Source organism: Pelodiscus sinensis, chromosome 1, assembly GCF_049634645.1.
Source record: "Pelodiscus sinensis isolate JC-2024 chromosome 1, ASM4963464v1, whole genome shotgun sequence".
NCBI lineage: Eukaryota > Metazoa > Chordata > Testudines > Trionychidae > Pelodiscus > Pelodiscus sinensis.
The window spans coordinates 319,169,499-319,241,587 of record NC_134711.1 but is presented as its reverse complement, the minus strand read 5'-3'; the positions used below and the strand labels follow the sequence as shown (position 1 = coordinate 319,241,587).

The 72,089-nt window shown below is 46.2% G+C and overlaps 1 long non-coding RNA gene across 1 annotated transcript; it reads left to right on the top strand.

Annotated features, from left to right (window-relative positions):
• Positions 1-29,535: 29,535 nt before the first annotated feature.
• LOC112547514 (uncharacterized) lies at positions 29,536-47,077 on the top strand. The gene is made up of 3 exons (XR_003091277.2): positions 29,536-29,712; positions 42,395-42,606; positions 43,341-47,077. It is a non-coding gene; the product is annotated as an uncharacterized LOC112547514 (long non-coding RNA).
• Positions 47,078-72,089: the final 25,012 nt, after the last annotated feature.

Here is a 72,089-nt window from a genome sequence, read left to right as displayed (position 1 = left end):
TATGCAGGCTGTCCTGGGGAGAGAGGACAACCCCAGTCCCCTCTCACCACAGCAGCTTGGGGCCAGGCAAGAAGTGCCCCTCTATGGCCACGGCAACTTCAGCTGGTAGAGAGTGCATGTCCCCTGGCTGGGGAACAGACAGACAGACACAGACAAACTCTCTGAAATATATAGTAGATATCTGTCCATTTCTTCATCCTGCCCCAGGCTGGCGCAATGGGGTTATAGCTATCCCGGTCCCCATTTCTGGCCCCTTGCTGCCCCTCCTTTGGTCATTTTGCAGTGTAACCCCCTCCCTTTTCATTTATGGGAAACAGCTGAATTCCAGGACCATCCCATTGTCCTGGCACAACCAAACCCTGACCTTGCTTTAAGTTATGATTAAAGGAAGCTGCATAGTAAATTCAGTGGTCCCATGTCTTATAATTTAAGAGGAGTTCTTGAACAGAGACTCATGGATGGATGGATGAACAAGGACAGACAGACACACATTTCTAAAATATATGGTAAGATTTAGAGTTATGAGAGTACAGATTCTTACTATATCAGATCAATATTTTCCAGGCTGTGTTAGAATTTCTGTAGATGACCAATCACCAATTCTTCCCATGGGAGAGAGACATGCACAGCTAACCCTTAGGTGTTGCAACAATTGCCTTTGAAATTGCCCTGAAACGCTCCTCACCGATGACCTGCAGCTCTCTGCCATGTAATGCTCATATTTGTACATGAATAACCTCTTCTAACTGAGAATCTCAGCACCATGAATTTAGCTTCACTATACCTTAAATGGCAAGTGTTCTCACCATTTTACAGATGGAGAGAACACTGAGCAACAAGGGAGTCAGGCAACTCAATCACAGTTGGATTGTGACCAAGTGAGATGCAAAACCCCTGACTCTCTGGGCTTGTGCTTTAAATCTGTCTCTTTACTGTGCCAGAAACTCAGGGTTTTACCTTTCTGTTGGTTGACCCCTCCCTTTCTTGCCAAATTCCAAGATAGACGAGACTTCTGCATTCAAGGCGCTGAGTGAAGCTCTTTCCACTAAAGGTCAGGTTCATTTGTAATCGAAGTCAGGCAGAGTTGTATTAGGTTGAATACACATCGCCCTATTCCTGTTAACATAGCATAATCCAACACGAAAGAGTGTTAAACAGGGTTCAGAGTGTAGCATACAGAAAGCACAGTCTGCTTAGAACTGTGGCAAAGGCACCATTAAAGTGCCTGTGGAAAAGGCACTTATTAAAGACTGGAACATTTACCTGATGGTGCTCGGGTCCTTATCTCAATTAACTTTGGGGATTTTTGGAAAATAAAATGAAAATGTCTATGCTTCATTTAAATCATTGTTCTGGGATGGAGCTGGGAATGAGGGTCTCAGGATGCAGGCTGGCCCAGGGAGAAAGGACTACTCCAGACCTCTCTCACTTCAGTACCTTGCGGCCAGGTGACAAGTATCTCTCCATGTTCACTGCAGCTCCAGTGGACACAGCTGAGAGAGGGGGAGGGGGAGGGATGCATGTCCCCCAGCTGTGGCCGGTCCAGGTTTGCCTGCTCCCTGTGCTACCCAGCCAGAGTGAGGAATGGAGCAAACTTTGCTCTTTCTCCTTGATCCATGACAAAGGGGAACAGCCAGCAATGTCCCTGTACAAATCAAAGGAGGGGGGCTTCAGCCCTCTATCCTCCCTAAAGGATGCTTTAGGGGTAGGAGGGTTGGGGCTGAGGCAGTCCTGGAGGAGGGAGGAGCCCCGGCCAGCCTCTTTCACCTGCCTGATGAGTCTGTCTCTTTTCTGTATGGTTTTATGAGAAGCAGTCCCATTCCAATCACATCCCATTTTCCTGGCACAACCAAATCCTGACCTTGCTTTTAAATGATAAGAGGAAGCTGTGTACCAAATTTGGTTGTCCTATCTCTTACTGTTAGGATCTTGAACACACAGACAGACAAACTTTCTCAAATATATACTAGACAAAGAAAAGAAGGAAAAACAGTTAAAATATTTGAAACGTAAAGCATGGAATAAGGCTTTCATTTTGACAACTTCCCTTGGCCCCTTTCCTTTTGGCCAGAGGGAGTTTTTAGAATGTCTACAGTCTCTTAAATGGTATCACAGATGGTAATAACTCACCTTTTGGGGGACAGGAGAAGTTAATTTAGATGGGCTGGAACTGTTCTTGGCAAAGTCCATCTTGTTTCATCTCTGGTGGTGTTTGGGATTGAGCTGGAGCAAGTAGAGGTGGTGATGCTATCTGGTGCCTCTCTTTTCCTTGGTCTGGTCAGGATGTCTCCCCAGATCAGGATGACAAAGGTCTGGGCTCTCATGAGATACTGGAGGTAGCAGCCCTGATGGTAGAACTTAGTCCCATAGCCAATTTTTCTCCCCAAAGTCTTTTTCTTTAAGGGAGTGAATGGCAGAGTGGCCTACCCTCTCGCTATTTGGTCCACCAACTAGGCCTGGTTTTCAAGGCATCAATATTGGTTTATTGATTTCTGGTTCCACATTATTCTTGCTTACCAGGCATAATCTTAATATATGTTTAATATAAGTCCATGAGTTACATCAGGAGGCCTTTTTGTTTAGACTGACTCAGTCTTCTTGTCTCTTTGTTGCACCTTTTCCCTATCAACATTTGTTGTTATAGTTTGTGACATCTTACGAATTTATTTCATTCACTCATTATTTTACAGTTGTACTCAAAATTAGGTAAACTTGTAGTTCCAGTTATTACAATAGCAGGAAGCTTTTCTTTCCAGATATCATATATGGAATTACAGTGCATCTTAAACAGATATTAAGGAAATAAGCTACATCTTCAGATAATCAAGCAGGCTTCCACATAACTCGAGTTCCACTTTTGTCTTCCTTGTTTACCAGGGATCACATCCAATCTAGAACTTTACAGCTTATATACAGCTATATCTAGTGGCTAAATATGGTAAACAAAATGATTATTCAATTTGTTCAAAAAATATGAACTTATAGACCAGAGGTGGCCAGACCATGGATAGCAAGCTGCATGTGGCTCTTTTACAGTTAAATTGTGGCTCATGTAACCCCCTTACACCTTCCCTTTCTCCACCTACCAGATTGGAGAGGGGACGCTCAGGGCTTGCAATAGAGTGCTGAGGTTAGAGGACTCCATACCCCCTTCTGCTGAAGCCCTGAGCCCTGGCAGGCACCTCCCATGGGGCTGAAGCCCCAAGATCCCCTTTCCCACACAGCAGAAGTCCCTAGACCCACCACCTGCTCATAGAGCTGAAACCCCAAGTCCCAGCATACACCTCCCAGAAGGCTGTAGACCTGTGAGCCCATCCCCACTTAAGGAAAATAGCTATATCCCCAGACAATCAGGCAGGCTTCCACGCAGTTTGAGTTCCATTTTTGTCTCCCTTGTTTAGCCAGAGACCACATGCAGTCTGGAACTCCACAGCTTGCCAAGATATTCTAGTGGCTAATATACTTCAGATAAACAAGATGATTACTCAGTTTGTTCAAACAATCTGAATCCAGACATTGCACAATCTGGCTGGAAATCACATGAGAACATGCTTCTTGCTAGTTTTCCAGTGCTTGTTGCTCACAGTTAGGCTGGAAATATCAGAAGATACAGCCTTCGTTAAACTGTTTCAGCATTTCCAGTCCCAGACAGAACCCAGAGGCACAGAGAATGGCAAAGATGAAATAATGCAATCAACCAGAGACAGACCCAAAATAAAATTTCCTGGGGGAAGGGAAGAGAAGGGTATTGTTGAAAACCTAGATCCAGATCTGCATTTTGTGACTTGAGGCCACAAGATGAAGATAACTTAAAAAGAAAAGACTATCTAAACATTGCAGAAATGTCAAAACTATTCCTTTAATGAAAAGTTAATCTAATTTAGCCATTCTGTGCTCACCACTGGCATAAGTTTGAGCAAGTCATGGTGGTGGTGGGAAACATGAGACCCTCACTTTTCACAAACTCCTAACCATCAAGTCATCAGCGAGTAGCTTTAGCAGAAAGGCCCCAATACAGAGTAGGAATCTGTTTTGATAGATGACATTGACAGAGATCAACTCATGCTGCAGAATTCAGAAGAGACTCTGTAATGCTCTGAGGGATTTCATAGCATCATAGGGTTGGAAGAAACCGCAGGAGGTCCTTGAGTCCAACCCCCTGCTAAAAGCAGGGCCAATCCCAACTAAATCATCCCAGCCAGGGCTTTGTCAAGCCAGGATTTGTTCAGGTCTGTTTGTGAGATCAAGGAGCATGCAAGGAGGAAGACAGATGATATTCCAAGAAGCAGCCCATGAGGACAGCAGAGCATTAGCTAGGATTTGCCATATTCACTGTTGGTTTGGGGTGATTCTATTTTGGAGGCTCCTTACAGAGGCCTGATTTTCAGGAAGTACTGGACACAAGCAGCTCTTGTCATAACATTGTCAGACTTCCAGGAGACAAGAATTCTTGGTTTGGAGGAGGGTGGATAAAGGAACTGCCCAGAGCCAGGATTTCAGCAGCTCATTCTGTGCAGCTTGTACAAAAGAGGCTTCCCCCAGGAGCAGCAAGTGCAGTGGTGGCAGGGAATTTTATTTAGGTGTTCAGACAAGTGCAGTCTAGACAGAAAGACCTGCCGCATTAATCTTAGTATGAAAAGTTCATTACCCTTGTGTGGTGTGTTTATCACTCTCCTCCCCCCACATCCCTTATGGAAGCGAGGGAAGGGAATGCTAGGAGGAGAGAGAGAGTGGAGGTCAGAGGAGTCTCAGACAAGGGAGGCAGTTGTGTGGATCACGTCTTCCCAGTGTAAGTGATTTATTTTTCTTCTGGGGAACATTGAAACTTCCAACTTGAAATTAATGGGATAAAAACACTTTCCAGGTGCTCAGAAGTGCAAAAATACCATAAATTGGGGAAGAGTCTAAGGAGGAAGCTATAAGCCAAGGCATGGAAGGTTTTTTTGTGTGGAGGTGGGTAGTACTCAGAAAAAGTTAGGACAGGTTTGCTGGGACTATTTTCCTCCAAAGAGCAGCAAGGGAAATCCACAGTCCTGTGCTGGCACGAATAGCTGAGGGAGTTGCCCCTGCTCTGTGAGTACGTTTGCTTTGCTCCTGTTGAAAGGAATAAAGCCAATGTTCAGAGGAGATGGACCCATGGTATATTCTAGAAATTGTTTGAGGAAAGTTCTATGGCTTGTTTTGTACAGGAGGTCAGACCAGATGGTGGTAACTTCTGCCTAGGAATCTATGAAACTAAGAATCTAAGAAACAAGATCTTGATCTGGATTTTAAAACTCTGCTCCCAAAGTTCAGAAGGGGCTTGGACATGGGGCTTTGGTTTGGGCACTCTGCTAGTTAACAGAAAATAACAATTAATTCCTAATACATTGATGAACAATCTGTTATTTTATGTAGGGACTCGTTCGGATTCACATCATTTTGTAAATAGCACATAGGGTGCCTCTCCACTTGTACAGTAGGTTGAAATAAGATACACAAATTAAGCTATGCAAATTGTGTATCTTATTTCGATGTTATTTTGAAATTTGAAATTTGGCACAGTCGACACAGCACTTATTTCGAAATAAATTGCTATTCCAAAACATCCCTTGCTTCTCGTGGAATGAGGTTTACAGGGACGTCGGAATAGCAAGCCCATTATATTTCGAAAGAACAGGCAGTCTCGAGACACACAATAGCTATTTCGGGATACCTCCAGTATTCTGAAATAGTGCTGCAGTGTAGACGCAGCCATGGTGACAGATATAGCATAAATATATTGCCCTTAATCCAGCAAATTACTTAGGCTTAACTTTAAGTGGGTTTAATTGTAAGCGGACGCTTAAGTGCTTTGCTGAGTTGGGGAGACAGAATGGGTTGGCTACATTAGATTAGATAGATAGTGATCTGCTTCATTCAGGGGCAGAATTTCTTTTTGATAGTGTGAAAATGGTGGGTAAAGCTATTATCTTGCTGGCAACCACATGGTCTTGACTGGTTCTCTGACATAGCTGTAGGGTTGACATTATCAAAACTTTCAATTTATTTTCACAAAATTTTCTGTGATGTTTATAACTAACAGTTTATTGATATCACTAGTAACATTTTTACACAAACCCATGTTTTTTTTTATAACCGGGTTTTCAGTTAAAAAGAAAAGTTGGTAAATATCATGGAACGGGTCAATTTTGGACCCTTAAAATGGAAACATTGTAGACTCTACTTGTGAAATTGTTTTCCCATTTCCAACCAGTATAACTATTATTATTAACATTAACATTAACATTAGCATTAACATTACTACTACTACTACTACTGCTACTAACTGTGCTGGGCTTTGACCTAGTGCATGTGCTAGCAGCTGTCCACAATAGTTCAGTTTTCTAGTTTGGCTGATTGACTTGACTGGTCAACTAAAGTCAAACATTGAAAAAAATGTGGTCAGTGAAAAGAAGACAGAAATGAGCTAATGGTAGCTGAAGAGGAAAGAAGGGCTTATACAATATCCTTGCTGGCAACTTTCATCTGCGAGAGATGGTGAGAATTGCAGCCTGTGATTAGGGTTGCCAGGTGTCTGGTTTTGAACCAGACAGTCCAGTATTTGAGCTTTCTGTTCGGGAAACAAATTGAGAAAATATAAATGAAAAAATATAAATGTCTGGTATTTTCTAAATAAGATGTAATGTAGATTATGATGTAATGTCAAGTGTGTCCAGTATTTTTGTTGAAACCATCTGACAACCCTAACTCTGATGTAGATGGTTTGCAATATCTCATGTGACTGAGCAGTCCAATCAGATTTGCATGATCTTTGGCAGTTATTGCAAATGTATCTTGGTAGGGAGAGTGGCAATCTTGCTCGTTGGTTTGGTTTTGTTTTCTTAAAGCAATCTTGATTGCTTTATTGTTTGAGTTTCCATATATGGCTCATATCTGCCCTGCAATTAGACACAATTTGGATAGGTGATGTGCAGAATAATTGAGGATAGAAAAGACAACCAGTAACAAATGACACTATTTAGAGTCAAATGCTTAATACATTATGTCCAACTACCACACATTGTAGCAAGGCCAACACAATTAGTTGACATACACTTTGTCTGATAGTCTGGTTGGGATTTGTTTTAATATTTTACCCAAAGCGAGATTCTCAGAAATGGTATAACATTTTCCTTTCATAGAATCATAGAATTGTAGGACTAGAAGAGGTCTCAGCAGGTCCTTTAGTCCAGTCCGCTGCATGCATGGCATTCACTAAGCATTATCTAGACCATCCCTGATTGATTTTTGTCTGACCTGCTCTATAAAATCTTCAGTGATGGAGATTCCACAAGTTCCTGGGCAACTAGTCCAGGGTATGGCTACACTACAAAGTTAATTTGAACTAACAGCCGTTAGTTCGAATTAACTTTCATAGGCGCTACACAGGCAAACCGCTAGTTCGAACTTAATTCGAACTAGCAGAGCGCTTAATTTGAACTAGATAAACCTCATTCTACGAGGACTAACGCCTAGTTCGAATTAAGTACAGGCAGCCCCCGGGTTACGCGGATCCGACTTATGTCGGATCCATACTTACAAACGGGGCTTTTCTCGCCCCGGAGGAAGCGGGCGGCAGGACCGCCCAGACGCGCTGTGGTCCTGCCGCCCGCGTCCCCCGGGGCGAGAAAAGATGCTCCGCGTCTCCCTGGTCTGCTGGGGCGGGGGGTCCCCAGCAGACCAGGGAGACGCGGAGGACCCAGGCGGCGGGACCGCGGCACGTCTTGGTCCCGCTGCCCGCGTCTTCCTGGTCTGCTGGGGGGGGCACTAACTGCGCCCCCCCCCAACAGACCAAGCTTTTCTCGAGATGCCTGTGGTAGAGCAGATGGGGCACTGCCGGTTGGTCCCACAGCGCCGCTCTCGGCGCTACTGGACCTACCCGGCAGCGCCCCAGCTGCTCTGTCCCAGGCGTCCAGATTCAGCTGCTGTTGAAACTGATCAGCGGTTGATTCCAGGAAGCCCGGGGCAGAGCAACTCTGCCTCTGGCTTCCTGTAGTCAGCGCTGGTCAGTTTCAGCAGCGGCTGAATCTGGACACCAGTTCCGACTTACATACAGATTCAACTTAAGAACAAAGGGTATGTCTACACTATAAAGTTAGTTCGAACTAACAGACGTTAGTTCGAACTAACTTTCATAGGCGCTACACTAGCGCTCCGTTAGTTCGAACTTAATTCGAACTAACGGAGCGCTTAGTTCGAACTAGGTAAACCCCATTTTACGAGGATTAAGCCTAGTTCGAACTAGCTAGTTCGAATTAAAGGCTGTGTAGACCCTTAATTCGAACTAGTGGGAGGCTAACCCTTCCCAGGTTTCCCTGGTGGCCACTCTGGCCAACACCAGGGAAACTCTATTGCCCCCCTCCCGGCCCCGGAGCCCTTAAAGGGCCACGGGCTGGCTACACAGTTTGTGCCAGTTGCAAGGCTGCCAGCACCCGTGCCAGCACACCCAGCAGCTGCCACACCATGAGCCAGCCACCCGAGGACACCCAGCCCTCCACTGCTCCCCAGGACCAGCCTGGCGGCTCCCAGGAGCCTGCCCGGGGACGCAAGAGGCGGGCACCCGCTTGGTCAAGTGCGGAGATCATGGACCTCATCGAGGTTTGGGGGGAAGCCTCCAATGTCCACGATCTCCGCACTAGCCACAGGAATGCGGCCGTCTACAGCCACATGGCTGACAGCCTGTCCGCCAGGGGCCACCAGCGCAGCTGGGAGCAGGTGCGCTGCAAGATTAAAGACCTGCGGCAGTCCTACTCCCAGGCCTGCCAGCCAGGGGCCGACCCGGAGGCCTGCCCCCACTTCCACGCCCTGGACTGCCTCCTGGGGGCTAATGCCGTCCCTGCCCCTGGGACGTGATAGACCCCGGGGCAGAGGGACCGCTCCAGGAGATGGAGGAGGAGGAGGAGGGCTCCGAGAGCCAGGAGCCTGCTGGCAGCCTGCCCAGGACCCAGGACCCCCAAGGCACCCCACAGAGCCGCTCGCCTGTGTCGTCCGAGGCTGGGGAGGCGTCCACCTGTGAGTACCATCGTGCTCCCCTTATATGTACGGGGGGCTGGGGCGAGAGGGAGCCCCGGGACCATGCGCCTAGGCCTTGCCCACCACGGAGCAGCAGCTGGGGATTCTGCAGGGGCCCTGGCCTTGCAGAGGATAGCTGGATTTCACACACCTGGGCCCCTGGGGTAATTGACCGCTGGTCTTGTTGCATCACAGCCACAGCACCTGGGCCTGCAGGGCGTACCACCCCGCCTGCAGCAGCTGCCCATGCCTGGGCAAGCAGGAGAGCCAGGAATGAGGAGGAGTACCAGAGGTGGCACCTCCGGTTCATGGATCACCAGCTCCGCACCCAGGACCACTGGGTCCAGGAGGACCTGAGGCTGCGCCGGAGGAGTTTGGAGGCCCTGGAGGAGCAGGGCCATGCCCTGCGAGGCCACCTCCAGAGCCTGCTCGACCGCTTCCCAATTCCTCCTGCTCCTGCTCCTGCTCCCTCTGCTGCTCCTCCTGCTCCTCCTGCTCCTCCTGCTCCCCCTGCTCCCCCTCCTGCTTCCTCCACACCCCTGTCCCTCCTGCCCCCCCCTCCACAACCATTTCCCACCGACACCCCCAGACCCACAGTGTGGCGAGACGGGAGAGGCAGCTGGACTCCCACCCCTGAGTTTTCCTTTCCCATCCTCCCTTCCCTCCCCTTCCAGCTCCCTCATCCCAGGTTTCCCCCTCCCCTCTCCCACCCTCATTCCTCCCTTCTCCCACCCCAGTTATGTGAAATAAACATACGTTTTTGTTTGAAAAACAGGTGTCTTTATTTTACAGTAGGTAGGGAGGGGAAAGGGGAAGGGGGGTAGGGTGGAAGAAGGCCCCAGTGGGGCATGCAAGGGAGAGGTCAGTCCTCCTCCTCCACCTGGAAGCTCTCCCGCAGGGCTTCCCGGATCCGGACGGCCCCCCGCTGGGCTTCCCGGATGGCGGCGGTGCGGGGCTGACCGTAGTGTCCAGCCATGCGGTCAGCCTCAGCCATCCAGGCTGGCAGGAAAGCCTCCCCCTTTCGCTCACACAAATTGTGGAGCACACAACATGCTGCCACCACGGGAGGGATGTTGTGCTTGGCCAGGTCCAGACGGGTGAGGAGGCATCGAAAGCGGGCTTTCAGTCGCCCGAAGGCCCCCTCCACCACGATGCGGGCCCTGGTCAGCCTGGCATTGAAGGCCTGGCGGGAGGGATTGAGGTGCCCCGTGTAGGGCTTCATCAGCCACGGCTGCAGTGGGTAAGCGGCATCCCCCACCAGGCACACGGGCATGTCCACGTCCCCGACCCTGATGTGGCGGTCGGGGAAGAAGTTCCCGGCCTGCAGCCGCTGGCACACGGAGGAGTTGCGGTACACCCGTGCGTCGTGTGCTTTGCCGGACCAGCCCACATTAATGTCCGTGAACTGGCCCCGGTGGTCACACACGGCCTGCAGGATCACGGAGAAGTACCCCTTGCGGTTGACGTACCGGGACGCCTGGTGTTCCGGGGCACGGATGGGGATGTGCATCCAGTCGATGGCCCCCCCGCAGTTGGGGAAGCCGAGGGCGCCGAATCCCCGGATGACGGCGTCCGGGTCGGCGAGGCGGACCACCCTGCGGAGCAGCACCCGGTTGATGGCCTTGACCACCTGCGGAGAGAGACACAGCAAAGCGCCAATCAGTGGGGCGCCCGGGTGGCTGGGAGCGTTCGTGCCCTGGCAGTGCCCCGCGCCCCACTCCCGGAAGCAACCCCCCTGGCGGCGTGTAGTACAGCCGGGACAGCCCGACCCCTCTGGTGCGGGGCGCTTTCGCCTCCTCCCGCCCCCCCTTTGTTCCTGGGGCGGCCCATCCCCTCCTCGCAGCCCTCCTCCCCCCCGGCTCGGTGGCCGACGAGTGCCGTACCTGCATGAGCACCGTTCCGACGGTGGATCTCCCCACACCGAACTGGTTCCTGACGGATTGGTAGCTCTCCGGCGTAGAGAGCTTCCAGAGGGCGATGGCCACCCGCTTTTGGAGGGGGATGGCGGGCCTCATGCGAGTGTCCCTTCTGCACAGGGCAGGTGCGAGCCACTCGCAGAGCTCCAGGAAGGTGTCCCTCCTCATCCTGAAGTTCTGGGTCCACTGTTGGTCCTCCCAGCGCTCCAGGACGATGCAGTCCCACCAGTCGGTGCTGGTGTCCAGACGCCAGACGCGGTGGGGCCCGCCGGTGCCGGGGCGCTGCCGCGGCTCCTCCACGGCCCCCAGGGCGGCCAGGCGGAGAGGCAGGGGGCTGACGTGCACCAGGAGGTGCCAGGCAACCTCGAGCCATTTGTGGCAGGCTTGCAGCAGCAAGTTCAGAAAATGCACCAGAAGGTGCAGGGCGAGCTGTGGCTCCATGTTGCCACCTGTGGCGGGCCCCCGCGAAGGGAAGCACCGACACAGACGGGCACAGAGACCAACGCTTTGCTGTCCCTTGGCGAGGTTGGCAAGCAAGCAGGAAAAGCTGAGAACCGGCTGTCCACGGGGGTCCCTTTAAGCTCGAGCCTCAGATAGCCTCAGACAGCAGCCACACAAAGCAACTACTGACCTGATGCCCTGCCAGAACCAGTTTCAGCCGCCCTTAAATGCCCCCCTGCGTCCAATCAGTGTGGACACGCTAGTTCGAATTAGCAAAACGCTAATTCGAACTAGTTTTTAGTTCTAGACGCGTTAGTTCGAATTAGCTTAGTTCAAATTAACTAATTCGAACTAAGTTAGTTCGAATTAGCGCTGTAGTGTAGACATACCCAAACCTACAGTCCCTATCTTGTACTTAACCCGGGGACTGCCTGTAGTTCGAATTAAGGGCTGTGTAGCCACTTAATTCGAACTAGTGGGAGGCTAGCCTTTCCCAGCTTGCCCTGGTGGCAACTCTGGGCACAACCAGGGAAACTCGTCTGCCCCCCTCCCGGCCCCGGAGCCCTTAAAGGGGCACAGGCTGGCTACGGTGCCTGTGCCAGGTGCAAGCCTGCCAGCACCCAGCCAGCAGACCCTGCACCTGGCATGGCACGAGCCAGCCACCCAATGCCACCCAGCCCTCCGCCTCTTCCCAGGAGCCTGCCCGGGGCCGCAAGAGGCAGGCACCCGCCTGGTCTAGTGCGGAGATCGTGGCCCTCATCCACGACCTACGCACTAGGGACAGGAAAGTGGCTGTTTAGGGCAGGGTAGCTGCCAGCCTGGCCACCAAAGGCCACATGCGAACCCAGGAGCAGGTTTGCATGAAAATCAAGGTGGTCCAGTGAGACTCCAAGCCCTGAGCTTAGAACATAAGAACATAAGAATGGACGTACTGGGTCAGACCAAAGGTCCATCTAGCCCAGTAGCCTGTCTGCCGACAGTGGCCAACACTAGGGACCCTGGAGTGGATGGACCAAAGACAGTGACCAAGCCATTTGTCTCATGCCATCCATCTCCAGACTTCCACAAACAGAGGCCTGGGACACCATTCCTACCCGCTGGCTATTAGCACTCCAAGGACCCAACCTTCATGAATTTATCTAACTTCTCTTTAAACTCTGTTCTAGTTGTAGCCTTCACAGCCTCCTGCAGCAAGGAGTTCCACAGGTTGACGATTTGCTTTTTGAAGAAGAACTTTCTGTTATTACTTTGAAGCCTGCTACCCATTCATTTCATTTGGTGTCCTCTAGTCCTTCTATTATGGGAACTAAGGAAGAACTTTTCTTTATGCACCCTCTCCACACCACTCATGATTTTATAGACCTCTATCATATCCCCCCTCAGTCTCCTCTTTTCTAAGCTGAAAAGTCCCAGTCTTTTTAGCCTCTCTTCGTATGGGACCTGTTCCAAACCCCTAATCATTTTAGTTGCACTTTTCTGAACCCTTTCCAAGGCTAAAACATCTCTTTTGAGGTGAGGAGACCACATCCGTACACAGTACTGAAGATATGGCATACCATAGTTTGATACTTCCTCTCCTCCTTCTTCCCCTGGCTTCCCCCTTCCAGCTCCCTCCTCCTAGGTTTCCCCCTCCCCTCTCCCACCTTCTCCCACCTCCTTTTCCCAGTCTCCCCAGAGGTTAATCCCCCCCCCCCCCCCACTCCCAGTTTTGTTAAATAAAGAGAGTTTCTATTTTTGAACACACGTGTCCTTTATTTTTTACATTAGGAAGGGGGGCTAGGGAGGGGTAAGTGGACTTAGGGGTTCCCCGCTTGCTTGTCTACCTCGATGAGGGACAGCAAAGCAGTCCTGACTTGGAGTGTGCTGAGTGCCCACACTCGGCACATCACAGCACTCAGCCCTCAGCCTGGCTGCACTTGCCGCAGGCTGCCATCTGTGGGGGAGGGGTCAATCGGGGGGCTGCAGGAGAGCTTCCACCCCCAGAAGCTTGCAGAGCCACCCCGGTCCTCCCCATCGGGGGCTCGTACCCCATTCCTCCCTCACCTCCTTCCACTTACCCCTCCCTAGCCCCCCTTCCTGATGTACAAAATAAAGGACATGTGTGTTTAAAAATAGAATCTCTATTTATTGAACAAAACTCGGGGAGACTGGGAAAAAGAGGTGGGAGAGGGGAAGAGAGCGGGTGGGAGAGGGGAGGGTAACTACAATATCAGGCGTTTGGAACAGGTCCCATACGAAGAGAGGCTAAAGAGACTGGGACTTTTCAGCTTAGAAAAGAGGAGACAGAGGGGGGATATGATAGAGGTCTATAAAATCATGAGTGGTGTGGAGAGGGTGCATAAAGAAAAATTCTTCCTTACTTCCCATAATAGAAGGACTAGAGGACACCAAATGAAATGAATGGGTAGCAGGCTTCAAAGTAATAACAGAAAGTTCTTCTTCACAAAGCAAATCGTCAACCTGTGGAACTCCTTGCTGCAGGAGGCTGTGAAGGCTACAACTAGAACAGAGTTTAAAGAGAAGTTAGATAGTCATGGAGGTTGGGTCCATGGAGTGCTATTAGCCAGGGGGTAGAAATGGTGTCCCTGGCCTCTGTTTGTGGAAGTCTGGAGATGGATGGCACGAGACAAATCGCTTGGTCATTGTCTTCGGTCCATCCCCTCCAGAGTCCCTAGTGTTGGCCGCTGTTGACAGACAGGCTACTGGGCTAGATGGACCTTTGGTCTGACCCAGTATGGCCATTCTAAGCTCAGGGCTCAGGGTCGGGGGGTCTCAGTGGACCACCTTGATTTTCATGCACACCTGCTCCTGGATGGCCAGGCTGGCAGCTCTCCTGCCCTAGACCGCCACTTTCCTGTGCCTAGTGCAGAGATCGTGGATGAGGTCCACGATCTCCGCACTAGACCAGGCGTGCGCCTGCCTCTTGCAGCCCCGGGCTGGCTCCTGGAAGCCGCCAGCCTGGTCCCCGGAAGAGGCAGAGGGCTGGGTGGCAGCAGGTGGCTGGCTCAAGCTGTGCCATGTGCAGGGTCTGCTGGCTGGGTGCTGGCAGGCTTGCACCTGGCACAGGCACGGTAGCCGGCCTGTGCCCCTTTAAGGGCTCCGGGGCCGGGAGGGGGGTAGACGAGTTTCCCTGGTGGTGCCCAGAGTGGCCACCAGGGCAAGCTGGGAAGGGCTAGCCTCCCACTAGTTCAAATTAAGTGGCTACACAGCCCTTAATTCGAACTAGCTAATTCGAACTAGGCGTTAGTCCTCGTAAAATGAGGTTTACCTAGTTCGAATTAAGCGCTCCGCTAGTTCGAATTAAGTTCGAATTAGCGGAGCGCTAGTGTAGCGCCTATCAAAGTTAATTCGAACTAATGTCTGTTAGTTCGAATTAACTTTGTAGTGTAGACATACCCTAAGATATTCTGGGTCTTATTTTCTATCCCTTTCTTAATAATTCCTAGCATCCTATTTACCTTTTTGACCGCCGCTGCACACTGTGTGGAAGTTTTCAGAGAACTGTCCACGATAACTCCAAGATCTCTTTCCTGATTTGTCGTAGCCAAATTAGCCCCCATCATACTGTACGTATAGTTGGGGTTATTTTTCCCGATGTGCATTACTTTACACTTATCCACATTAAATTTCATTTGCCATTTTGTTGCCCAATCACTCAGTTTGGTGAGATCTTCTTGGAGTCCCTCACAGTCTGCTTCTGTCTTGACTATCCTAAACAGTTTTGTATCATCTGCAAACTTTACTACCTCACTGCTTACCCCTTTCTCCAGATCATTTCTGAATAAGTTGAAAAGGATTGGTCCCAGGACTGACCCTTCTAGTACACCACTAGTTACCCCTCTCCAATCTGAAAATTTATCATTTATTCCTACCCTTTGTTTCCTGTCTTTTAACCGGTTCTCAGTCCAAGAAAGGACTCTTATCCCATGGCCATGTAATTTACACAAGAGCCTTTGGTAAGGGACCTTGTCAAAGGCTTTCTGAAAATCCAAGTATACTATATCTACTGGATCCCCCTTGTCCGCCTGTTTGTTAACCCCTTCAAAGAACTCTAATAGATTAGTAAGACAGGATTTCCCTTTACAGAAACCATGTTGACTTTTGTCCAATAAATTATGTTCTTCTACATGCTTCACAATTTTATTCTTTACTATTGTTTCGACTAATTTGCCCGGTACTGAAGTTAGACTCTATAATTGCCAGGATCGCCTCTAGAGCCCCTTTTAAATATTGGTGTCACGTTGGCTACCTTCCAGTCATTGGGTACGGAAGCTGATTTAAAGGATAGGTTACAAACCACAGATAATAGCTCAGCAATTTCCCATTTTAGTTCTTTTAGAACCCTTGGATGAATGCCATCCGGTCCCGGAGATTTGTTAACATTAAGTTTTTCTATTTGTTCCAAAACCTCCTCTAATGACACTTCAATCCAGGACAGTTCCTCAGATTCATCACCCACAAAGGACGGTGCAGATTCAGGAATCTCCCCAACGTCCTCAGCCGTGAAGACTTATGTACTTGAAAACTGTTATGTCGCCTCTCAGTCTTTTCTACAGACTAAATAAATCATTTTTATCCATCTTCCCACATGATGTATGTGTTCTAGACCTTTAATAATTTTTTGTTGCTGGATTTTCTATCATTTGTGCACCTCTCCCCTGAAATATGGCACCCAGAAATGGCTACAATACTCTAGTTGAGGCCTAATCATCACAGAGTAAAACATAAGAATTACTTCTCATGTATTACATGCAACACTCCTACTAATGCATTCCAGAATGTTTGCTTTTTTTGTAACAATGACACACGGTTGACTCATATTTAGCACTATGACCCCCAAATCCCTTTCCGTGGGACTCCTTCTAAGCAGTCATTTCTCATTTTGTATGTTTGCAGCTGATTGCTCCTTTGGAAGTGGAGTACTTTGCATTTGTCCTTATTGAATTTCATCCTAATTACTTCAGACCATTTCTCCAGTTTGACCAGATCATTTTGAATCTTAATCCTATCCTCCAAAGCACTTGCAAGTGCTTTGTCCACAAATTTTTAAAGGGGTACTCTCTCTGCCATTATCTTTATCATCTTAAATATTGAACAAAGCTAGACCCAGAACTGATCCCTGCAGCATCCCTCTTGATATTCCCTTCCAGTTTGACTGTGACTCACTGATAATAATTACTCTCTTTGAATGGTTTTCCAGCCATCTAGGCACCCACTTTAGAGTAGCTCCATTTAGATTGTATTTCCCTAGTTCATTTATAAAAAAAGTAATGAAAAACAGTATAAAAAGCCTTATTAAAATCACGATATTTCACATCTACCACTTTCCCTATCCACAAGGATTGTTACCTTTTCAAAGAAAGCTGTTAGGTTGATTTGAGATGATTCGTTTTTGACAAATCCATGCTGTTTCTTTTCACCTTATTATCTTCTAGACATTTGCAAATTAATTACTTAATTATTTTCTCCATTATCTTATCAGGTACTGAAATTAATCTGTAATCCCCCAGGTTGTCCTTATTACCCCTTTTATAGATGGGCACTATATTTTTCCTGTTCCAGTCCCCTGGAATATCTGACATCTCCCATGACTTTTCAAAGATAATCTCTAATGGCTCAGATATCTCCTCAGTCAGCTCCTTGTGTGTTTTAGGATGCATTTCAGCAGATCCTGCTGACTTGAAGCCATCTAATTTGTCTAAGCAATTTTTAACTTATTCTTTCTCTATTTTAGCTTCTGATCCTACCTCATTTTCACTGGCATTCATTATGTTAGCTGTCCAATCGCTATTAATCTGTTTGGTGAAAACCCAAACAAAAAAAGTCATGTAGCACTTCTGCCATTTCCACATTTTCTGTTATCGTTCCCCCTTGATTAATGAAATATAAATAACATGTAATAATTTAATACAATTTCTTCAAATAAACTCAGTTTAGAAATAATGACCTCCAGATGGAGGGGTTTGCAAACATCCAAGCCATGTGATATGTTTCCATCAGTTTTGGAGTTGGCAAGCAATAGATGTATGATAGTTCAGGATAAGACCCGGATTCAATTAGCCTAATAAACTTTCTGTAACTATGTTATTTTTTCTGAAATTGTGTAGTGACAGTACTTTGAATGTGCTACCCGCTAAACAATTGAGTATGCATATAACATTAAGTGCATGAGTAATCAAGGAAAAAGTCATGTGCTTAAAGTTACACATGTACTTAATTGTTTTGCTGGATTGGAGACTTACAGAAAAAAATATAAGACACTAAAAGAAGCAATAGCACTGAACTTAGTTCGGGGAGTTTTGAACATTGCTTCCCGCCCCTCTCCCTTCGCTCTGTTGTTTTTGTGAAACCAAAGCTAAGGTTTGTTCCATGCTAAGCCCTGTTTTATCTCAGTCTCCAATGTTTGTGAGAGTCAGGATAAATGTTTCAATTGGGGCCCCACTCTAATACTATATCTTTAAATCCTCTGCCCAGCTATTTTGTGTTTATATGGGATCTTTCTTCTAGACTCAGATTCATCCATCCTACTGAACCTGGCAATTTCTGTGGTAGAGCTGACTGGAAATTCTCTGATTGAATGTTTTCCATTGAAGGATGCCGATTCATCAAAATAGAAATGCTTTGCACAGACAGTTTGCTTTTAGCGAAGGCCTTATGGAATGTAGACAGTGTTCCAATGAAACCCAGTCAGAACCTGTCTGCCTTCCCTCGATTGTCATCCCAATTCTTTGGCAGCCAACAGGGCTCATCCGTGGCTCTCCAGGAGAGCTGATCAGGATGCAGAAGTCCAGGAGCACCAGATTCGAAGCTCCCTGGAAGCCAGGGCTTTCAGGCTATGTCTACGCAGCAGCGCTATTTTGGAATAACTGACGTGAGTTAGGTCACTAGGGGTCAGCCTAGCCGGTTTGGGCTGGTTCCGGTTAGTTCTGTGTAATCCAATAAAATGGACGCTTAGTTCTAATCAATTCATTCAAGCTCTCTGTGTTTCCACTTATTTCTTCTTCACTGTGGAACTCCATACGATATAACAGTGTCCCCTTTCATCCTTGACCAATTTGCTACAATTCCTAAGTCCTGGTTTCTATTCCTTACTATCAACTTCCCTTTTCTTTCAATTGTTAAATATTTTATAGCTGCCTTCTCTTCCCTTCTAAATTATGTCAGTTGTTTAACCATCACTGCTTTCTTTCTTCAGTGTTCTTCAATGATTCCCAAAGACCAGTCACATATTTTTGTGATGAAATTCTTCCTCGCAGCTGATTTGGCTTATATTCTTTTTTCAGCTTTATGAAATTGGCCCTATTAAAGCCCCAGGCATATATATTAATGGTCTGGCCTTTATTCTGCTTGCTCATTATAAATCTAATCAGATCATGATTACTTACGCATACACTACTAGGAATTTTTAGTTCTGTGAGCAGTTCCTCTTTGTCGCATCAGACAAGATCTAATAAAGATTTCCCCTGTGTTGGCTGCAACACTTTTTGAGTTAGGTAACTGTCATCTGTAATGTTTTTAGAAATCTGAATGGGATTTTAGTAGTGCAGGGTGAGACCTCCAGCATGTGTCACTCAAATGAAGTACACAGTATTTTCTCTAGACATCATAAGTAAGGAGCTGATTGTCCTGATCCGTAGAGTTATTTGGATGACTGTAGTGGACAAAGGCGAATACCCAGACTTGTGCTTTATCTGCTAGGACATTCAGTGAAGTCACTCCTTTTATTGCAGCCTTGTGTGGGAGACCAGAATCATGGCTTCCCAAAAAAATGCTAAGGTGGCAATTCTGTCCCTACCCGATGGCCTCATAGGGTCCAGTGGCAGGAGGACTTGGCATTTCAGAAGCCTGTGCAAGGTGTGTTTTCATTTCACCCCATCTTTCGGCAGGGTCCTTGGAGTGGCTGGGGGCAGGGGGACGGGACTGGTAGAGCCATTAGCCATTTTTTCCTCAGGCTGAGGATGAGTGCAAATGGCCTAGGCCTAAGCCTGCCCATTGCCCCTCTATGGCCTATGTGGGAGACTTTCGAAATCCCCAGTCTATGGGGTGACTGCTTGTGCTGTGTTATGCATGGAAGTTCAGGGCCATGTGCGTATTATTTATTTAAACTCTTTAATATTGAACTTAACGGCATTGGCTGTGTCTGTGTGGCAGGGTTAGACGCCAATGTGTTTCTAATCAATTCATATTCCAGTCACATTTAACAACTGTCTCGTTAAATTGCAACCCCAGCATGTATTGTTTTAGAGCCTTTTGTGAGGCCATTGCCTCCCCCACTGCCATTCCTGGTTCCGGGTTCTTACCCCAGCAGGATAAGCCTTGACCGCTTGGCCCTGCCCCCAGATATTCCAGCAATGTGGTCGAAATCCTGCCCAGCCAAATGCCAAAGGCTCCCCATAAACTGCCTTCCTTCCCCTCTGTTGACGCGGCAGATGCCTTTGGATGCTTTCCCAGATTCATCAGGTCAGTTCTGGGAAGACTGGAAATTTGTATTTTGACTTACAGCCTTAAAAAGAAAAAGTATGCCAGCCTCCATGCTGCACATTAGGAACACGTGGACTGTTAATTTATATTAGGCACATGTTTACATGATTACTGGGAACAGCTAATATTACCTCCCCTCTTTATAGACTTTTTACACTTTCTGCAAGTCAGCCTGATTTTAAATGCAGTGGGTCAGATTCTGTGCTCTGTCTCTAGTCTAAAGGAATGGGGCGGGGAGGGGGGTTCTAAAATGTCTTTAAGTCATCTTTGTCCTGCCTGGACTCTAAGCTGTCTGGGGGCTGATGGAGACCCACATCCCAAGGGTTGTTTTGATGTACAGCTGTCTGTCACCTATACCAGAGCCAAGAATCTGCATAGTGAGCTCTGCTATGGGGCTGCTCCAGATATGCCCTCTTTTATGCTTGGTCCCACCCCCTAAGCTAGGGCTTGTAAGGGGAGCTGCATAGGGCCAATCATATTAGTCCTTTGCTGTGCCTGCATTGGGAGAAGACTCTCTTTTGGCCCCTCGCAGTGATTTTATTGTTCCTCTCTATCACTGGATCCATTGTTGAAGGAGTAAGTAACTTGTCCTAATTTCTCTAAGTTCTAAGAACTGGCAAGTCATCTTAGTTCACTCGCCGGACCCTTGATTTGATAACTGGATCTTCCATTGCACATCTGTATGTAACACAAACGTAGGGGTCACCAAATGAAATTAATAAGTAGCAGGTTTAAAACAAACAAAAAGAAGTATTTCTTCATGCAGTGCACAGTCAACCTGTGGAACTCCTTGCCAGAGGATGTGTAAAGACCAGGTCTTTAACAAGGTTAAAAAAAAAATAGATAAATGCATGGAGGATAGGTCCATCGATGGCTATTAGCCAGGATGGGTAGGAATGGTGTCCCTAGTCTCTGTTTGTCAGAGGCTAGGAATGGGTGACAGGGGAGGGATCGCTTGATGATTACCGGTTCTGTTCATTCACTCTGGTGCACCACTGTCGGAAGACAGGACACTGGGCTAGATTGACTTTTGGTCTGACCCAGTCTGGCTGTTGTTTTGTTTTTATGTTGATATCAAAAACATACACCGATAGCTGTAATCTATGAGTCAAATCATCCCCAAATCAGCATAGCTCTATTGACATCAATGGCACTGAAGTCAATGGAGCTTTGCTGACTTACACCAGCTGAGGTCATGGTTTGTGGATTTTTTTGTTTATCTTAATACCCAAAGGGTCACCCAGCTCACATATCATCATATCAAGCACTTTAGGTTTGAGCTGATTCTATTTGTGCAAGAATCCTTCAGAAGTTGAATTGCTACCTCCGTCACGCAGCTGCAGGTCTCTTGCTGGTGGAAGAGGGAATGGCTAAGCATTGCAAAACTGCATATGGACCTCATTGACCGGGACTCGGGAATCAAGGGCTTGCTTTGTCTTTTTTTCACTGGAGAGGCTGGGGGCTGATCTTTGTCTTGTTTCTCAACATGTCACCAAAAAGGGTCAGGAAGTCAGCAGCTGAACTTAGCTGGAGAGCAGAAAACTGGCTGCTTCTGAAACATATATCAGCCATGTGAGGTTTAATAGAAGAGCCGGGTGATGGAGCCTGTAGGGAAGTTGTACATGGCAGAGGTCGCATGACCAGGTTATGCTCCGAAACTGACATTTATGGTGCCTGCTAATCTTTCTCCTTTGAAGAACGCTGGATCATTTTACTTTCTTAACAGCAGGAGATGAGGATAAACTGAAACTGGAGGCTGACAATGACCCCTTAAACTGGCCAGCATGATGGCTTACAGCAGCCTTTCCTTCACCTGCTGAAATGAGGCAATTACACTAAAGTGATGACCATGACAATTCTCAACCTCACTGCCTGAACCTGCTAGGTCAAGCACACCCCATGACTCCAGGAGATTTGAGGCGACTCAGCACAGGGAGCTGTTAGATTGCCAAGTTCTAAAACTAGCTGAAGAAAAGGAAAATGATTTCACAGAAACATTTTTGAAGGTGTTTCTGTTTTGCAGGGTTCGTAATGCATCCCTTTCTGTGTTCCTCACATTTTCCCTCATATTTTTGTTAACCAAAGTTGTATTCAAAATTTGTTGCTGCCCCAAACACTTTTTTTTGTAGTAGAATGTGTCGGGGGCAGAAGGGGGTGGCTGTCACATAATGGCTGAATCTTTAGGCTGTGTCTCCACTGCCACTTGCAGCACTAAAATTTTAGTCATATCTCCCACTGTCATTTGCATAGTCTCTTCCGATCCTTTTTGCAGAAAAGGTTTTTGTGCAAAAAAAAGCAGTGTAGATGGGGCCATTTTGTGCAAAAAACTCCTTTTGCGCAAGATCCCATATGCCTCAAAAAAGGAGTTATACAGGATCTTGCGCAAAAGGGGTTTTTTTGGTGCAAAATAGCCCCATCTACACTGCTTTTTTTCCCAAAACGTCTTCTGCAAAAAGGATCAGAAGAGACTATGCAAATAACAGTGCAAGAAATGCTAATGAGCGCTTCATTTGCATTGCCTCTGCCGACAAATTCTTGCAGTCTAGACCTAGCTTCAGGGGTGTGGAAACATCCCTTCTGAGCGATAAAAGTTTTAGCACTGAAAAGTACAAGTATAAACAGCACCTATGGCTCCTGACATTAAAGCCCCCATCCCTCATGGGGGAGGAGGGGCAGTTATCACCAGGAGAGTTCTCCCACAGTGATAGTGACTACGCTGCCCATGTCACAGTGCTGTGATGGCAGTCAGGCCTCGGTTGTGCTGTAACTCGGGCAGTGTAGACATACCCTTAAAGGGAGATGGGTCTCAGATTGGCCAGTCACAGAGCTGTGTTGTCTCCACAAGTGGGGAAAATGGGTCATGTGACTCAGTCAGGCCTCAGATATAGAGAAGGTCCTGGGCATTGAGTAAAGAGATATTTCAGCAGGGGCCTGGAGAAGGCTCCTATAAGAAGACCTTAAGATCTCAGGGGAAAGAGTCGGGCTGGTGAGGGGCTTGATGAAGAGCAGGGAAAGACATAGACCTGAAATCTGGACTTTGAACTGTATAAACTTTCATTTGAATGTTACAGGCTTCCTGTTGAGTGGCTTGTTAAGCGTACATAGAGAGTACGCTTATTAAGTTTGCAGATGATACCAAACTGGGTGGGGTTGCGACTTCTTTGGAGGATAGGGACATAATTCAAAATGACCGTAGCAAGTTAGAGAAATGGTCAGAGGTAAACAGGATGAGGTTTAATAAAGAGAAATGCAAAGTGCTCCACTTAGGAAGGAACAATCAGTTCCATACATACAAGATGGGAAGCGACTGTCTAGGAAGGAGCATGGCGGAAAGGGATCTAGGGGTCATAGTGGACCACAAGTTGAATATGAGTCAACAGTGTGATGCTGTTGCAAAAAAAGCAAATATGATTCTAGGTTGTATCAACAGGTGTGTTGTAAGCAAAACTCGTGAAGTCATTCTGCCGCTCTACTCTGCACTAGTTAGGCCTCAGCTGGAGTACTGTGTCCAGTTCTGGGCGCCACATTTCAAGAAAGATGTGGAGAAATTGGAAAGGGTACAGAGAAGAGCGACAAGAATGATTAAAGGTTTAGAGAACATGACCTATGAAGCCAGGCTTCATGAACTGGGCTTGTTTAGTTTGGAAAAAAGAAGATTAAGGGGGGACATGATAGCGGTTTTCAAATATCTAAAAGGGTGTCACAAGGAGGAAGGCGAAAATTTGTTCCTCTTGGTTTCTGAGGACAGGACAAGGAGTAATGGGCTTAAAGTGCAGCAGGGGAGGTTTAGATTGGACATTAGGAAAAAATTCCTAACTGTCAGGGTGGTCAAATATTGGAATAAATCGCCAAGGGAGGTGGTGGAATCTCCCTCTCTGGAGATATTTAAGAACAGGTTAGATAGACATCTGTCAGGGATGGTGTAGGTGGAGCTTGGTCCTGCCTTGAGGGCGGGGGGCTGGACTCGATGACCTCTTGAGGTCCCTTCCAGTCCTATTATTCTATGATTCTATGATTGTGATCATTAAAGAGGGTATTATGGGCCAGGAAAGAGACACCTGCCTGGATTTCCTAGAGGAAAGAGGGGAACCAAGGACAAGGTGCCTGCCGGACCATCCAGGCCAGGAGAGGATGCTCTCAGCGGGTGCCCTGTTGCAGGGGTTTTTTGGTAAATGAACTATTTCAATAACAATCACGATAAACTTTAAGCAAACAATAGAAGGGAAAAGGGAGCGTTTCAATAATGCAGACATTTAAAAAAGGGGGAGGCATTGTCTGACTAAAATCTTGTGTGAAAAATGTTGCCCTGCTCTGTTATACCCCTGCATAACTCCATCGCTGCCCACTTATCCAACCGAGTCTCCCGCTGCATCACCTCCCTCTATCTTCTTTTGCTCCATCGCAGTTGCCAGCTTTGAAGCTGGCTTCTCCCACAGCTGCCTCTGTCTTGCAAGAGCTGGTCTGAAAGACCGGGATCCTCTCTGTATTGTAATGGACCCCTCATCCACACACAGACCCAGGGCCCACACTCATGCTTGTCTGCTACCACCGCACTGCAGGGTGAGAGTCGACAAAGACATCAGCTGATGAGAATTGGCCAGGCTCTGTGGCATCAGTGGGGTTGTGTTGATTCATACCACCTGTGGGGCTGGCTCTTGGTTCTTTGTGTACACCTGCTGCCCGTGGAATTATCCTGATTCACACCTGTGAGAGCGAGCAGAGATTCAGGCCAGTCACTGATGTCTTCACATGCCATTAAGTAAAAATAACCCTGCTGGACCTAGCTGTGCACTATCCTTCGCTGAGTAGCAGCAGCATCTTATTGTTCAAACCCCGTCTTCCCTCCCCATCCTCACCCTGTGGTTTGGTCATTGTCCAAAATTCAACTGTTCGAAGAATCTTAGGGGCAGGGACTGTGTCTTTTTTATCTGCACTGTCTAAGAGCCAGCCAACAGGGCACCAGGTTGACTTTTAATCCTGGTTCTGCCATCGACCTGCAGTGAGACCTTGGGCAAGTCACTTTCCAGTCTCTGTTTCCCTGTCTGTCTTGTCTATTTAAATGGCAAGCTCTGCAGAGCAGAAATGATCAATTACCATGTTCGTGCAATCCCTAGTGTCATGGGGCCCTGGTCTGTGTTGGGGCTTCCGGATGCTACTGTAATACTAATAAATAATAGTAGTTACATGCCTGGCCTATTCCTGGCTGCCACTAATCAATAATCATGGTACTGTTACACTGACAGGGAGGAGAGACAAGGAGTTATTTTTAATATCTGCATCAGTCATGTATTCCTCAGAGCTCACTGGTGTCTAAGACAAGAAGGCATTAGAGCAAGCAATGATGATAACACATACGTGGGTGGGCGGGTGGATATTTCATTCAGGGAAAGTCATCCACTCCCTGTGAACGCCAGGTATTTATTTGTGGCAGCATTTAGCAGAGTTGTTGACTCGAGTCCCACGACTTGAACTCGAGTCTGACTTAACTCGCCTAGGTGACTCAACTCGAGACTTGACTCGGGTTCATTGTTTGTGACTTGAGACTCTACTTGAGACTTGCTAATTTTGTTAAATCGACTTGGTGAAAAAAATGTCAGAAAATGCCGATATTGATGGTTTGTACAAAAGTGACTTGACATTTTAAAAATTAAGACTTGAGACTCGACTTGGGACTTGAACTGTAGTGACTTGAGACTCGACTTGGACTTGACAATGACGACTTGAAGACAACACTGGCATTTAGTGCCCAATCCAACATCTGCTGAAATCAGTGGACAGACTCTTGTAAGTGTTACAGGCTTTGGATTGGGCCCTTCATGCATTGTACCTGTGCTCCTAAAGACATGGTACACTGGTAGGAATGGATGGAAGGCATTCCATTCCTATGGGATATATGCTGTAACATTTGAATGCCACCACCTTAACTTATGATGAAGTGAAGGAAGGGTAAAAAGAGAGGGAGGGTTGTTTAGGGGTTGGACTGGGGGTCTTCTAATTAAGACTCCTTCATTCTGTTCTGAGCTTTGCCACTGGATTGTTGTTTGACCGTGGGAAACTCAATTAACCCCTCTCCATCTTAGCATACCTAGCTGTAAAATGGGCAGTAACAATTGTTTCTCAGGGGTGTTGTGAGCTTTCTTCCGGAGCCGTTGTCCCAGCATGGTGTTACAGAGCACTTGGGGTCATTTACAGTCTCACAGTTTTAGTTAAAAGCACAAGTCCAGGCGACTTGGCCTGGCCAAAATAACAACAAAAAAATCCATTTTACATTCTGCTGTTCTGAAAGGGGACATGTCAGCCGTAGAAAATGCATGTTAAGCAAGAAAGAGGAGACTTCTGTGAAAGCACTTCTCAGCTGCAAAATTAGTTTTGCTGAGTTTACAAGGTGTCGAAGACTATGAATGCCGCATGCGTTCGTACTATGAGATGGTAAACAAAGTTAGCAATGTTTCTCTACAGAACAGTTTATCAATCTCCCTCCGTTCCTCGCTGGCTTCTTTCCATCTCTTTTCATTCTTTTCCTTTGTCTCCTGGAATTCTTCCCATTCTCTGGACTGTCTTATTAATTTTCCTCTTTCTCAAAGAAAACCAGACTTGCGGCCTGGCGACTTTATAATATTCTCTCATTGTCCTGGATTTAAAATGCCTGGCTGGGGGTCTGTAATGGACCGACACTGACAGACTAGACATATTATTCAGCTAATATTCCTGGAATTTTTATGAACTACAGAACTCTGCAATCATTTCTAAAAGCATGGCATGGTTGCCGAAGAATTAGTGGACCTCGGTGAACCTTAAAAGCTACTGAAGCTGCACTTGGCAGCTTTGTCAACACCTGTGAGTGCTGCTGCCTAGATGGATGACCAAAATGAGAAGGGGGAGGTTGGTGGAAAATGAAGGAATGTGATCAACAGCCAGAGACTAAGTTTCCCTGATTGAGCCTGGTTCCTTTTGTCTGGTTTTATCCCTGTGTTAAGCATTGCAGTTGTAGGAAATATGACCGAAGATGGGCTAGTCTGCTCAAACCTGAGTAAGTTCCCTACTTCTGTTTTGATTTCCCTTACTCAAGTAGAGAACGAAGACCCAGATTTTCAAAAGTGACCAGTGATCTTGTGACATCTTAAAGGCACCTAATTTTCAAAAGGGAAACATTTCACTAGGAGGGTGGTGAAGTACCAGGAATGGGTTACTTAGGGAGATGGTGGAATCTCCATCCCTAGAGGTTTTTAAGTCTCGGCTTTACAAAGTCCTGGGTGGATTGATTTAGCTGGGATTGGTCCTGCTTTGGGCAGGGGGCTGGACTAAATGACCTCCTGAGGTCTCTTCCAGCCCTAGGAGTCTATGGAAGTGCACAGAGCTTTCTGAAAATCAGTCTCCTTTATGGTTTCTCAAATTGGGCCTTGAAAATCAGTCACTTTTGAAACTCTTGGTCAAAGTTCATAACCTCCCAATAAATCGTGGCAGGCAGTGCTTTGAAAGCCAGGGTACCATCCACTTCATTTAGTAAAATACAACCCCTCAGTATAATGGTGCTCACCTACATCCTTCCCCCTGCAACTGCAATTTGGACACAATGTGTTTCAGTTTCTTTCTTAAAGAGCTAGGTAGCCATGCTGGGTGGTAGTAAACAGATGCCATGTGAGGGCATTTCAGTGGCGGGAATCCATATGCACATCCTTTTATAAAGCTCATTAATAACCTTCAGGAGGAAAGATGATATTTAAATGTACGGTACTCTGTTATTCATCGAGAGAAGGCCTGTTGCAGTTTAGTGCCAGATGGGCAGTCTTCTTTATTGTGATTTATAATATTATGCTGGTTGCCCTCTTATGTGATGTTTCTTTCTACGGTCGTGAGATTGAGAGTCTTCCGCCTCAAGAAAGAGTCTCGTTCTCTCTCTCTCTCCCTCCCCTTCTCAATCTATCCACCTTTAATGTTTCCTATCTTAAGAGTGACATCATTTTGGGCATGTTTAAACTACGTTTTTCTTTCGAAAGGAGATATGCAAATTCAGTGCTAATTTGCATATCTTCTTCCGATTGCTTTTTCGAAAGCATTTTTTTCGAAAGTGGAAGCTGTTTAGATGGCTTTTTTCAAAAGAACCCCTCTTTCTTGAAAGAACCATGTACACCTCATTTTTTAAGGAAGAAGGTTTATTTAAAAAAAGGGGGGTTCTTTCGAAAAAACTCCATCTAAACTGCTTTCACTTTCAAAAAAAAAAATGCTTGCGAAAAAGTGATCGGAAGAAGATATGCAAATTAGTGCCGATTTTGCATATCTCCTTTTGAAAAAAAAACATAGTTTAGACGTGCTTGGAAAGCTCTTAAATACCTTCTTCATCCCTGTATGCCTGCGGGATCGATAAGGTTGATTTCAATATGGTCACGCAGATGTATAAGACAGAAAGGGTACGTCTAAACTACATCCCTCTTTTGAAAGAGGGATGTAAATTAGACACATCGAAATTGCAAATGAAGCCAGGATTTGAATTTCCCATGCTTTATTTGCATAATTGCATCATGGAGTTCTTTCAAAAAATGCTATTTTGAAAGTGAAACTTTCAAAAGATCCTGTAAACCATGGGCCAGGGGGTTGAGGGCGGGGCTTGAACCCTTGACTGCTGGCTCCAAAGGCAAGTACTTTATCCACTGGGTACTGATCTATGAAGTTTACAGGATCTTTCGAAAAAAGCTTTTCTTTTCGAAAGAACTGTGTCTAGACCGTGCTTTCACTTTTGAAATAGCGTTTTTCGAAAATGCCATGACCCAATTATGCAAACGAAGTGCGGGAAATTCAAATCCCGGATTCATTTGCAATTTCAATGTGTCTAATTTACATCCGTCTGTCGAAAGAGGGATGTAGTCTAGATATAACCAAAGTGGCTCACTTTCTTCTTCAGCATGGTTGCTGGAGCACTATCATGACATTTGAATATTTTCTGGGAAACAGACATGCAGAGCTGAAGCTGTACTGTTGGATTGTATAAAAAGGGAAGGATGGGAAAAGTTACCCACCAGGTAACCAGCAACAGCTGAGAATTATGGGGCATCCGTAAGGTGTCACCCAGCCAGAGCAGTGATTCATGCTGCATTGTCCCACATTGTCACTTGCCTCTCACATCTAAACAATATGACATGTTCTGTCTTCACATGCACATGTGGCTTCCTTATGTATGAGGTTCTGGTTGCTCATTGAGACAGATGGCTGAGGGAGACTCAAGATTTTTTTTTTAACTGTAACTCAGCAGGAAATGAGGAGTGAGGGTAGTTTCCGGTGAGCCTCCTGAGGTGAGAAATGGGTCTCTTCTGTGCATCAGTAGCATGGCAAGGTAATTTGAAGCAACAAGGCTGCATTGCATAGCACCCACAAAGGTATTAAAAGCTTTGTGGGAATAATGTGCAGAGGGATATACCAATTGACAATAGCTATGGATGTCTGACCTGTCGAATTGCATTTACCAGATCCCTCACTGAGGCCAAAAGTGGAAAGCTTGATGGATTTGAAAGGGTACAAGTTCCAGGCTTTCTCTGGAAAGCAAGAGGCAGGGGAGCTGTTGAATGATAGTCATTTTTAATTAGTGAAGGAGCCTCGTTGCAGAGGAAACATGTAACACACTTCTTCAAGTGCTTGCACATGTCCATTCCACAGTTGGTGGGTGCTTGCCTCGTGCATAGTTATCGGAGGACTTTCTTTCCCTCAGCAGTAACCGTTGGGATGATTGGGGCCCCCTCTGCTGTCCGATGACACTACATGCTGGGATGAGAGAAGAGTCACCTTCAACTCCTTTCCATTCCTCCAGACTGCTTGTGATGGTTATTGAAATGATCTCACAATACTTAATGTAAGTGCTTCCCTTAGGCCTTTCCCTTAATATCCTCTGGGTGTTAGAAATTACTTAGCTAGTTATACTGGTAGCTTAGTCTTAGGTCTTTGGGTAACAAAAATGATTAGGGGTTTGGAACAGCTACCATATGAGGAAAAATTAATAAAACTGGGACTTTTCAGCTTAGGAAAGAGGAGACTAAGGGGGATATGATAAAAGTCTATAAAATCATGACTGGTGTGGCGGAAGTAAATAAAGAAAAGTTATTTACTTGCTCCCATAACACAAAAACTAGGGGCTGCAAAATATAATTAATAAGTAGCAGGTTTTAAACAAACAAAAGGATGCATTTCCTCATGTAGCACACAGTCAATCTGTGGAACTCCTTACCAGAGGTGGAGGTGAAGACCACTTTAACAGGGTTCAAAAAAGAACTAGATAAACTCATAGGGTATGTCTACACAGCAAAGTTATTTCGAAATCACTTTACCAGTGTCTACACAACCAAACCGCTATTTTGAAATTAAATCTAAATAGCAGAGGGCTTATTTTGAAATTGGTAAACCTCATTCCATGAGGAAAAGCACCAATTTTGAAATTGCTATTTCGAAATAAGTGCTGTGTAGACGCTTATTTCAAAATAGGGAGCCACCAGCCCTTCCCAGGGTGCCCAGGTGGCCACTCTGGGCACAACCAAGAAAACTTCTCTCCCTCTCCCTCTCCCCAGAGCTCTTAAGGGGGTAAACTCTGGCCACAGTGCCTGTGCCAGATCCAAGCCTGCCAGCCCAGAGCCAGCAGTCACTTCACCTGACCCAGTGGTCCCAGCAGAAGCAAGGTAGCCAGTGCCAGCCAGCCCTCCACCACTCCCCAGGACCAGTCTGCCAGCTCCCAGGAGCCAGCCAGGGGCTGGAAAAGGCAGGCGCCTGCCCGGTCCAGTGTGGAGATAAGGGACCTAATTCAGGTTTGGGGGGATGCCTCCAACATCCATCTAAACAGAGGAATGCAACCGTCTACAGGCGGATAGCTACCAGTCTGGCAACCAAAGGCCACATGCGAACCCAGGAGCAGGTTCGCATGAAAATAAAGGAGCTGCAGCAGGCATATGCCAGGGCCACAGAGGGCAGCTTCCAACCAGGGGCAGACCCTTACCTCTATTTTGATGCCGTGGACCTCCTCCTGGGGGGCAGGATGGTCTGTGCCCCCAAGGTGGTCATCGACCCTGGGGCAGAGCTTGCTGCCTCCTGTTGCTCCAGCCCCTGCTGCCTCCTCAGCTACTGCTCCTCCTCCCACTCCTTTTCCCCCTCCTGCTTCTTCCTCCCCACACCTCCAGAGACGCCGAGGCCCCTGCACCCATGGTGCTGGGAGACAGTTGGGCTGGCGAGACCGCCAACCCTGATCCCTGAGCTTCTCCTCCCCCTTCCTCCTCTTGCCTCTCCCTGCCAGCTCCCTCCTCCCAGGTTTTCCCCTCCCCTCTCTCACTCTCCCTCCTCCCCTCTCCCACCTTCTTTCCCCAGTCTCACCTCAGTTTCATTTCCCCCCACCCGAGTTTTGTTCAATAAAGAGGCTTTGTTGTAATGAACACATGTGTCTTTTTATTGCACAGCAGGAAGGGGGGTTAGGGAGAGGTTAGTGGAAGGACGTGAAGGAGGAATGAGGCACAAGCCCCCAGTGAGGCACACCAGGGAGACTGTTACTGCCTGCAGAACGTGCTGCCAGGCTCGCAGCGACAAGTCCAGGAGAAGCACCAAAGTGCCCAGGGGCTGCTCCAGCTCCATAGTGCAGAGTGCTGTGGTGTCCTGAGTGAGGGCTACCAGAGCATGCCGAGACAAAAATGCTTTGCTGTCCCTCAGCGAGGTAGGCAAATAAGCAGGGAAACCTTAAAACCGGCTGTCCGGGGGGGGGGGGGGGGGGGAAGGTCCCTTTAAGCACAGGTCTCAGATACCTTGTGTGGCTGCTGCCTGAGGCTAACTCCTGACCTGATGCCCTGCCAGAACCAGTTCCGGCCAGCCTTAAATACGATTCAGCGTCCTATCAGTGTGGACGCGCTATTTTGAAATAGCAAAATGCTATTTTGAAATGCATTTTGTGTGTAGATGCATTATTTCTCAAATAAGCTATTTTGAAATAACTATTTTGAAATAAGCTATTTTGAAATAACGCTGTAGTGTAGACATACCCATAGAGAATAGGTCCATCAATGGCTATTAGCCTTAGCCTCTGTTTGCCAGAAGCTAGGGAATGGGTGACAATAGATGGATCACTTGATGATTGCCTGTTCTGTTCATTCTCTCATGGGCACCTGGCATTGGCCACTGTCGGCAGACAGGATACTGGGCTAGATGGACCTTTGGTCTGACCCAGTATGGCCGTTCTTATGTTCTTTGGACTAGGTTTCCTTTTTGGTACTGTGCTCAGTTCTGGGGTAGTGCTGTGCTCACTGGGGTTTAAGTCCTGCTACACTTGTGCTAAACCCATGCTGGTCAGTGAGACTATTTATGGTGTTCAGAGAATCCCACATGGTGAATGTCATGTCTGCTAGGGTTGTAAGCCACGTTCATGGAGGGGCGGAATGGTGAGGCTCAAGTGTTTACTCATGGAGGCTGCATGTTGGCCCTTGTCGGACATTGGCCTCAGTGCAGAGAAAGGCAGAGATGCCTGGGTGCAATGGTCTCACTCACCGGTACCAAAGAAAAGCCTCAGGTCTTCCTCATGCTTGGTATTGCACTTGGTTGTCTTGGTGCCTAAATCTAGGAAAGGCAGAGACCCCAGAAAACTGGCTGGGGAGTCTCTTGCTGGAGAAATCTTCCTCTAAAAAGAAGGAATTGCTACCACTGGAGCCGGTGTCAGGTCTGTTGAAGGCATCCCATGAAAAGCCGCTGGGAGGGAGTCATCACCTCTGGCAGTACAAGAAGGTTCACAGGCAGTACTGATGCCTGAGGGTCCTGCCTCACCATGCCAGGAACACTCAGTACCATTATCTATCCAGACCCTGCAAAGATCTGTGGAATCGAAGTGCAAACCTACAATGATTTCTTGGGTCCCACCCTCCCGGGCTGTGACTGGCACTGCTCCTCCAGTGCTGGGCAATTCAGAGACTTCCTCACTGGATTCAAAGTCCCACCCAGGTCAGCAGACATATCCTCCTTCAGAGACGTAGAATCATGGGCAGATCAGCAATCTCAACATCAGATCGCTCCTTTTAAAGGGCAATAGCCCAGCCAAAGTTGATCCAAGATCTTTATCCATGGCTATTCTATACTCTGGAGCAGTGTTTCTTAAACTTTTTAAGACCAAGGAACACCAAACAATTTTTTTTACAAGGAACACCAAGGATTTTTGTTTGAGCCAAAAAAAAAAAAAAAAAAAGGGTCGGAGGAAAAGGGTCAGGGGGAAGTTATTGAGCCAAATTTAAAAAAGAAAAAAGGTCATCTGCTCCTTTAAGGGTGACCATTTTGAATTCTGTTCTCTGTGGAACACCTCCAACTGGCTTGTGGCACACCGGTTAAGAAACACTGCTAAATTAAGTTAATGGAGATTGCCTATCTCCTACAACTGGAAGGGACCTTGAAAGGTCATCAAGTCCAGTCCCCTGCCTTCACAGCAGGACCAAGTACCATCCCTGACAAATTTTTACCCTAAATCACCTCTGCAAGGATTGAACTCACAACCCTGGGTTTAGCAGGCTAATGCCGAAACCATTGAGCTATCCCTCCCCCTGTAGAGTGTTGCTAAGTCTTCTCTCTAGCCACCTCTAGTGCACAGAGATCAAGATCACTGTTCTCTGATACACAGTACCAAACACTCAGGCCCATTTCTGGCAGCTCCCCTTCTCCCCCCACAAGTAATGGAGAAGCCACCACCTCGGAATCTTGTGGCATTTTGAGGAGGCAAGTGATTCAACAACACAGAGGCCTACAGGGCTCACCAAAGCCTCTCAACAAAAGGTGGCCTCTGATCTGGCTTTTCACACTCCAGGGGATAGAAGACCTCTTTTCTCCAAACCCAATCAGATGGTGCCCACATATGCAAGATCCTGTCCCTCTTGTGATCTGAGCCTGATCCTAGAGAAGCTAATGGGACTCCTATTTGACTCACTCTCAATTTGCTCTCTATGCAGGTGTAACCCCCTTTTTCCTCCCCGGGTTACTGGGGAGCAGGTCACACTCACAGGTGTGCCTGGGCGCCTGGTGTTTTAACCCAAAAGAGATTCTGAGCACCCCAGTGGTGATGGTGTTTAGCTGGGGAAAGCCCTATCCACCCCCTTGCTGCAATCCCTTGCTGGCAATGAATGTAAAGTGGCGGTGCCTCCACCTGGCTGGCCTTGTACACACACTGGTGCCTTGAGAGCCTCCAGGAATATACTCATTCCAACATAAAGCTGGATCTAATTCCAGAACAACTACAAATCATATACATCTAATAGAATACTTTAAAATAAACCATCTTTACTTAACTAAACAGGGATTAACAGATTAGCCAGGAATAGCATTAACAAAACACATAACAATAACTGAAGCTTATACAGCTAGACAACAGTTACTCCACCCCAGAGTGTGCACACCCTTAGACTCAGTCCCAGACACTTGCTTGCGTTGGCGCGCTGATGTTGCAGCTGTAGTGAGGATTTGGTCCAGGCTAAACAGCAGCTCTGTCCCAGGCAGCACTCTTCCAGCAAGGCCCAAATTTACTGCCTCATGCTGTGCCTATAGGAAGCAGCCTGCTAACTCCTAGTTCCAACAGGCATGTAGTAGCTGCATCCAACAGCCCCTGCACTGAGTCAATGTCCTTGGCAGGAGCCTGGCTCCCCCTTTGGTTCCAAAACTCCAAGGCAGAGTCCCAGACTGCTAGGCCTCTTCTTCAAGCACATGGAGAGAGCCTCCTCTCTCTCATAGACTTTAAGGTCAGAAGGGACCATTATGATCATCTAGTCTGACCCCCTGAACAGTGCAGGCCACAGAATATCACCCACCCCTTCCAGAATAATCCTCTCACCTATATCTCAGATATTGAAGCCTTCAAATACTTTGAAGACCCCAAGATGCAGAGAATCCTCTAGCTGTGACCTGTACCCCATGCTACAGAGGAAGGCGAAAAACCTCTAGGGCCTCTGCCAATCTACCCTGGAGGAAAATTCCTTCCCGACCCCAAATATGGCGATTAGCTGAACCCTGAGCATGTGGGCAAGACTCATCAGCCAGACACCCAAAAGTTCTCTAGTAATTCCTATCATCCCTCCATTGACCTATTTCCCACTGATAATGAATGGTCAATTAGTTACCAAGATCATGTTATCTCATCAAACCATCCCCTTCATAAACCCATCTAGTTTAATCTTGAAGCCAGATAGATCTTTTGCCCCCACTACTTCCCTTGGAAGGCCGTTCCAGAACCTCACTCCTCTAATGGTTAGAAACCTTTGTCTAATCTCAAGGCTAAACTTCCTACTAGCCAGCTTATATCCATTTGTTCTTGTGTCCACATTGGTATTAAGCTTAAATAATTCCTCTCCCTCCCTGGTATTTATCCCTCTAATATATTTTAAAAGTGCAATCATGTCCCCCTTCAGCCTTCTTTTGGTTAAGGTAAACAAGCCAAGCTCCTTGAGTCTCCTTTCATAAGACAGGTTTTCCATTCCTCGGATCATCCTAGTGGCCCTTCTTTGTACCTGTTCCAGTTTGAATTCATCCTTCTTAAACATGGGAGACCAGAACTGCACACAGTATTCCAAATGAGGTCTCACCAATGCCTTGTATAATGGCACTAACACCTCCTTATCCCTACTGGAAATACCTCGCCTAATGCATCCCAAGATCGTATTAGCCTTTTTCACGGCCATATCACAATGGCGGCTCATAGTCATCCTATAATCAACCAGGACTCCGAGGTCCTTCTCCTCCTCCATTACTTCCAACTGATGTGTCCCCAGTTTATAACTAAAATTCTTGTTATTAATCCCTAAATGCATAACCTTACACTTCTCACTATTAAATTTCATCCTATTGCTATCACTCCAATTTACAAGATCATCCAGATCTTCCTGTATGATATCCTGATCCTTTTCGGAATTGACAATAGCTCCCAACTTTGTGTCATCCGCAAATTTTATTAGGACACTTCCACTTTTGGTGTCAAGATCAGCAATAAAAAGATTAAATAAAATTGGCCCCAAAACTGATCCCTAAGGAACTCCGCTAGTAACCTTCCTCCAACCCGACAGTTCACCTTTCAATATGACCCGCTGTAGTCTCCCCTTTAACCAGTTGCTTATCCACCTCTCAACTTTCATATTAATCCCTATCATTTCCAATTTAACTAATAATTCCCCATGTGGTACTGTATCAAATGCCTTACTAAAGTCGAGGTAGATTAGATCCACTGCATTTCCTTTATCTAAAAAATCTGTTACTTTCTCAAAGAAGGAGATCAGGTTGGTTTGGCACGATCTACCTTTTGTAAAACCATGTTGTAATTTGTCCCAATTGCCATTAGCCTCAATGTCTCTAAGTACTTTCTCCTTCAAAATTTTTTCCAGGATCTTACATACTACAGATGTCAAACTAACAGGTCTATAGTTACCCGGTTGCTTTTTTTCCCTTTCTTAAAAATCGGAACTATATTAGCAATTCTCCAGTCAAATGGTACAACCCTTGAGTTTAGAGATTTATTAAAAAATTTTGCTAATGGACTTGCAAGTTCATGTGCCAGTTCCTTTAATATTCTTGGATGAAGATTATCTGGGCCCCCCGATTTACTCCCATTAAGCTGTTCAAGTTTGGCTTTTACCTCGGATATGGTAATATCTACCTCCATATCTTTAGTCCCATCTATTAAGTTACCATTATCCCTAAGCTCTTCATTAGCCTCATGACAGACTGAAGCAAAGTATTTGTTCAAATATTGGGCCATTCCTAGATTATCCTTAACCTCCACTCCATCCTTAGTAATTAGCGATCCTACTTCTTCTTTTTTTGTTTTTTTCCTATTTATATGGCTATAAAACCTTTTACTATTGGTTTTAATTCCCTTTGCAAGGTCCAACTCTACCTGACTTTTGGACTTTCTCACTTTGTCCCTACATGCTCTAACCTCAATAAGGTAGCTTTCTTTACTGATCCCTCCCATTTTCCACTCCTTATACGCTTTCTGCTTTTTCTTAATCACCTCTCTGAGATGCTTGCTCATCCAGCTTGGTCTAACACACCTGCCTATAAATTTTTCCCCTTTTCTAGGGATACAGGCTTCTGACAGCTTCTGCAACTTTAACTTAAAATAATTCCAGGCCTCCTCCACTTTAAGGTCCATAATTTCTTTAGTCCAATCAACTTCCCTAACTAATTTCCTTAATTTATTAAAGTTAGCCCTTTTGAAATAAAAAACCCTAGTCTCAGATTTATTTTTGTTTATCCTTCCATTTAATTTGAACTGAATTAGCTCATGATCACTCGAGCCAAGGTTGTCTCCTTACAACCATTTCATCTATGAGGTCCTCGCTACTCACCAAAACCAAATCTAAAATAGCATCCCCCCTTGTTGGTTCAGCAACTACTTGATGAAGGAATTCATCAGCTATCACATCTAGGAAAATCTGAGCCCTATTATTATTACTAGCACTTGTTCTCCAGTCTATATCTGGAAAGTTAAAATCTCCCATGATTACGCAGTTTCCATGAGTATTTACTTCATTAAAAACATTAAAGAGGTCTCTATCCATATCCAAATTGGATCCTGGTGGTCTATAACACACCCCAAGCACTATCCCAGGGGAGGATCTGATAGTTTTCTTTCCCAATGTGATTTTTGCCCAAACACACTCTTGTCTTCTCCATTCCATTACTTTTTATTTCTTTACAATCTACCTCATCTTTGATATACAGTGCGACTCCACCACCTTTACCCTTATTTCTGTCTTTCCTAAACAGCACATACCCTTCAATACCTGTACTCCAGTCATGCCTAGTATTCCACCTGTTTCTGTTATTCCTATAATATCTGGTTTCACTTCCTGGACCAATAGCTCTAGTTCCTCCTTTTTGTTACCTAGGCTCCTCGCATTGGTGTACAAACATCTTGATTTTTGCTGTTTGGCCTCATTCACATTCTTTACCCAATTTGGCACGGACATTATACCTCCAATATGACCTATTAGACTAGTATCCACCCCACCTTTCCTCATGTTCATTCTCCTACCCCCAGCTATATCCTTTCTTACTTCGTTTTCCTCCCTCTCAGTGTTAAAATCTGGCATAGAGATTACCTGGGCATCTCCCAACCATCTCCCCCAAATTCCTAGTTTAAAGCTCTCTTAATCAATTGAGCCAGCCTCCATCCTAGAAGTCTATTTCCCTCCCTACTTAGGTGAAGTCCATCCCTAGAGAACAGTCCTCTGTCCATACATGCCTCCCAGTGACCATACATCCCAAAGCCCTCCTTATAGCACCACTGCCTAAGCCATCTATTGATCATCATAATCCTGTCACATGAGCATCTTCCCCAGCCTATCATAGTCTCCCTTAATTTGTTCCAGCGAGAATCTAGCCGTATCATTTGTTCCTACATGAAGGATGATCAATGGATTCCTTCCTGCTCCCTTAATAATCCTCTTCAACCTTAGTTCCACATCTCGTATCTTACACCTGGCAGACAGCACACCCTTCTATTCTCTGGATCAGCTCTGGTTACAGGCCTATCTATTCTTCTCAATAAAGAGTCCCCAATCACATAGACCTGCCTTTTCCTAGTGACAGTGACATTCTCTAGTCTATCTCTAGCTTCCTCTGGCTGCAAGTCCTTGCCATTCCTATTTTCCCTTGTAATCCTCTTTAACCCATCCTGTATCCTCCTAATGCTCATTATTGGTGTTGTCTCCATTAAGTCTTCCCCTTTATCTATGGGACTAGCCACTCTTCTCTTCTTCCTTACCCTTCCATTTTCATTATCTACCTGCTGTACCCCTTCTTCATTCTCCAGCTCCACATACCTTTCTTGAGCTCTATTTTTCCTTCACTGACCCATCTTTTCCTCTGCCTGGTTCTCTGTGTCACATGCTTCCACTGTCCATTTTCTTCACCCAGCAGTCCCCCCTCTGAGGCCCTTGATCCTGCTTCCATCTGCATATCTAAGCTTTCCCCTTCAGCCACGTCATGCCTTTGCCCCATCATCTGCTCAAACCCCCTTCTAAACTCGACCAGAGTTTCCACCTGCATCGCCAGTCCTCGGATCTTTTCTTCCATCAACTCGATCAGGCGGCACTTCATGGAAACAAAACTCCTTTCAGGTACCCCCTCCAGAATCATGTACATACTGCAGCTACCACATCCAATCATCTTCCTTGTGTTCTCTACTACTTGGGTCATGGCCACTAATGCCTCTGTGTTTTATCTGCTTTCTCACCAAAATCCTATTAGTCCAGTGAACACAAAAACAAACCAAAACACCCCCTTCCACAGCAAAAACAAACTCCAAACAAGTTCCAATATTCAAACTCCCCTTACAAACGCCCACTTAAACTCCCCTGTTTACAGCTCTGTTTGCTTGGCTCCTGTGCCGCTGCAGCTATCTCACAAGAGTCCCTCCTACCTCTTTTGTTCCAAGGGCTCATGGGAATTGTAGTCTGGATTGTAGCACACAGGGTCTTTTTAGAATAAAACAGAGGCCCCTTTAGTAAGGTGACTACACAGGTTTCATTTTTAGTGGCATTTGCCTCAGCCAGAAGTGTGCAGAAGTTGACGGCCCTTGTGTCAAAGCCCTATGCACAATTTTCTACAAGGACAACATTTATTTCCATCCTCGCCCCACATTTCTTTTTTTAAGGTAATCTCTGATTTCCGTGGTAACCGGGCACTCTATTTGCTGACATTCTTTCCCAATGAGGAGAGGCTTCATTCACAGAATTGTGAGACGCTTTCTACCTCGACCACACTAAGTCTTTTAGATCCTCCACACAGTTGTCCCTTGAGGTTGCTGACAGGATTGCTGGGGGTGCTGGTGGTGTAGGGTCTGAGTAGAGAGGCCACATATCCAGAAAGTCCTGCAAACAGAGTTCCAATGCCCAAGATGATGGGGCATCCAGGATTTCCAGGTTTATGGATCTTGGGTAGTAGATAGAATAACTCTGGTCGGGGCTTTAGGAGTGTGTATGTTTAGATTTGTTCCTGTGCTTGTATAGGGAGTGTCCTGAGCAGACAGTGCAGTTTCTTAGTGTATTCCGCAGTGGGATGTGAGGAAAGAGGCCCGTAGAATGTGGTATTGGAGAGTTGTCTGGCAGCCTCCTTTTGATAGTCTGACCTATTCATGATGACAACTGCACCTCCTTTGTCAGCCTCTTTGATTATGATGTCAGAGTCGTTTCTGAGGCTGTGGATGGCATTGCGTTCTGCATGGCTGAGGTTATGGGGCAAGCGATGAGAAGCTGGATATGAGTCAACGGCGTGCCCTTGTAGCCAAGAAGGCGAATGGAATATTAGGTTGCATTAGGAGGAGCATTGTCAGCAGATATAGAGAAGTGATTATTCCCCTTTATTCAGTTCTGGTGAGGCCACATCTGGAGTACTGTGTCCAGTTCTGGGGTCCCCACTATAGAAAGGATGTAGATGCATTGGAAAGGGTCCAGCAGAGGGCAACCAAAATGATTAGGGGGCTGGAGCACATTACTTATTAGGAGAGGCTGAGGGATTTGGGTTTGTTTAGTCTGGAGAAGAGAAGAGTGAGGGGGGATTTGATAGCAGCCTTCAACTTCCTAAAAGGAGGTTCCAAAAAGGATGGAGAGATGCTGTTCCAGGTAGTGACAGATGGCAGAACAAGGAGCAATGGTCTCAAGTTGCAGTGGGGGAAATATGGTTGGATATTAGGAAAAACTATTTCACTAGGAGGGTGGTGAAGTATTGGAATGGGTTACCTAGGGAGGTGGTGGAATCTCCATCCTTAAAGGTTTTCAAGTCTTGGCTTCACAAAGCCCTGGCTGGGTTGATTTAGTTGGGATTGGTCCTGCCTTGGGCAGGGGGCTGGACTTGATGACCTCCTGAGGTCTCTTCCAGCTCTGTGATTCTATGATTCAATCTTAGACCTTTGCAAAGCAGTGACTCAGATGTCAATCTGAACTTTTACTTCTCATTATGCCATTTCCCATCCATTCAGGGATGGTGCCAAGTTCAGACAGGTACCAGCCTTCAATCACTAGTCAGGTTGACTCAGAATGCACCATCATGTTTGTCCACCTATAAGTCACAGTGGAATGAACATGTGCAAGCACCCAGAGAGGGAAAACTGTTACCTATCTTTCTGTAGCTGTTGTTCTTGGAGATACGTTACCCATGTCCATTCCATGACCCATTGTCCTTCCCCTCTTTATCACTCTCTCCGGTATGACAGAGCTGAGGAGGTCTGTGTCAGCTTCATACTCTCATACCAGCATGCAGCTTTATCAGACAACAAAGGGGACTTGAGCACAGAGGGAAGTTCTCTGATAATTGTGCACGAGGCAAGTACGCACCAAGAATGGAATGGATACATGCAACGCATCTCGGAGAACAACAAAAACTAAATGGCTAATCACTTTTTTTCTCCCATGTCTGACATTAGATAAATTGGAGTAATTTTAGTAATGACTAAAAATAACTGAGGTCAGTGGAACATTTGCAAAGGGGTAGCTGGTAACAGCAAGAGCCTTCAGTAAAATATGTCATAGCTGCACTGGGCACTAAGATCTTCTAGACCGTGATCTGACAATCATGGGCAGATTCTTGTGCCCACACAAAAAGTCCATGTAGGTGAAGGTTCCATCCATGTTGACTCTGTTGCAGGCAAAGGATCATATATGTCCATTTCTATACTCATAATCTGGTCATGTTGCTACGAGCTTTTGGGGCATGATTGTGAGGTACCAAATTGTTTCTTTACATAAGGATTGTGAATATTAATACAGCCATCCTGGGTCAGACCAGTGGTTCATGTAGTTCTGTTTCCTGCCTCCAACAGTGGGCATAGCCAGGTTCTCCAGAAAAATGATCAGAACAGTACAATTATCAAGTGATTCATCCCAGTCTCAACTTCTAGCAGTCAGAGGCTTAGGAAGACCCAAGGCATGGGACTGTATCCCTAACTATCTTGGCTATGAGCCATTGATGGACATATCATCCACAGATTTATCAAATTCATTTGGTTATGCAATTGTTTTTTACCGCATCCCCTGGCAAGGAATTCCACAGGTTGACAGTGCATTGAATGAAGAAATACTTGTTTTGTTTTAAACATGCTGCTTATTAATTCCATTAGGTGACCTCTGGTGCTAGTGTTTTGTGAAAAGGTAAATAACATTTCCCTGTTCACTTTCTCCAACACCATTCATGATTTTATAGATTTCTATCATGCCCCCCCCCATACTCATCTCTTTTCCAAGATGACCAGCTCCAGTCTCTTTAATGTCTCCTTTAATGAAAACTGTTCAATACCCCCTCATCATTTTTGGTGCCCTTCTTGGTACTTATTCCAATTCTAATTTATCTTTTTTAAGATGGGGCAACCAGAACTGCATGCATTCTTCAAAGGGTGGGCGAACTATGGATTTATATAGCAACGTTACGGTATTTGCTGTCTTTTTCTAATGTTTCATGTCTGTGTTCCAAGAAGATTGGCATCCTCCATTTTCTTTAAAAATGACTCACTTCACTTGTAATCTTCCCAGCCTTGTGTTGTTCTGTCCTAGGAATTATAAGAACACACTGCAAAGGGATGGAAGACAATAGCTCTCAAGCAGACAGTGTCGTATGTTCTGGCTGGTTGGTAATTCCAGCCGGGAAAGCTTATGAAGGCCCAGCCCTTTGATCACTTGTGAAAATATGGTAGATTGGAGGCCTCAGATGATGACCTGTAGCCCTGGCCCAGCAGGGTAGATGGAAAATGATGAATTAGTCTGAGGTAAGATGTCCCTACCGAAAAACACATGTTTTATAGATTTCCCCACCCCCACTTGCTCAGAAATCTGTGATGGTAACTGGATTTTCTTTAAGCTGAGGTATCATAAAAATGTGCGATACTGCTCAGCAGGGTCTCTTTCATGTCCATGTCAATGACAGGCGAGTGCCATACAAACCACTATTAGTTCTCTCAGTCTCCCTTTGTGTGGTGTGAGTACTGAGGGTGGGATTTGTCTGCTCACCAAGCCAGATCTGCTTGTCTACACCTTGAAAAACGAGTCTGACAAAGGCACCAAATGGAGTCTCTTTTCCTTACTGTAAGTGATTATTTCCCTCCAACCTCTGGGTGTTATAGGGCTACCAAAACAAGCTCAAAGCAGGGACATGGAAACTCCCTAAAAATGTGTGTGTGGGCGGGGGGTGGTGGCATGGGCACCTAACCCATGGCCTTGTCTCTCCACTCCCCTTTCCTGAGGCCCTGCTTCTCTTGCTTCTCTCCACCTTTTCTCACCAAGACTCTGCCCCCTCTCTCCACCCGTGCTCACTCTTATACAAAAGTGATGGGGCCACGGCCCAGTGCATGTTATTTCCCAGTTTGGGGAAGTCTTGACCCACTAGAGGCTTATTATTTGTTGAAATATGTGTTAGAACTACTGAAACATTTGAAAATGTGAGGTAAATATTGTGGAGTTTTTTTGAGTGAATAATAATTCATGGATGCATTTTTTTTTCCAGTAATTCAACCAGCTGCACTAAGAACAGAACCAATTTGGCCAAGGCAGAAATCACAGATTGGACCCAATAGTTGCTGTTGCTGTATGGTGAGGAAAAAGATGATTCCACTGACTTTGCTTATCAAAGGAGCTAGTCTGGTATATTCTCCACTGGCTTTGGTGGTGCAGCACTGGGGCTCATGATGTCTTTCAGTCAGGAATTATCTCCTTGTTATGTGTCTGTACAGTGCCAGTGGCGCCCTGATCCATGACTGGTGCAGATGTGACAGATGCCATCTTGGCCAACACATCCGGGATTGAACCAGGGGCCTCCCGAGGGAATAAATAATGAGCTATTACAAAAACATGAGCTATTACAGTTCAAGCTAAAGAACCCATGCTCTGTAGCGGGGACTTTAACAATATGTGTCCTCTGAGGACTTCTACCAACGGGACCCTGTAACACATACTCACCAGTGGGGTACACATAAATAATAATTTTGCCAGCTATGTTATGTAGATGCAGCTTGCAGAATGGCGATTCTGAACTTGTAAAGGTAAAATGCTGAAGCAAAATTTAGTGGCCGTAGAAAAACAAAATGAAACTCAGAGTACAACCAAACTATGGCCTTGAGTCTGATCTTACTGAAGGCCCTGTGCAACTCTCATTTGAGCTAATGGGAAAGACTCCATTTGACTTCAGTAGGAATTGGATTGGGGTTTTTCACTGATGTGCATTGGAGTAATGTCAGTGAAGTCAGTGGAAGGGGGGGAGAGGTGTAAAAATGAGATGAGCAGAATCAGAATCAAGCTCTTCCACTTCACTTCCCCTTTAGCTACAGAGTTTAGTGACACATCTGCTTGAAATGAAACCTGGAGCTTGTACAGAGCATGTCTCCAGGACAACTACCTAGGGTGTCTCACTTCTTCTGATGAGCTAGTGCTGCAGCTGTGAAATAAGCGGCAGTTGAGCTGACAGGAAGCAACTGAGTCATTCAATCTCAAGCTTGAAATCACTGATTCTTCAATTTAAACCTTAGCCTTTGTGTGTATTAGGAGTCACTAGTCTTGACTTCCAACTGTAGCTGAGCTGCAATCACCTTACATCACTCTGGTGTTTTGTTCATCTCTCAAATATGGGGCAGGGGTGGAGTTCCCACTTCTGTCATAGGTAAGGAAATGGAAAGATAAGATTGTAGCAGTTTAAAGGAAAGAAAAGGAATAATTACTTACACATACACACAAAGTCTCTTTGGAAGGGCAAGGGAATCTCAGTTACTTTTACATTGTGGTTTTCCTAGTCTGCCCCAAGTATTGTGGTTTACCCAGCAAGATTGTTTCTTCTGTTATCATTTGCTGTAGTGCTTGCCTGGAAGTCCGAGCTGAGTGCTAGGTGTCAAACAACCTCCTAGGGCGAGACAGCCGCTTCCCCAAAGAGCTTATAGTCTGAGCAGTTAAGAGAGAGGAAGGAAGGATTTTTATTGCTGTTATACTGGTGGGAAACTGAGGCACAGAGTTTAAGTGACTCACTGAAGGCTGCATAGGGAATTCATGTAAGAGCTGGGAATGAACCCAGCTTTCCTGAATCCCAATCCATTGCCATAACCACAAGATCACCCTCTCTCTACAGCCCTGTCCCTGCACGCTGTTTGTCAAGGAACCAGTGATCAGGCTAAGTGGTCAGAGCAGGAGTCAGGCCTAGTGGTTGGAGTCTGAATGCCAAAGCCTAGGACTGAGGTGGAGTTGGGGTTAGGAATCAGAACTGGATTTCCAGGAGTCAAGGAAAGTGGGAGCAGGGCTGGTTCTGATGTAGGAGGGAGGCTGGAACAGGTTAGAAACCTGGTGCAGGGGCAGGGTCTGGCTGAAGCAGTGAAGAAACAGGGCTTGTAGAGATGAGCACAGAGAGACATAGTCCATTGGCAGGTGAGCTGAACAGCTATCAAGCTGCTGCTGGGCTTAAAAACGAGCCTACTGGTTTCCTTGGCCACTCAGGCAACCTAACTGGCCGGTTGGGGTGTCAGGAATATGGGGCAGGCACATCTGCAGGGCCGATCCCTGCAACTTATGGAGACCCACTGACCTCTGTGCCAGAGCAGGGGGCTGCTGCATGTCTCCAGTTGCAGGATGGGGCTTGAGAAGAGCTGCATGCCACTATGGGAGGGACAAGTCTGGAAGGCCACTCCATTGCAGAGTTGCTAGCCCTTGGAGTGAGAAAACAGGAGTGGAGCTTGAACTGGAGTCTGCTGAATGGCAGGGCAGAACCACGTCACAGGGCCACCAGGGTTTAGTGTGGGCTTTTAAGTTTCAATGTGAGACACAGAGAGAGGCTCCATTCAGAGGCTGTTGTGAAAGTTCCCCGTTATGGAGGAATATCTCAGCAAAGCCTACAGTGCAAACACCGTTGGCCAGAGGGAGGAAGAACAGCTGCTGGCATCAGCCCACCTGTATGTATTTAACCCCCTTCTGTTTCAGGTAGGAAGGCTCCTGTATTTCTCCATCACGAAATGGGACGTGGTCTCTTCATCTCAAAAAAGATATACTGGCATTAGAAAAGGTTCAGAGAAGGGCAACTAAAATGATTAGGGGTTTGGAACGGGTCCCATATGAGGAGAGATTAAAGAGACTAGGACTTTTCATCTTGGAAAAGAGGAGACTGAGGGGGGGATATGATAGAGGTCTATAAAATCATGAGTGGTGTGGAGAAAGTGAATAAGGAAAAGTTATTTACTTGTTCCCATAATATAAGAACTAGGGACCACCAAATGAAATTAAGGCGCAGCAGGTTTAAAATAAATAAAAGAAAGTTCTTTACACAGCGCACAGTCAATGTGTGGAACTCCTTGCCTGAGGAGGTTGTGAAGGCTAGGACTATAACAGGGTTTAAAAGAGAACTAGATCAATTCATGGAGGTTAAGTCCATTAATGGCTATTAGCCAGGATGGGTAAGGAATGGTATTCCTAACCTCTGTTTGTCAGGAGGTGGAGATGGATGGCAGAAGAGAGATCACTTGATCATTACCTGTTCGGTTCACCTCTCTGGGGCACCTGGCATTGGCTACTATCAGCAGACAGGATACTGGACTAGATGGACATTTGGTCTGACCAGGTATGGCCATTCTTATGTTCTTAGTTCTAGGCTTTTCTGGGGCAATCTTTCATCAAAGCTGAGGAGCTGGCTATGTTTATAGGCATGAAGTCACATGGCCATTATTTGCCATGGGCATGTGTGCAGCAGCGTTCAGCACTAATGCACAACAAATGTTAGGTGGATGGAATTTATTCTGGTTCTAGTTTATCTCCAAAGAACAGGGGGCTCAAGGACTGGCATACCAGCTCAGACTGATGCACCACTTTATCCATCTCCCTGATTCTGACAGCAGTCAGTACCAGCTGCCTCAGATGTAGCTGCAATAAAACTTGAAGTGAGCTATCATAGAACAACCTAGTGACGGGGACATTTACTTCACGGATGGCTTGTGGTTTTGGCTGTGTCTACACTAGGGCTATGTCTAGACTACGTTCTATTTTTGACAGAGGATATACAAATTCCATTTTCTTCCGATCTCACTTTTGAAAGTGGATCTTTCGAAAGTGAAAGTAGTCTGGACATGGGTTTTTTAGGAAGAAAACCCCCTTTTTCGAAAGAAAGAAAGAAAGAAAGAAAGAAAGAAAGAAAGAAAGAAAGAAAGAAAGAAAGAAAGAAAGACGCTCTTCCTTAAAAAATGAGGTTTACGTGTTTTTTTCGAAAAAGGGTTTTTTTCCTGAAAAAAATGCACCCAGACTACTTTCACTTTTGAAAGATCCGATTTCAAAAGCGAGGTCAGAAGAAGATATGCAAATTCCCACCGAATTTGCATATCCTCTTTCGAAAACAGCACGTAGTTTAGACGTACCCTAGAAGTGCTACAACAGCAGCACAACTTCTGTATACACTGGAGCATTGGTCAACTGAACATTGCCTATGGCGTGAAATTATTCACAGCCCTGAACAATGTAGTTAATCTGCTCTCAATCTGTAGTGTGGGCCAGCCCTAGGGAATCAAGAGAAAGAAACAGAACTAAGACCCATGTGTTTCAAAGGAGATTTGTGATTGTGGATATTGAACACTGAGATACCTCTAGGAAGCGTGATTTCTAGAGGACTTTCAGCACTCTGAAAATCAGGCCCTTGTCTGGTATCTCTGGATGGGCGCCCAAAAGTTACTCCCTGGTAACTTTTGAAAATCAAGACCAAGTTCCCCCCAGTACGATACCTCTCTACCTCCTTGCACATTTCCTGGACTGATCGGTAGAGGTAGATCAGAATTAAATCCTTAGAGTGTAATATGCTCAACCACTAAGGAAAGAGACACTGAGCTTTTGTGTGTTCAATTTCTGTCTACCAGACAGTTTCCCTTTTTTAAAAAATTGAGTGGGTTTAATATAAAGGAAAATATTAGCAAAGCCCATGCTGATCTGTGCCTGGATGAGTTTGAAGCGGCAGCCCCCACATCCTATGTTTAACGTTGCTTTTGATGTTACCTAATGAACTTGGATCATCTAAAAGGTTCCATTTAGAAGTCTTAAAAATCTGGAAACCATTTGACAATTAAGCCAGAAGACGCGACAGGGTGTGTTTTATGGGCCCTATTAATGGATGCCTCAAGGTGTGTTGTGGTGTGGCCTCTTGCCTTTATTCACCCATGCTGGGTATTAATGGCCTGATAAAACTCACCCCAGAGCATTATATTGCTGTGATATCATTTAAAGGGGGGGGGGGGGAGTGGGAAATTAGCTTATTGTTCTAAGGGAAAGGGCAGCCAAGATTTTAAAAAAAGAAGCAAATCCAAACAAAACTGCTTCTCACTGTATGCTTTCCTAGCACGCACAGCAAATACAGTGCCAGGCTCTCCTTTCTGATCAGCTCTGTTTCATCCAAGTAATAGCAGCTGGGGGGCATTTGTGCAATGCAGGGCTATCTCAGCTGGCATTAGATGTGTAAGGCACCCTAGAATGCCAGCATCAGGGCCTAGATCCCACATCTTCCCTGAAGGCTGTGTCTCAACTTGAGCATTGCCTTTTGCAGGGGAACCTAGGGATTGCACTTTGTGGCCTTGAACTGTTGATGTTAGACCTGATCCTGCAAGGTGCAGGGTTCCTATTTCAAGATACTGGGTGCTCCCAGTTCCTGACAGCCTCACCGATTATAGGGGCCATTGAACACCATGCAGGGCTGAACTCTGGGGGAATGGAACATTCCTGTCTGTGAGCCATTTTGCAAAGCCAGCCTATTGCCCTACAGTAGGATGGCTCCACTGTTTGGTGGGACCCTTGCTGCCACATAGTACCCGTTCCAGCTAGCACTTGCTGAAGGTGGCTTTGTGAACAGTTGTTGAATGGAGACTGGCCACGCTCCCTTCGATAGATTGTACTTCCAAATGCACAAGGCAGTAAGGGGCCTAGTTCACCTGCTCCCAGCCCTGTATTTCCAGCTGTCCCATGGCTGGCTGTGATAGGAAACAATCTACTCATCGCATATAAAGAATATCATTAAGCAAGGGCAGGCTTTGTGCTCTTTGGAATCCAGATGGGGGTACTTTGGACTAACCAGCAGGGTCATGTGGCTGTGGAATAGCCTTCCCCAGGAAGTGGAGAAAACCCCAACACTTAACCAATGTAAAGACAGACCAAGCTCGTAAATGTACAATGGGGAACAACCAGGAACTGGTAGGGGGATGAAATCAATGATCAAATAGGTCTTTCCTCTCTTCAGTGGCTATGAGCTACATAGACACATTGTCCTTGGAAGTGCAGCTGGGAGACAGTGCCTCTGACATGTCTAATTTCTTTAATGCTGATTCCTATGCATGACAGATGAATAATCTACTTGGTTCATTGGGCTGGCATGGAACATTTCTCCTGGAGCTGCTGGGGTAGTACTACGACCCTGCCTTCGCCTTACTTCTCCAGGCCCACTTTCAGCCACATGCATTAGCCTACTTTATTGGGCTGATGGCACTAGTTTGAATCCAGCTTGTCACCGGTGATTGGAATTCAGTGCTGTCTGGAGAGCTCAGTCTAGGTCATTCTGGAGTTCTGCAAGGCCCTGAAGATAAGGGCAAGAAGTTTAAACCTGACATAATGGGCCACAGAGACTGAACGGCTTTGTCTCCCTAATGGTGGGCTCTCCAGCTCAGGCTGAGACACATCTGTTTTAGTACTTGGTCCATTGGGGGATATTAGGTGCTATGGTAATACAAATAATAACAATGGATAGTGATGTGGATTTCCACGGCTGTCTTCTGAGATGGCTTTTATCAGGTTTCTCTCCTTGCACACACAGAAATCATGTAGGTATAATTCTTCACTCCTGTTTATTTGCAGAAACAAGTCAAGTCACTTAGAAAAATAAGAGCCTGATAGCGGCCACAAACCAGGTTCCTAGATAATCAATGAGGAGCCCTGTGGCACCTTAAAGACAAAGGCCATTTCTAGACTTACAGAAAGATTGATGCTGAGGAAGTCGATCTTCCGGCATTTGATTTAGTGGGTCTAGTAAAGTCCCACTAAATTGAATGCTGAGGGTGCTCCTGTTGGTGCCAGTACTTTTCACTGGCACGAGAGGTAAAAGAAATCAACGGGAGCATTTCTCACATTAACCTCCCGCTGTGGGAACAGCACTGAAGTTCAGTTTAAGGTGCATCAGATCCATTATTTACATAGCTGGAATTGCCTATCTTAAGCCAACCTTCCCCCCGCAGTATAGACCAGCAGATTTATTTGGGCATAAGCTTTCATGGGTCAAAACCATTTGTTCATACGCATGGATCTCATCAAGTCTTTAAGGTGCCTCAGGATTCCTTGTTGTTTCTACAGATACAGACTAAACCCAGCAACCTCTCTGAGACTAGACAGTCAAGTAACACAAAGTATCACAAAGTGTGGGTCTAAATAGCTGCAGTGCCAAATTGCACCTGTGCTGCTTTGCACCCAGTACACATAGCTCATGCTGCCATTATACACATTCTATGATGAGAGGCGTTCAGTCTGCAGGAGTCCCTCTCCACTATTCTTCCCAATACTACATTCACATGGAAGGGTATCACTGTGCGAAGCACCTGGGCCGACCCACACAGGACTGTAGGCGGAAGCAGGGTTGTCTGCTGTCTGTGGCGCCTGAGCCACAGGGCTGTGATATGCTGCTCATTCTGACGTCCAGGACATGAATACGTTTTCTGTTTGGAAAGCTTTCGGAGACCTGGCAAAGCTGCTTTGAATACAGCCAGTGAGGGGAGCCATCAGGGCAAAGCCTCCTGAAAGGAGAAATTGAAAACCGCCTAGTAAGAAAATGTGTATACATGTGGCATGACATTTATTTATTATACTGTGCGGCGGCACTTTTACCCAGGCAGAGTTAAAAGCTCCTTAGTGAAAACGATGGATTTTTCTAAGCTCTACCAGGATTTAGACCCTCCAGGGAATGTATAAACAAAGCAAATTTTCAAAGTCCTCTTAGTTGCAAATAATCATTAGCCAATTATAGGGCCCTGCCATTCTGTTTGAGTGACAGTGCTGAGAATGGAAAATGACCCCACAATCCAGCCTTTCCTCTCTAGGACTCGCCTAACTGTGCAAACAACATACAAAACAGTTTGCAGCTATACAGGCTGGACCTCCCTGGTCTGGAACCCTTGGGACCTGACCGGTCCTGAATTAGGGGATTTTCCCAACCAGGAGAGCTACACAGCTGCTGCCAGCCCTCCATGACACCCAGTTGCTGGGGTCAGAACTCCCTGTTTTGCTGCCTCCCCAAAAAAACCTCCTGGCTGAGTCGCCTACCTTCCTGCCACACTCCTGCCTTGGGCCAGACCTACCTATACCTGGGCTCTGTGGTCCAGGAACATCTGTGGTCCTGCCGAACCATGGACATTACTGGACCAGAGAGCCTGGTAAAGGGGGATACAGCCTGTACAAACATTTTTTTAGAACCAGCTAAGTAGTGGGAAAGCTTAGGAGACTGAAGGCAGAGGTCACTTTTCCCCTCTAGTTTGTATTCAAATTCCAGTCCTTATTCATGGTTCATGTTGCTGGAACAGAGAGTACCAGATTTGGGATGTACATCCTGTAGTTTGTGAGGTGCTCTAGCAGTGTTTGAAGTGAAAGAGGCTACAGAAACCCAAAATACCAGTCGTGGGCCTCTTTTTCATCATGACTGATATAGGAGGAACTAAGTGCAGCTGTCCCTATATTATTCTGATTAGTTTGTAGATAACACTGGCAAATGGAATCATGTGATTTCCTCTCATAAATGTTGGCCTCGGGCAGCATTTCTTCAGTGACTCCACCCTCACCTGTGATTTTATTAGATGTCTGACACTCATGAAACAGGAGAATGACCACTAGCAGACTTGTCCTGCAAAAGCTTTGTGCAGCCACAGCCCTAACTGGCCTCCAGATCTCTAAGAGAAATTCAGATTCTGCACGGTCTTGAAGCCCTTCTTTTTTAGCTGAGAGAAAAATCAAGGCATCCTAGCATGGTGCTTGTGGGAGGTGTTCCTACTTTCATATGGATGTAAAATCAGTGCCCTGATCATATATGTGTCTTGAAATAGCCTAGAGCACTTTGGAATGAATTGGGGTGTCCTGGAAAAATTCTAGTTCCCAGCATGTTCTGTCTGCTTGATATTCAACTGGCTTTGTGTTTTTTCAATTTCCCTTTAAAAAAGTGTTTTGTTCCTGACACAGAGTAGCTAATTCATTCCACCCAAGCTGTGTTAGTAAGATGGGTGAATGATCCCTCTTATGCAGAGTCTTTAAAACACTTCAGGATGAAAAGCACCACATAAATATAAGTTATTAGAAAGCATCTCCAGTGAGTAACCATATTTTGACTGAATAGCTGAACTTAACTGTAGATCTATCTTTCATCATCTACATTTCTCAAGTTGTATCTGCTCAAACTCATGATCATGAAGAATTTTTTGACTTCCTTTTCAGTTGTGTGTGTGTGTGTCCATTGAAAGACATAGTAAATGAAAGCGACGAGGAGTCCTGTGGCACCTTATAGACTAACTGAAGTGTAGGAGCATAAGCTTTCGTGGGCAAAGACCCACTTCGTCAGATGCATGTCAGACGAAGTGGGTCTTTGCCCACGAAAGCTTATGCTCCTACACTTCAGTTAGTCTATAAGGTGCCACAGGACTCCTCGTCGCTTTTGCAGATTCAGACTAACACGGCTACCCCTCTGATAGTAAATGAAGACACTTTTCATGCCAGACTTGATTTCTTTGAAGTTTTCAGGGTTTGGCAGTAATAATGACAGAAAGTTTTGCTTTCAGCTTGGAAGAAAAGAGAAAAGAGTGGGTTGGAGGGGAGGAGGGAAATGTCAGGTTTTTATTTAATTAATTAACCAGATGAGTTAGTTTTTGTATGACACAGTGGGGAAGATTAAAGCCAACATTTTCAAAACTGGCTTTTAGTTTCAGATGCCTCTGTTTTTAGCAGTCCAGCATTAGACACTAAAAATCTGTTTCTTTGGAGGCGCAGGTAGGGTTAATAAATTAGTTTTGCATGTGGGTCTGAAAGCAGTGAGGTCTGTGATTCACTACTGCTTGCAGGAGTGAGTCCCAGTGTTGCTAGCTCTCATGAGATTTAGTGTATTCCTTAAAGCCTCAGCCCCTGGAGTCTTGTGACTACATGGAAAATCTCAACCTTTATTTTGTAAAAAAGTAACTTTTTTGTCCTCATGTTTGTAGAGAAAGGCTTGAAAAGGTGACTGTAGAAAACCCCATAGGTTCAAAAACCTGAGGGTAAAGAAAAAGACTGCAATTTTATTTTTTAAACCTAATGATTTTTAAGTTGGTTTTCTTATTTTGGCTGGGGCTGACTCAAGGGACCTGTGAGGAAAAGGTTAAAAAACTGGGTATGTTTAGTCTTGAGGAAAAGAGACTGTGGGAAGACCTGGTAAGTCTTCAGATATGTCAAGGGCTGTTCTGATAAGAACCAGAATGAATTGTCACCATGTGCACTCAGTGTAGCACAAGAAGTAAGGGGCTTAATCTGCAGGAAGGGAAATGGAGGTTTGATATTAGGAAAAATTGTCAACGTATAGTTCAGCTCTGGAATAGGCTTCCCAGGGAGACTGTGGGAAGGGTGGTTTTTAAAAGCAGGTTAGATAGACACTTGTCAGGGATCATAGAATCATAGAACCGGAAGAGACCTTAAAAGGCCATCAAGTCCAGCCCCTTGCCCAAGGCAGGACCAATCTCAATTAAATCAACCCTGCCAGGGCTTTGTCAAGCTGAGACTTAAACACCTCTGGGGATGGAGACTCCACAACTTCCCTAGGCAACCCATTCCAGTGCTTCACCACCCTCCTAGGCTATGTCTAGACTGCAAGCCTCTTTCGAAAGAGAACGTCTAGACTGCACGTTGAACTTTCGAAAAAGCGGCTTGGTTTTTCGAAAGAAAGCATCCAGTGAGTCTGGATGCTCTCTTTCGAAGAAGCCCTATTTACATTGAAGAACGCCTTCTTTCGAAAGAGGAACTTTCGAAAGAAGGCGTTCTTCCTCGTGAAATGAGGTTTACTGCCATCGAAAGAAAAGCCGCGTTCTTTCGATTTAATTTCGAAAGAACGCGGCTGCAGTCTAGACGCAGGTGAGGTTTTTTTGAAAAAAGGCTACTTTTTTCGAAAAAACCCCTGAGTCTGGACACAGCCCAAGTGAAATAGTTATTCCTAATATCCAACCTGGACCTCTCCCACCACAACTTCAGACCATTGTTCCTTGTTCTGCCATCCATCACTACTGTGAACAGCCTTTCTCCATACTCTTTGGAACCTCCCTTCAGGAAGTTGAAGGCTGCTATCAAATCCCCTCTCACTCTTCCCTTCTGCAGGCTAAATAGACCCAGAGCCTCTCCCCGTAGGTCATATGCTCCAGTCCCCTAATCATTTTGGTTGCCCTCTGCTGGACCCTCTCCGATGTGTCCACATCCTTTTTGTAGTGGGGGGCCCAGAACTGGACACAATACTCCAGATGTGGCCTCACCAGAGCCAAGTAAAGAGGACTAATCACATCTCTGGATCTGCTGGCAATGCTCCTCTTAATGCAACCTAATATGCCATTAGTCTTCTTAGCTACAAGGGCACACTGTTGACTCATATCCAGCTTCTCATCCACTATAATCCCCAGGTCCTTTTCTACATAACTGCTACTTAGCCAGTTGGTCCCCAGCCTGTAACAATGCTTGGGATTCTTCTGTCCCAAGTGCAGGACTCTACACTTGTCCTTGTTGAACCTCATCAGATTTCTTGTGGCCAAATCCTCCAATTTGTCTAAGTCACTCTGGACTCTATCTCTGCCCTCCAGTGTATCTACCTCTCCCCCTAGCTTAGTGTCATCTGTGAGCTTGCTGAGGGTGCAATCTATCCCCTCATCCAGGTCATTAATAAAGAAGTTGAACAAAACAGGTCCCAGAACTGATCCCTGAGGCACTCCGTTAGAAACTGACCGCCCTCCTGACCATGAACCGTTGATCACTACCCGCTGGACCCGACCTTCCAGCCATCTTCTTATCCATCTTACAGTCCATTTATTCAACCTACATTCCCTTAACTTGCTGGCAAGAATATTGTGGGAGACTATATCAAAAGCCTTGCTAAAGTAAAGGTATATCCACTGACTTCCCCATATCCACAGAGCCAGTTACCTCATCATAGAAGCTAATCAGATTGGTCACGCACAACTTGCCCTTCATGAATCCATGCTGACTATTCTTGATCACCTGCCCCTCTTCCAAGTGCTTTAAAATGGATTCCTTGAGGATCCCCTCCACGATTTTTCCAGGGACTGAGGTAAGACTGACCTGCCTATAGTTCCCTGGATCATCCTTCTTCTCTTTCTTAAAGATGGGCACTACATTTTCCTTTTTCCAATTGCCCGGGATCTCTCCTGATCTCCACGACTTCTCAAAGATAATGGCCAAAGGCTCCTCAATGACATTTGCCAACTCCCTCAATACCCTCGGATGTATTAAGCCGGACCCATGGATTTATGTACTTTTAGCTTTTCTAAATAGTTCCTAACCTGTTCTTTCCCCACCAAGGGCTATCCACCTTCATCCCATATTGCATCACTTAGTGCATTAGTCTGGGAACTGACGTTGTCCATGAAGACAGAGGCAAAGAAAGCATTAAGTACTTTAGCTTTCCCCACATCATCTGTCACTAGGTTACCGCCCTCATCCAGTAGGGGTCCTACACCCCCTCTGATCACCTTCTTCTTGCTAACATGCCTGTAGAAACCTTTCTTGTTATCCTTCACATCCCTTGCGAGTCGCAATTCCAATTGCGCTTTCGCCTTCCTGATAACTCCCCTGCATTCTCGAGCTATACATTTATATCCCTCCCTAGTCATCTGTTCAAGTTTCCACTTTTTGTAAGCTCCCTTTTTGTGCCTAAGTTCACCAAACATTTCCCCAGTAAACCAATCCGGTCTCCAGGTCTCTGAGGGAGTCAAAGTCTGCTTTTCTGAAGTCCAAGGTGTGTATTTTACTACTCTCTTTTCTTCCTTTGGTTGGGATCCTGAAATCTACCATCTCATGATCACTGCTTTCCAGGTTGTCACCCACCTCTACTTCCCCTATTAGTTCCTCCCTGTTTGTGAGCAGCAGGTCAAGCTGCGCACAGCCTTTGGTTGGATCCTGCAGCACTTGTACCAAGAAGTTATCACCAACATTCTCCAAAAACTTCCTGGATTGTATGTGTACTGCTGTATTGGTTTCCCAACAGATGTCAGGGTGATTAAAGTCCCCCACGAGAACCAGAGCCTGCGATCTGGAAACTTCTGTCAGTAGTCCAAAGAAAGCCTCGTCTACCTCATCCACCTGATTCAGCGGCCTGTACCAGACACCAACCACAACATCACTGCTGTTGCTTACACCTCTAAACTTGACCCATAGACTCTCAATGGGCTTTTCTCGTCTATATACTGGAGTTCAGAGCAATCATAGTGCTCTCTTACATACAGTGCAACTCCTCCTCCTTTTCTCCCCTGCATGTTCTTCCTGAACAGTTTATGCCCTTCCATGACAGTGCTCCAGTCATGCGAATCATCCCACCAAGTCTCTGTTATGCCAATCAAATTGTAGTTCTTAGACTGGGCGAGGGCTTCCAATTCTTCCTGTTTGTTGCCCAGGCTTCTCGCATTGGTGTACAAACACCTTAGCTAACCAGTTGATCGCCCTACCCTCTGCATTCGAATCAGGGGTCCTCCTTTGTTGCTCATTCCTCTTTGCATTTCTTCAGGGTATCCGACTTCCCCACTCCTCTCAGGGTTTTGGTCACCGTCCCCCAATGAACCTAATTTAAAGCCCTCCTCACTAGGTTTGCAAGCCTGCCCGCGAAGATGCTCCTTCCTCTCTGTTAGGTGGATCCCATCTCTACCTAACAATCCTTGTGCCCGGAACAGAGTCCCATGGTCGAATAATCCAAAGGCCTTTCTGCAACACCACCTGCGCAACCACGCATTTACTTCCTCAATTCGACAATCCCAACCCAGTCCTTTCCCTTCAACAGGGAGAATGGACGAGAACACCACTTGCACTCCGAATTCTTTGATCCTTCTTCCCAACTCTACGTAATCCGCAGTAACCCGCTCAAGGTCATTCTTGGCTGTATCATTAGCTCCCACATGGAGAAGCAGGAAGGGGTATCGATCTGAAGGTTTGATCGATTTTGTAAGCCTCTCAATCACATCCTGAATTCGAGCTCCTGGTAAGCAGCACACCTCTCAAGATGCCAGGTCCAGATGGCAGATGGATGACTCAGTCTCTCTTAGGAGGGAGTCCCCAACCACCACCACCCACCTTCTTCTTTTGGGGGTGGTGGTCGTGGAACCCCCATCGCTAGGACTATGCATTCCATGCCTTTCAGTTGAAGTGGCAGGCTGCTGTCGCTTTATTTATCTGCACATCCATAGATACTGTGGACTGTAGCTCCCATTGGCTGTGGATCGTAGTTCCCAGCCAATGGGAGCTGTGGGAAGTGATGTCCCAGTCTGCATTGCAAGTGGCCATACTTGTGAGTGCGCAAGTAAATCGAGCACCGGAGACTCCCACTAGGGACTAACCTGGGCGAACTGCATCCGGCCCACAGGCCGCTTTTTGCCCACTCTTGGTCTAGGCCCAGCTCCTGGGCAAGCTCCATCTGCCACCATTATGAGTCTCCCCCTACCGGCTGTCAGTGTCCCATGGAAGCCAGTCCCAGTATCCAGACAGTGAGGGTCTGGCCCTCTTTTTATAATGAGTTGGAATATGGCACAGTCAGTTTTCGCTGCTCCGGGTTCTTACACTCTCACGCAAAGGGGCTTCTCAGCCATGATGCTTGGCTCTGAGTTTCCCCCAGTGCAGAGAACTGGGATACCAACCAAGTCCTGTCTCTGCAGTATATGAAACCAGATAGGAAAAGATACATAGTCGGGCTCCCACAAGGCTTTCCTTTGAAATACATGTCAGACACTGGAGCAGGTGAGAAATGTTTCCCAACCTCTGAACTTGTAAATGGATCAGCTGAGCAAAGCCAGTGCAGCATTCTTCTATCTCTGTTGGCATGGAGCAGGCTGTATTAATAGAGCAAAGGGGCTACGAGACAGAGGTCTGTTTCTGGGCTTAGATCAGGCATACAAAGAGCAGACGAATAGTTGCACAGACAAGCTGCAGGTCCCATTGGCCACTGAAAGGGTTTGCCAGCCTAAGCTGTATTTTCCTCTTTTATGGTAAGCTTTTCCATAAATGAGCCATAACACCCCCTACAGGCCATCTCCAGAACTGCTTTATTTCAGTGCTCAAAATAATAATGGTTTTCAAACTTTTTTTCTCATGACCCAATTGAAGAAAAATGTTGATGCCTGCAACCCAATATAATTTGACTAGAGTGTGGACTCCAGGATGGGGCTTGGGATGGGGCTGAGGATGAGAGCTTTGGGAGGGTCAGGGCTGGGGCAGGAGAGGCTAACATTGAGCGGCTCTTGGGAAGTGGTACGGTGGGGCTCTGAGGCAGCATCCTGCCTCTCCTGGCACTGCAGAGCATGCTGTGCCCCAGAATCAGCCAGCAGCATGTTCCCAGCCAATAGGAGTGCAGAGCCAGTGCTCAGGGTAGGGGCAGTGCACAGAGCCCTGAGCGTTTTACCCTCCACCCCCAACCTATGGGCTGGGGATGCTGCCGGCTGCTTCTAGAGCAAAGCAGTTTGAGGTGCCAAGACAGGCAGAGAGCTGGCTTAGCACCTCCACTGGCCACCTGATTCCCCTGCAGCAACAAGACCCAGTGCCTGACATTCCATGACCCACTACTGGGATACAACCCAAAGTTTGAAAACCACTGGTCTAAAACCTTCCACTTAACTGGATTGCTACTAGCATCTTCTAAATGAAGAGTGCTATCCGGATATTCAACTCCTCCTTAAAAGTTAACAGTATATCGGTAATTGATGGCATCTTCTGTACTATACCCATTTGTGTATGGGCAAGACAACTTTAAAAGATAGTTCTTAGAAAGGCACTATTACTTTAGGGGTGGTTGAGTGGATGCTGCAGTATGGGAAAGTTGGAACCCCCATTGTCAGGATTGAAGACCGTCAGCTGAGCCTGAAGACTAACTGGCCCAGCCTCCAGGCAGATTAATGAGTTTAGCTGTGTGGCAATAGGACTGCTTAATTGCCTGGACGGCTGATGAGAGCCCGCAGGTCTGCTTTTAAGTTCAGCAGCAGCAGTAGGGAGATGGCTTCAGTCCAACCCAACTCTGTTTCTGCGCTTGCTCCTGACTCTGGTTTTGATCCCTGGCTTGACTTTTGGTTCCCACCTCTGACCTCTGGCTCAACTCCTATCTTCCAGTTCTGACTCTGACCCCTGGCTTGACCTCAGCTTTCGACTCTGGCTCTAGTCTTTATATCTGATTCCCTATACCCCCATTATGACACTCACAGCTGTAAAGTGCAGTGAGAATCAGATGCAGTGCAGTAATGAGGTTCTTAGAGTTGTATATCTATATCTGTCCACACACATATGCATCTGGTGGGGGTTGAAATGTCATTCATTTTTAGAGATGCAGTATGGGCCTATGCGCCATTTTTAAGTCCCACTTAAGCTCCATTTTGAGACATTTGAAGTGATAAGTCAGAACAGAAAGGCATAGTCCGCAAAGCAACTAATACAAGAGCATAAGATGTAGAATAGGACTAAAAAGACAAAACACCTGCATGGGTTTAATTCTAGACACCAACTTAGTCTATTCCTTTTTGCAGAGGACTAAGCAGCTAGGAGATACAGCTAAGCTTTCCAGGTGGCATGGCATATGGATCCTCTCCTTTGTCAACTTAGCTCTGTGCCACACACCTAGCAAGGAGAAAGCTGAGTTGCAGTTGTTAAAAGGGCACATTTTCTTTGAGGGTGATCCTTTCAGCGTGGGATTGGCCAGTGCTTGGGGGTCACCCATTATAGGGACGATTAAAGTATGTACACCTGGCTTTCCCAAATCATCTGTATTTGTAAATTTGGCATCCAGCCCAGGCAGGGCCATGATAAACGTTAAGATATTTTAATAGCATGTATCGCTTTTACAATGTATTTTTAAAATGTGACCAAATAAATTGTTGAGCGGGGAAAAGTTTGACTCCAACAAGGAAGCTGGTTCAAGGGATACAGTTCTTCCCTTTGAATGGGGCTTCCTGTCATTACGCATGGCGCTCTCGTACTTTATGCTGTATCAGGGGAATTTTTTAGGAAGGATGTTTGGCTGCTTTGGTTTCAGAGGAAAGTCAGGATTTAATAAACACCCGCACACCAGAGTCTGCTTTGCAGTAATCCCAAACGTCTGATGAAGCTGCCAAAAGCAAGGACATTCAGAGTAAATGCCAACTCTGCAGCAGGCGTATTGGGAGCCTTAATACTCAATTCCTTTGCTATGGTTTGATTCCCTCCCCAAAGCCAGATAGCCTGTCCCCACCCTTTAACTCTTCCAAGCCAGATTCCAGCCCTCCACCCCAGTAGAACTAGGCACCTCACCACTATCGCTTCTTGCTTTATGGCTGTTCTCCTTGTTGGAATTTCCATCGACTAGTCGATTAGTCAATGGGGGGGGGGTGCTCACTATCCCCCTGCGCCTCTGCCTTTGAAATGTATAAAAGTTGCGGGCGGCTCTTGTACTTTTCAAAGGCAGAGGTGCAGCAGTTGGGACCCTATGCAAGCAGGGACTGCTTCGGTTCCCGCTCACATGGGTTCCCCCCAGTGCCTCTGCCTTTGAAAGGATGGCTCTTGTACATTTCAAAGGCAGAGGTGCAGGGGGATAGCAAGCACCCCCCATATCGACTAATTGAGTAGTCGATGGAAATTCCATCAACCACTCGATTTGTTGATTAATCAAAATTTAACATCCCTTCAAGTCAGCCATGTTTTTAAAGAGCCCGTGCTCTTGTACATTTCAAAGGGAGCAGGGACCGAAGCAGTCCCTGGTTCTCCACTGTGCTGCTTCCTTTGAAAGAGGCTCTTGTCCATTTCAAAGGGAGAGGTGCAGCAGTGGGGACCAGCATGAGTGGGGACTATTTCAGTCCCTGCTCGAGCCGTTTCCCCGCTGCATCTCTGCCTCCCCTGTCATCCTCCAGAGACACAGCTGGGGGGAACCGGCTTTTAAACTGGCTCCCCCCAGCATCGGCTCCTGCTCCCCCCCCACCTTAGTGCCTCTCTCTGATAAAGGCAGTGGGTGGGGGGGAAGCGATTAGTCGAGTCACTACTTGATTACCTGATAAATATATGCTTATTGAGTAGTCGACTAGTCGCTTACATCCCTACTGACTAGCCGTACACACACGTATACGACAAAGTGAGGCTATGGGCCCCAACTGGTATCAGTCTATGTGGCTACACTGCCTTCCCATGAAGTGCCCAGGGAGCCTAATTATGAAAAATAATCCAAAAATCATCATCAGAAGCTTTGCAGAGGGATTTGGGGGCTCAGGAAAAATGATCTGCTTCCCATCAGCCCTCTGGCCCATTCATTCCTCCGTCAACAACAGGATGCTCAGTGGAGAGGCGGGTGAGTCACCACGTCTTCCTGGCTCACTGGAGCTGGTTTTAGTTAGTTCTCTGCTAGTATGTGAAGGATTGTAGGCCACAAGGAAAGCAGCAGCAGCGTAGAAACGTAAGAGGGGAAGGCTGAGGTTCACCAGTGCCCATTCCTATGCCGTTCAATTCCAGAAATATTACCTAGTGAGAGATGCCCTCCAGATCTTAGCAGGGGAGCCTTCTTCATAGGTCATAGAGATTAGGGTTAGAATAGACTTGTTAAGCCATACATTCTATCTCCTTGCCACTGGAGAAGCATTGTATTTTGGGGTACGTGTAATAATGCTGTGTCCGGTGCCATTTTCAATGTGCCAAGCGATTGGTGTGGCTTCCATCGCATCCATTGAAAGTCTATTCCAAGGCCTAATAGATCACACAGTTTAAAAACCCTCCACGGTAAGGTGTAGAATTATAAAATCCACACACTGGGGAAAATGTCTTGCCAAGAACAAGGGTGGCAACCAATTTTACCTTGTACTATGAACAGGAATTGCTATGTCTGCATGTCTTGGCTCAGGATGCTGTTGGGGTCCAAGCTGTGCTACTGGCGTATAACTACACGGTTACTTGTATCCTGTAGCTTTCCTGCCCCTGAAATTGGGGACGGTTGAGTAGAGCTGTTTGTTTAAGGGAAATAAGACTTTGATTGAGATCCTCAGATATACACTGTTGCTTACTGCCACTATTCTTGTGGACCGCAGCTGTAAAACCTGCTTAACCAGCTATTCAGGGCCCTCCTTGCCTAGGAGAAAGTTTGAATGGCAAAGAGGCAGTGTAGAGGCTCCAATGAAGCCTCCAGTAGCATGAGGTGTGATCAGAATTTCCTGATTCTCCAACAATCCCTGGCTGCTGGAATGGACTGCTGAGGACCAAAGTCAGGGGTACTTTACCCCACTGAGGCTTCTACTTTTGGCTAAGGATTGGCCTGATGGTTGAAGAACCCAAGGACTGGAGGGATACCAAGATATCCTTCCTGAGCTGGGTTGGGCTCTGCTCCATCCCTGTCCCTTTACTGGATTTTGAGGGGAGCAGCCAGATCACTGCTGCACCCATGGGGAGGGGTGTTGCCCCAAAAATTGATACAAAGGGGGCCATGTAAGGTATCAAATGAAAGCTTTCCTTCTACTGGTTCTGTATATGCTATCCATATACTTGTGTAGTATTTGGGTGTGGAATTCATAGAATCATAGAATCATAGAATAATAGGACTGGAAGGGACCTCGAGAGGTCGAGTCCAGACCCCCCGCTCTCAAGGCAGGACCAAGCTCCGTCTACACCATCCCTGACAGATGTCTATCTAACCTGTTCTTAAATATCGCCAGAGAGGGAGATTCCACCACCTCCCTTGGCAATTTATTCCAATTTTTGACCACCCTGACAGTTAGGAATTTTTTCCTAATGTCCAATCTAAACCTCCCCTGCTGCACTTTAAGCCCATTACTCCTTGTCCTGTCCTCAGTAACCAAGAGGAACAAATTTTCTCCTTCCTCCTTGTGACACCCTTTTAGATATTTGAAAATCGCTATCATGTCCCCCCTTAATCTTCTTTTTTCCAAACTAAACAAGCCCAGTTCATGAAGCCTGGCTTCATAGGTCATGTTCTCTAAACCTTTAATCATTCTTGTCGCTCTTCTCTGTACCCTTTCCAATTTCTCCACATCTTTCTTGAAATGTGGCGCCCAGAACTGGACACAGTACTCCAGCTGAGGCCTAACTAGTGCAGAGTAGAGCGGCAGAATGACTTCACGAGTTTTGCTTACAACACACCTGTTGATACAACCTAGAATCATATTTGCTTTTTTTGCAACAGCATCACACTGTTGACTCATATTCAACTTGTGGTCCACTATGACCCCTAGATCCCTTTCTGCCATGCTCCTTCCTAGACAGTCGCTTCCCATCTTGTATGTATGGAACTGATTGTTCCTTTCTAAGTGGAGCACTTTGCATTTCTCTTTATTAAACCTCATCCTGTTTACCTCTGACCATTTCTCTAACTTGCTAAGGTCATTTTGAATTATGTCCCTATCCTCCAAAGAAGTTGCAACCCCACCCAGTTTGGTATCATCTGCAAACTTAATAAGCGTACTCTCTATCCCAATATCTACATCATTGATGAAGATATTGAACAGTACGGGTCCCAAAACAGACCTTTGCGGAACTCCACTTGTTATCCCTTTCCAGCAGTATTTAGCACCGTTAACAACAACTCTCTGACTACGGTTATCCAGCCAATTATACACCCACCTTATCATGGCCCTATCTAAGTTATATTTGCCTAGTTTATCAATAAGAATATCATGCGAGACCGTATCAAATGCCTTACTAAAGTCTAGGTATATGACATCCACCGCTTCTCCCTTATCCACAAGACTCGTTATCCTATCAAAGAAAGCTATCAGATTAGTTTGGCATGACTTGTTCTTCACAAACCCATGCTGGCTATTCCCTATCACTTTATTACCTTCCAAGTGTTTGCATATGATTTCCTTAATTACCTGCTCCATTATCTTCCCTGGGACAGACGTTAAACTGACCGGTCTGTAGTTTCCTGGGTTGTTCTTATTCCCCTTTTTATAGATGGGCACAATATTTGCCCTTTTCCAGTCTTCTGGAATCTCCCCTGTCTGCCATGATTTTTCAAAAATCATAGCTAAAGGCTCAGATACCTCCTCTATCAGCTCCTTGAGTATCCTGGGATGCATTTCATCAGGACCTGGTGACTTGCTGACATCTAACTTTCCTAAGTGATTTTTAACTTGTTCTTTGTGTATCCTATCTTCTAAACTTACCCTCTCTCTGCTTGTATTCACTACGTTAGGCACACCTCCAGACTTCTCGGTGAAGACCGAAACAAAGAAGTCATTGAGCATCCCTGCCATTTCCAAGTTTCCTATTACTGCTTCTCCCTCCTCACTAAGCAGTGGGCCTACCCTGTCCTTGGTCTTCCTCTTGCTTTTAATGTATTTATAAAAGGTCTTCTTGTTTCCATTTATGCCTGTAGCTAGTTTGATCTCATTTTGTGCCTTTGCCTTTCTAATCTTGCCCCTGCATTCCCGTGTTGCTTGCCTATATTCATCCTTTGTTATTTGTCCTAGTTTCCATTTTTTATATGACTCCTTTTTTATTTTGAGATCATGCAAGATCTCCTTGTTAAGCCAAGCTGGTCTTTTGCCATATGAATTATGAATATATATTCTGTGCCAATACTGGAAACTTATCTGTTTGTGGCTGAGCAATAGGCAAGGAATGCTCAGCCTATAGACCTGCTAATGAGCAAAGCTCCCAGAAACAATGGACCTCTGAAGGCCAAAGACATACCTGGCCACCGACCATGTGACTGTCTCCAGCTTGGAAGAAGCCAGGGGAGATATAAATAGGCTATGTGGCTGACTCCATCTTGGTGCTCAGCTCAGCTCTTCATCCCAGAGGCAGCCGTGCAGGGATCAACGAGCCGGAAGGAACTGTGGACCCATCCTGACATAGGATGTACACCAAGGACTTTTAAGCCAACAGTTATAACATCTCTGCTGCAAGTCTGCATCGAGAACGGGGAGATTCGATGCATGTAATGTATGATACTTTAACAACCTTACTCTCATGCTTTTCTTTCTTTTAGCAATAAACCTTTAGATTTTAGATTCTAAAGGATTGGCTCAGCGTGATCTTGTGGGTGAGATCCAGAGTGCAAATCGATCAGGATCTGTGGCTGGTTTCTTGGAACCGGACAAACCCGTTCGCAGTAGGTGAGATTGGGTTCTAAAATCCCACACCTGTAGGCAGGCCCGGAGCTGTTTGGGGCACGGAGAGAGCTGGGTGTCAGAGGGGTTTTGCCGTGAGGCTTCTGGCGGTCCAGGCAGGCAGCGGAAGCGCTCTGTGGGACTGGTTTGTGGCCTCTTTGGGAAGGGCCTCCAGTAAGGAGCCCGAGTTTGAGCAATTCTCCCTGAGTGGATGCCCTCAGCTGTGCCCAGACCCGGCCCAGTCCGTCCCAGTCCCAGCTCAGAATATAAAACTTTGTCCTATCTCTGTCACCTTGTTCACATCTCTGGTGCACCTTCTTTGGTGCTGGCAAATTACCTATTTTCCTTCCTACAGGCAACAAGTCCATTTTCCCACGCCATGACTTACAAAGTATATTCCACTGGGAAGCAAAACAATGTCCTTGGAGGCAGGGGCTGCTGGGAATGTGTCTAACATGTGGGAAGGCCCTGTCCCATGCCCACTCATCTGCTCCCTCTGCTTCTCTTTTGCTCTAAATGGATTTGGGTTGGACACTAGCTACTGGTATGGAAAGTTTGGGCTGGCTCCTGAAAGCCCATTGGAGGCTCTGTTGTACAGGGTAGCGCAATAAGTCATAAGAAATAAACAAACCCTTTCCAGTCCCATACTGGATGCCATGGCCAATGTTGTTTAAACTTAGCCACTAATTGCACATGGATTTTTTGGTGGTTGCTTTTGTAAAGCAGAGTGTAGAATTTGTGATTGATGCTGGAACACGCACCCTGCAGATTGCAGTTCCTTGGCTGAGCCCAGAATGGATCTGGCATTGGCCAGCTGTAGTTCAAGCTTCCCTCAGTCCACTAGTGTGGCTGAAGCTTTGCCCTGGCCAGACCACACCTGTGATTACCTATCTGGCACCATAAACCTGCATGGTGGTTTATGTACCAGTGAGAAGATAGATCCCTGACATAGATTTGGTTTCTCTGATGAGATTGGTAACTTTGAGGGCCGTTTTCTCTATCAGGAAGTCATTCCACATCGGTCACCATGTGCTTTGGTGAGTGCTGAGAGCTCACAGGGGAGGGGGAAAGGTTTGGCATGCTGCCCCCACCCCTAGCACAATGTTGTAACTGCCATTGGCTGATTTCTGGCCAATGGGAGCTGCCTATTTGCAGGACAGGAAGTATGCGAAGTACCCCCACCTCCCAGACTTGCAGCATTCAGAGCAGTGCACAAGGCTCCCACCTGGCTGAGAAACCTGCTGAGCAGGGCTCCTAGCCAGGAGCTGCCCAGGTAAGCTCCTCCCAGCCACAGCTTGCCTCTGGCACTCCAGACCCTCCCTCCTCCCAGTTCTCTGCCCCCCTCCTGCACCCCTACCTACATAACACAAACCTCTGCTTCGGGATCCATACCCCTCCCAGACTGTGCACCCCCTCTTACACCCATCATCCAGATCAGAATCCTCTCTTGCACCCATTCCCTCTCCCAGACTCTGCTCCTTCGTCTCCTGCCCCAGCTCACAACCCCATCCTTGACTCAGACTTCTTCCCAGATCACACACCTCCTCCAATACCCCAGTCCCTTACCCCAAGCTCCCTTGTGCACTCATCCTCCATCCCAGAACCTGTACCCCCTCCATTAATATCATGTAAGAGTGCAGCCCTTGACCACTTACCAAATTCTTGGAGTGGCCCCCATCAAAAATTGCCCACCCCGATCTAGCCCATAGTCCCTCGCCAGAGAAGAAAAGTAAATTCTCCCAATGAATTGTTGGCTTGAAATAATTGTCCCTGACTCTCAGCAGGCCTTTATACAACATCTTCCTGGCATCTAAAGGAAGGGATCACAGAATATTCTGAGGATGGCATGCAGCCATTTTCTTCAGTGTATGCATGGATCGTTTTCATACATGTATTTTTCTAATGCATATGCTAATCATTATCTTTTTTTCCTATTAAAGTTATAAACTGGGAATGACTGCAAGTGATAAACATTCCTGATCAAGCTAACAATAAAGCTGAAGGGAAACAAGGTTAAAATGTTGGACTATAGTACTGGAAAACCAGAAGAATTTCTCTTACGCACTTTGATAGTCATTGTGCTGCTTAGTGACCTCTCTTCACCCCCAGGATTGCAGTAACGGGATCCAACACGCATTCCATTGGGGATGGGCTAGAGTTGAAAAAACCACTTACCAAGGCTGAGGTTGAAAAGCCCAGAGAAAACTGACAACACTGGTTAGGGATATGACAGGACACATGGCTACAGGCCTAGCACAGTCGAGCCCAGATCCTGACTGGGGTCTTTAGACATGACTGCTGTAGGCATACTTGACTAGAAAGGCCTCTAAACTTAACTGGGAGTGTCATAGGGGTAGCTCATAGAACACTAGAACTGGAAGGGACCTCAAGAGGTTATCAAATCCATGGCAGGACCCAGTACCATCTAGACCTCCCTGATAGATGTCTATCTAACCTGCTCTTAAATATCTCCAGATAGAGATTCCACTACCACCCTAGGCAACTTATTCCAGTATTTCACCACCTTGACAGTTAGGAAGTTTTTCCTAATGTCCAACCTAAACCTCCCTTGCCGCAGTTTAAGCCCATTGCTTCTTATCCTGTCCTCAAAGACTAAGGAGAACAATTTTTCTCCCTCCTCCCGGTGACACCTTTTTAGATACCTGAAAACCACTATTAGGTCCTATGCTGTGTTAGTCTGTAACTTTAAAAACAATGAGTAGCCCTGTGCCACCTTAGAGACTAACCAAAATATCTAGTATCATGAGCTTTCATGGGCAAAACCCATTTCTTCAGATGAGCTGGAAGCTGGCCTGGAAATAACAAGAACACAGAATTTATAATGGAAACAGAAGGAAAGAAAAAAAGGTTACTTGTCAGTAGTAGGATTGGTGCTAATGAGGCTAACTGAGTGGGCAGGAAGTTTTCCATACTTAGCTTTTGATGTAAATGAGGTGTTAAATGCACAGAAGGCTGGCTTTATAATGCAACAACCAGTTAATGTCTTTGTTCAAGGGCATGGAAACAGTATGAAATTTGCATGTGAAGGTCAATTTCACGCTCTCTATCTCTCTCTGTAATTGGCTGGTGAAATTCCTTTGGAGAAGAATGGCTACTTTTCAATCCATTAATGAGAGTGTTCCAGTTGGGATGTTCCTGTGCGCTGCAATCCAGCCTTGGAAAACACAATTGCCAGGATGTCTTGGGAGAAGAGAGTGAGTATGTGTGTTCTCTCTCAGGGTATGTCTACACTACCCCCCTAGTTCGAACTGGGGGGTAATGTATGCATACAGAACTTGCTAATGAAGCCCGGGATTTGAATTTCCCGGGCTTCATTAGCATAAAGCCGGCTAGTGCCGCCATTTTTAAAAGCCGGCTAGTGCCGCCATTTTTAAAAGCCGGCTAGCGCGAACCCCGTGGAACGAGGTGTACAGATAGTTCGGATTAGGCTTCCTAATCCGAACTATCTAGTCCGTGCCGCGTGTAGCCGCGCGGCACGGGGTTCGCACTAGCCGGCTTTTAAAAATGGCGGCGCCGGCTTTATGCTAATGAAGCCCGGGAAATTCAAATCCCGGGCTTCATTAGCAAGTTCGGTATGCATACATTACCCCCCTAGTTCGAACTAGGGGGGTAGTGTAGACATACCCTCAGGGAGTGCAGGGAGAGCATGCAGTGGGCTCCAAGTTAGGACAGCAGCTGAGCTTGCTTGGTGGAGCTCTGTCCATACCAGGAGCAGCTGCTAGAAAGGTAGATGCTGCTGTTAAGAAGCTGCTGGGGCTTTGATCAAGGAGGGAGCTTCAGAGGCGGGTGATGGCCTCACTGGAGCCAGGACAGAGATTGCTGCTGTGCTGAGAGCCAACTGAGGTGGGCCTGTGTGAAGGCAGGGTGAATAACCAGCTACCTTGTTGGGAAAGGGCTTGCAAGGAAAGAGGGACTGTAGGGGGTTGTCTGACTCTGAGAAGAGGCAGCCTGACCTTCTCAATGAACCAGAACCCAGAGTTGCTGGCATGGGGTTAAGACAACTCCAGTCTTCAGAAGGGCTGTGCAGCTTATTGCCTTGGCTGGGTGGATTCTCTGGGCTGTCTCCGGGTTCATGATCTCCCAGCGCACCTCCTGCAAGCGATTGGAACTCCAAAATCCACAGGAGTGTGCACGCGGGGGTGGAGGAAATGTGTAAAGGCAAGTTAGATCAATTTCATTTATTACTGTGCAGTCTATTTGCTAATTGATTTATTGAACTGCCCCCAGCTGAGTGATATTAGTAGTGACATTTAATCACAGTCTGGTGTACCATGTGGCCTTGAGTTGTTAAGTTTGTCATCTCTAATCTAAGTATACTGAATGTCTATTGTTTATAATTGGTATTTTTGAACTAGACCCATGCCACAGATGACGACTATAATTATTATTTGTTAGAACAGGCTTATTCCTGGAGATTCCCAACACACACCATTGAGTGTGCACAGAGCCCGGCCAGGGGAGATACCACCAATTGTAAATTCCTTTCCGAGCAGAAGGATGGTGGCGAAGGGGTGGGTAGAGGATTCCCCCAGGCCACATCCCCATTGGAATTCTCAGAATCTCCTTTACTGCCAACAACACCAGGCACTTTTGCACACAGCTGAGTGTTGCCTGCTCCTGAATATCTAGGGAGGAAAGATGGGTGTGGGGGGAGTTACACTGTAATAAAAATACCATGTAGGAGCCTAATTTAGGTCCCTGTGCAACACCAGGGTGGGAGAAGAGCTACTCAAGCTTAAGGACAGTGTTGGCACAAGACCAAATGGGGATAAGCTACCATTAGCTACTCTAAGCTGGAAATTAAAGGAAGTCTTCTAACCATCAGAGCAATGAGGTTCTGAAATGGCTTCCCAATGGTAACTGGGGGGATGGGGTTGGGAAGGCAAGGCATCTATCTGGATTTAAGATGGAATTTGACCAATTTGAACAGAAGTCAATGACAGGGTTGCCTGTGATGACGGGGTACTGGACTCTGACCTAGGAGGTCCTTTCCAATTCCGTGGGCCTGTGTTCAAAAAATCTTGGCCTACTTTTTGTGGCCCCGAGTTCTGTGTTTTGACACCCAACATTCCCCTCATTCACAGGAGGAGAGTTTTATTATTCATGACCTATGGGCTGATGTAGCAAATCACTAATGCTGCTACATTTTCTAAGCCCAGATCTTGCATGTACTGATGCATCATCCTGCTCCTTTCCATTAAACTATCATGTCTCTTGTTTCAAAGTCATTGTGAAGTAGCCATTTCCTGGCATGGCTGTCTGGCTGGTGAGAGCTGATGCACAGTAATTCCAAAAGATAACACTGGACTTCCAAGGAAACATACAGCCCCATTTACCACTCAAGAGATGACATCTTAAAAGAATGACAGTGTTATAAAGCTCTAATGATATTAATGGATTTTGGACAGTGTCTCCCCTTTTCCATAACATTATCTGACTTGTGGCAAAAGGGTTTTGAGGCAAAAAAATTCACTTCACATTTAACATCTTCAGTTCTGGAGCTCATTCTCTTTCTGCCTTAGTGTGAACCAGGAGTAGTTCCACTGTTTCCAATGAAGTTACAGTGGCAGAAGTGAAGACAGAATGAGATGCTCACCTACAGGGACACTGTAGATTATTTTTTTAATAACAATCTCATGCATATTTCATGGTCACGTGATGGCCCAGGTTCTCAGCCAGTGCAAATCGGTATATCTCCAGTGGTGCTCCAATGGTCTAATGCATCTGTGGGTGCTGAGGGAGTTGGCAGATGTGATTGCAGAACCATAGACCATTGTCTTTGAAAACTCGTGGCAATCAGGTGAGGTCTCGGGCGATGGGAAAAAGGCAACTGCAGTGCCCATCTTTAAAACAGGGAAGAAGGAGAATCGGGGGAACTATAGACCAGTCAGCTTCACCTCAGTCTCAAAAAAAAAAAAAAATGGAGGGAAATCCTCAAGGAATCCATTTTGAAGCACTTGCAAGAGAGGAAAGTGATCAGGAACAGTCAACATGGATTTACCAAGAAGAAGTCGCCTGCCTGACCAACCTGAGTGCCTTCTATGATGAGGAACTGGATCTCTGGATATGGAGAAGGCAGTGAATATGATATACCTTGCCTTTAGCAAAGCTTTCGATATGGTCTCTCCCAACCCTATGATTTTATGATACACCAGCTAAGGATCTCGCCCTTGTCAGACTGTCTAGAATGGCTCACAGCATGGCTACGTCTACACTGGCATGATTTTCCGGAAATGCTTTTAACTGAAAAGTTTTCCGTTAAAAGCATTTTCGGAAAAGCACGTCTAGATCGGCAGGATGCTTTTCCGCAAAAGCACTTTTTGTGGAAAAGTGTCCGTGGCCAATCTAGACGCACTTTTCCGCAAAAAAGCCCCGATCGCCATTTTCGCAATCGGGGCTTTTTTGCGGAAAACAAATCTCTGCTGTCTACACTGGCCCTTTTGCGCAAAAGTTTTTCAGAAAAAGACTTTTGCCCGAACGGGAGCAATATAGTATTTCCGCAAAAGCATTGACAATCTTACATGAGATCGTCAGTGCTTTTGCGGAAATTCAAGTGGCCAGTGTAGACAGCTGGCAAGTTTTTCCACAAAAGCGGCTGCTTTTCCGGAAAAAGTGGCCAGTCTAGACACAGCCCATGAGTACCAACCTAAGGGCAGAATGTTAAGAAGCAGGGCACACACCCCAAACTCATGAACTCCTCAGGCACTATAATAGCCTTAAATTGGAGTCAAAGACCATCTCTTTTGGGGCGTCCGATCTATCTTGACACCCAGATCAAGCTTGCCTTTGTGAAAAATAATCCATTACCAAAAATCACAATCATGTTCAGTCACTTGCCCCAGGTCCTTGAATCTTACTTAGATTCTACACCAAAGACGATGACGATAGCCAGTCCTATGCTGAATTAAATAAGGATT